The sequence below is a fragment of the Pseudoliparis swirei genome, chromosome 11 (genome assembly GCF_029220125.1).
Source record: "Pseudoliparis swirei isolate HS2019 ecotype Mariana Trench chromosome 11, NWPU_hadal_v1, whole genome shotgun sequence".
In the NCBI taxonomy this organism is placed as follows: Eukaryota; Metazoa; Chordata; class Actinopteri; order Perciformes; family Liparidae; genus Pseudoliparis; species Pseudoliparis swirei.
In genome coordinates, this window is record NC_079398.1 from 18522459 (window position 1) to 18594547 (window position 72089).

A 72089-nucleotide genomic window follows, 5' to 3' on the forward strand; every position below is an offset into this window, starting at 1 on the left:
TATATCAAAGGCGCCGCCAGGTGTTTCCCCACCTGGGGAAACATACAAATCGGTAGGTACAGAGGCAACGAGCCAATAAGAGCAAACAGAGAGCCACACACACACACAAACACACACACACACACACACACCCACACACACGGAGCCAGTCACTCAATCTAATGGCATCCTGGAGTTCCTCGCCACCGCTACCGCTTGGAAGCTGCACATGGAAAACAAAAACAACACTTCCCTCTGCAGCCGAGTCACTCTCCCACCGTCGGGGAAAAGATGACGAGTAGAAGATGACCCGGGGGAGGGGGGGGGGGGCTCATGCAACGAACCCCACCCCACCCTCTTGTAGTTCAGCTCAAGAGGTCAGCAGGTACTGCTAAGATTATCATCTTGGCTTGTTTAAATGATGAAATACTGTGTGTGTGTGTGTGTGTGTGTGTATTGCACACCCGCAGCTGTCATCAGTGTCAACAGCGAGGCCACGTGACAGCACTACCGTTGATTACAGTTAGGCAATAACTTAAAGATGGCGGTTTGCGTGTCCCTGAAGCTCATTGGTTCCCAGGACGAGGTGTTACACACACACACACACACACACACACACACACACACACACACACACACACAGAGGCAAGAATGAGCGGGAATTATACACAGCAACAACACCCCTTCCGGCTGCTGCCAGTTGATTTCAGTCCACATCCACAACACTTGATTCCTTGATATTCGACTATATTCTCCTCTTCACAGAAGACGTTCACTTGAGCCGAATGCATAAAGTCAACAATCCCTGACCGACAGTCACACTCCTCTTCTTTCCTCATCGGCTCTCTTCCGTCAGTCTGAGTTTGTTTTCGGTGTTCTTAAATGTCGATCACTCTCGCCTACTCAACAGTTGCGCCACAGGCCGCATGAAGACACACGAGTTCCTGCAGCTCAGGTGGTCAAGTGGACGTCCGCCACCATGTTCACAGCGGGAAGACATCCTGTGTGGCTCGGGAGGACAGAGCCAGCCTGGGCATTTGGATCCCATCAAAACGTTAGAATGTGTTCAATGAAAGGATTCCCACTTCAAAGCAGGGCGCCGGGCCCCGAGTACAGTGCGGCGCCTGTGTGAAGCCGATCCGACCGCGTGGAGACGCGGCGCAGACCGGGGCCCTCGGGCCCGCCGACGGACCGGAGGGGAAGCTGGCATCGGCCGCGCTGGACCAATATGAGACGCTGTGATCGTTGCCCAAAAGACGGAGACGGCCAAATGGAAAGGAGGCCGGACTTGAGATTAACTAGGGATGACACACAGACACACACAGAAACACACACACACACACACACACACAAAAGGCCTCTGAAGGACAAATGTTGAATGGGCCCGGAACAACGAAAACCCATGCAGGTCAAGCAGCGTAGCCCTGGACCGCCATCACTGTAACTCACACTCTGCCAGACACGTCGGGCAGGAAACTAAACAAGGAAGGGGACATGAAGGGGACAGGAAGGGGACATGAAGGGGACAGAAAGGGGACATGAAGGGGACATGAAGGGGACATGAAGGGGACAGGAAGGGGACATGAAGGGGACAGGAAGGGGACATGAAGGGGACAGGAAGGGGACATGAAGGGGACATGAAGGGGACAGGAAGGGGACATGAAGGGGACAGAAAGGAGACATGAAGGGGACAGGAAAGGAACATGAAGGGGACATGAAGGGGACATGAAGGGGACAGAAAGGAGACATGAAGGGGACAGGAAAGGAGACATGAAGGGGACAGAAAGGGGACATGAAGGGGACAGAAAGGAGACATGAAGGGGACAGGAAAGGAACATGAAGGGGACAGGAAGGGGACATGAAGGGGACATGAAGAAAGGATCATTATGATTCCTTACCTGTAAAGTAAATTAGGGCTGCAACTAACGATTATTTTGATAATCGATTAATCGGTTGATTATTTTATCGATTAATCGATTAATCGGATAAAAAAACAAAAAACTTTAATTTTCAACCCTTTATTCAAAACAGGGTCCGTATGGTCATGGAAACCCTGGAAAAGTCATGGAATTTTTAAATGGCTATTAGCAGGCCTAGAAAAGTAATTGAAAAAAATAAAATCCCAAAATATTTGGAAAAGTAATGCAAATTTGTTTTATTCAAATGTTAATTTACACAGTATATATACGGTATGCTTTGGAATTCTCATTGTTAGTTTAAATACTACATCTTCTCACTTTGTCACGTATAGACAGAGTTTTCACAAAATGTTTAATCATGGAAATTTGGTTTAAAGTCATGGAAAGGTCCTGGAGACCCACTGGTCACCATGGTGATGAACCTGTTCACTGGTCACCATGGTGATGAACCGTCACCAACAGACTGACAGCTCTCCTCTCCTGAGCAGTGGTCCCCATGTGGACCGGCCTCCTGAACAATATCAGAGACGCGTTACGATTTATTATTTTTTTCACCTGGCCCGCTGCCGTTGAGATTGCAGTGAGACGCGTAAAAAATGTGAAGTGGTGCTCTTTGCAATAAAACATCTTTGATGGGACGTGTCGAGTCTCGGCCAATCAGCGTTCAGACGTCCACAGCGTTTGGGAAGTTAGGTTAGCTTGAATGTTAGTCCGCTACATCTGCTGCTGTCACGCTGCACGGTGCAGCGATACTAACAAAGTACCCGTACGTTAAAAACCATGTGATTTAGCATATTTTTAGTATCGCTACTTTATTAAAAGAGCGATCAGAGCTCACGCGCTGCTGCGCTCCGTTAAATGTTGTCTGCACGCGCAGCGCAGCGCTCACAGCGAGTCGCGGCTTATCTCCGTTGCCTTTCTCCGTGGAAAAATATGTTCCGCTATCCGCCACGGAATAAATAACCACGTTTTCTACGTTATACTCTTGTGGAAATGCCACACACGTCGTGACATGTAGCGCCCTGGTGTCTGGGGTCATAACGTCACCCGGAGGCGCACTCAGCTCCGTGAATGTCTCCGACTACGTGAAGGACTTCCGCATCCAGCGCCACGTGAGCAGCAGCAGCCAATTAGATTCATCAACAGAGGAGCAGCTCAGCGCTGATTGGCTCACAACGCAGCGTTCCGTCTCTCCTCTCCCTCTCGCTCCGCTCTGGTTTCTCCTGCGCCGCTCTGCGCTCAACTCAACTTTGTTTATACTCCGCGACTTATTGAGCGCCGTAATAATCGTGCGACACAACGAATCGATAATGAAATTCGTTGCCAACTATTTTAATAATCGATTTTTATCGATTTTATCGATTCGTTGTTGCAGCCCTAAAGTAAATACTCTGTTCCAGGTCAAAGTCCCTCGTTGTGGCGTGTAACTCCGACTTGAATAAAAAAGCCAAAGTATCAAGAAAAAGGACAAAAAGTATCAGTGTTAACTTTATAATCAGGTCGGTATCCAGGGATTCAGAATAAGTGGATAATAATAAGTGTGTGTTAGTGTGTGTGTTGGGGGGGGGGGGGGGGGGGGGCTTTGAAACACTTGGTGTCCTTCATTATGTTGAATTTGTATGCACCGATTTATAGTGGAAACGTCTTTATATATGTACAAACTAGTGTAACTGCACATTTCTATCAAATCTGCATGAAAGGAAAAATCCTAAACATATTCCTTCCATCCGAGCGCTTTGTCTTCTCGTGGATCTCAGGAGTCAGGTGCGTTGATAAATGATCAATACGGCAAGCGAGGCAAACAACGATATATATTTGCCTCTTATCTGGCACTGAGAATCCCGCAGGTTGTTGAATAACTTATTTATTGACAGTGCAAACAAAGAATATGGAAAGCGGTGAGCACACAAACGGGGCGGAGAGAAACGTTTGTTTCTCTTGGCAGGAAGTACTTATTGACCTCGGGCCGTGATCAGATTGCCGTGAATGCCAAATGATTATGAAAGCTCCTTTTTACCGTTTGCTCTGAAGGGAGATGGGAGGCAGATTCCTACGTTTTCAATGATAACCTCAATCCAGGCGTTTGTTCCCACTGAGCTGAGACCCCAGAGGCCTCGGCGGTGGCTCCCGCCTCCGCAACACACTCCTATACGTCAGAACCACCGCAACCCGAGAGCAGAATCCATGTAAAGCAGCGTGGGAAGAAGCGTGTCGCTCCATCTCGTTATGCAAAGGGAGATAAGCCGTGACCGTTAGCGGCTGGTTTTGTTGTTGTTTTTTGCCGCGCTCCAGCTGGCCACAGGTTCAAACCGTCAACACACAAATTGGCACCAAGCGCGCCGCCGGGGTGTCGGGGCTGCCAGATAAGACGTGTCGTTTTACTCAGCGGTAAAGGACGAAAAAAAGACTGAGAGGCGTCCAAAATGTGGATGTTTTTCCACTGGGGATCCGTCACCTCACGGGGCATCTCGTCAGAGGGAGACAGGAAGTGTGGGGGGGGGGGGGGGGGGGCACCTGGCCAGAAGAAAATCCACCAATCAGGAGGACCCCCTTCAGGCATGTTTCCAGACACATACAAGCACTTTGCTATGGCATGATGTGATTACATAATATGATGAGATGCCTTTTTTGGTTAAATTACTCGGTTAAAATGAGGTAAAATTAAAGAATTAATCTGATCCCTTCATAAAAAAATAAAAAAATCCAGAAACCATGAGAATGCAGAAGTTTTCTTTTCGTGTTCAAAGTTCAACTGCTGGATACGATATGTCTCAACACATTTGTGTCATTTGTACACATATGTAATCTGCTCCATAAACACGGAGAAAACGTCTTCCTCTGCTGCAGATTAATGTGAAAACTCTGCCTGAAGAAAATCCACCAATCAGGAGGACCCCCTTCAGGCATGTTTTCAGACACATACAAGCACTTTGCTATGGCATGATGTGATGACAAAATATGATGACTTTTTTTTAAGCTAAAAATAAAGAGTTAACACTAAAATGACATCTAATCTTTCACCTTCATTAAAAAAGAATGCAGAAACCATGAATATGCAGACGTTTTCTTTTCATTTTAAAAGTTAAACTGCTGGACTGGAGACGTCTCAACTCATTTCATTTGTAGACGTATGTACTCGGCTCCATTCACACAAGAGAAAACGTCCCTCTCCTGCAGATGAATGTGAAAACTCTGCACATACGATATGAAAGTCAAACATCTCAGTGACGTAACGACAATGTGGACGGGGATTTTTTTAGAACTAATTGTTTATATTCTCTCATTCTCACGCCGGCTATGGTTTGATGGGTCGGCCTGGTACGAATTTAAGTCAAATAAGTGAGTTGACTCCATTCTGGAAAAACAAGTTTGCCAACAGTGGATTTAGGCGGGTTTATCTCTCTTTTTTTCGTCATGCAAGGTTGAAAGGGATTTATCAAAAGACTTATTTAGTGCTTCGGTGGCTATTTCAGAAGATTTGTTTCGGGCCTCGTAAGAGAGGAAGAGGACGACGAGAGCCGGTTCAAACCCGACTGCGCCGGCTGCCAAGCGGCCGACATGGGGGGAAAAAGTGACTATACCCAAAAAACGGAAAAAAAAGAAACTGTTTTCCAGCACAGGATCTGAGCGAAAGACCCAGACTCTGTCCAAACGCCGTGAACGCACAAATGTGTTTCAGGGCAGAGGGCCCGAAACACATTCGCTCATTTCACACGTCAAGCAGCAAGTTTCCACCTCAATGGAGGGCTCTCTCTCCTCGCTGGCTCCCATTCAGTGGAAATGCAAATGTTAAGGCCATGCAAGTCATTTTTTGTCAGCTCACCCTCCAGAGACCTATGCAACTGCTTCTTCTTGTAAGCTTTTATTACCTTCGCATTGAAAATGCGGAAGGTTATGTTTTGATCGCAGTGTATTTATTTATTTTTGTATTTATTTATTTGTATGCGTCTTATTCACAAAACTCAAAAAGTATTGAACCGAATCGCATGAAATTTGGTGAGATGATTGGTTATTATCCGGGGACCAGTTGATTAGATTTTGGGATCGATCGGGTCAAAGTTCAAAGTCAAAGGTCATGAACAGGTCAAAATCTTCTTGAATCGCATGAAATTTGGTGGGATGATTGCTTATTATCCGGGGACTATTTGATTAGATTTTGGGATCAATCGGGTCAAAGGTCAAGGTCAAGGTCATGGAAAGGTCAACATCTTTTTTTTACCATAGCACGATACATTTGTGTCCAATTGGCATGCAACTAATGCCAAAATGTTCATAATTCAATGCCCAATCTTGTGATATGCGAAGGTATGCGCTCTACCGAGTGCCCATTCTAGTTTTGTAAGTGATTTTGTCTGTTTTGGGTCCTTGGGTGAGAACCGGAAGTAGATGTGAATATCGTAACATGACTTCACAAAAAGTACATTATTAACGGTTTACTGAAGAAAAAAAGGTGATCATGAGTATTTGTTGTATTGTGATAAGATGCTAATGCTATATTTTAGCATATATTTATATAAGACAGAGACAATGTTGTGATTAATGTTGTGAATAATGTCCACATGTAGATATGAATGTCATCTAATTAATGTTTACACTCGTAAAAGCTTGTTTTATTTGTTCCATCTCACGGTGATTGTTGTTCCTATTTTTGTAAATGTCTATTGACCTATGCGTTTACACTTCCTGTTAAGGAACCTGAACACCCGACACCGAGAACAATGAGGTCAAACAAGAAAAGGCCCCGGAGAAACTTGAGCTGAAAACACTTTTTTTTCTCCACACACCCATAGAAAGCTTAACACACACACACACACACATGAAGGCATGCACACAAAACACTCACAAAACAGGCCCTGGAAACCGGCCTCGGGGAGGAGGACACTTGTCATCTCCACGGCACAGATTGCAGGTTGTTTAAAGTGCGAGTGACTCGAGGCGCGACGGAGACGCCATGCGGGTTCATGCCATTAGCGCGGCCCAACGCGTGAAGCGAACACACCCTCGGGTAGGCGGGCGGGGCTCCTGTGGAGGGCCCCTGGGAGCTGCTCACAGACAATTAAAAGATTTGCCAAGGCAGGTAAATAACTGAGATTCTCCCGAAGCTGACACAGGGTGTGCCAGCAGGACGGGGGAGGAGCTGGACATTTTTGCGAGAGGGCCTCGACTGAAAACAACAATGGAAATCTGTCATCGAAGCATCATTCAAAATGAATGAGTTCTTTTTTTTTATTATTATAATGCTCAGGTTGTATAACGCAGTCGTAAACGTGTGACAGGTTGAAATCAAAGGGGAAGAGAACTTAGATGAATGCCTTAAATGAGAGGGCATGTTGGTTCACGTGGCATGAAGTTATACTTTAAGCCGATATTCATCCCATCTTAGAAAGCTTCGTCTTAAGAACAGTTTACTTAACAAATCCATCTGTACATGCAGACTTATGACTCAGGAACAACCTGTGTCTTCATGCTGTATAAACTCTGCTAGTGGGTCTTTTCTGGTGAAAAGGAGCCCCCGTGTGGCCAAATTAAAGTACTGCAGTACTTTAATATGTTTCTCTGCAAGGAGCAGAATTTAATTATGTCCCTTTATCTGCTAATGCATGGAAATGAGTGAATCGTTATGCAAGTATTCTATATTAAGTATTATGTTAATATTCAATTAAATTAAATTCAGTTTATTTGTATTGCCCATTTTCACAAATTACAAATGTGTCTCAGAGTGCTTTACAATCTGTACACATAGACATCCCTGTCCCAAAACATATATAATATATAATATATTGGGACAGTTCAATATGAATTTATTGTGTTCGTATTTAATGTTGATGTTAATATGTGCTAATATAACTTAATATAGCAGAGAGAGAAGGAGCTTGTTTGGTATGCAATGCTTTTATCTGTCAGAATTTCTTCTAAAAGCATGATAGTACAAAATGTTTCTATGACATAAACATAAACATTAAATGAAGAGTATTCATTCCAAAATACCATTGTGATTAAATACCTTAAACATGTTGCTCAAAATGACAAGTGCCAGGACACAACAGCAGTATTTCTAGTGGTCGGTGTGTATTTTAAACTATCAATAAATATGATTTTTATCAAGGTTACTTCACAACCAATCAAACCTGCTAGCACCACTAGCTAGCACAACTGTTAGGACAACCGCTAACCGCTAGCACAACTGCTAACCGCTAGCACAACTGCAGATTTTAAGACTTTAACCCCTCAAATGTAACACATAAGTTGTGTAAAACACTCACCGCTGCTCTGACTGTATTTTCACAATCATAGAAGACTCTTCTCACCATTTGGATGGAAGTATTTGCTTCTGCTGAGTCAGAGTGACTTGCTCTTTTTTTTCTAAAGCAAACTAGCAGACAGGCCGCCATCTTTGTTTTCATTAGGAAATTAAGATGACATATTTGTGTGATAAAATAATATAAAGTATCGATAGACACACTCACATATATATATATATATATGTGTGTGTGTTAAAATGTGTTTTAAAGGTTAATATTTTGCAGTGAAACGGTTTAAAGGTAAAGTTTTACAGTGAAAAGTTGAATGTAGTAAAACTAAATGTTATATATAGAACAATGTTAAAGCTAAAAGTTGGACAGTGAAACGGTTTAAAGGTAAATGTTTTACAGTGAAAAGTTTGACAGCGAAAAAAGTTTGAACGGTGTAGTGAACTTTCTAAAATATGTATAAAATGTTAATAACATTAATGATGACAGCCAAACAAATTATTGCAAAAACCAGGAATGCGGCGCTGTGATTTGCTTCATCAGAGTAAATAAATTATAGACATTGGCTGCACACAAGTTCTCATAATATAGTTTATTAGATGTTTAAAGAGTTAACGGCCTTGAGCTTGATAATCATTGCTGGGTCACATATTGCTTTGAAGCCTGTTGATTCATGTGTGAAATAAAACGACAATAATGAAAATAAATTAAAATCCTTCTGTATCCCACCTAAAAAAAGGATTGTTGACCTTTGGGCCCTTTTATTTGTTGTCCAAGCATCATAAAACATGGTCTTTTTCCAGCTGCAGTTTCCAAGTGTGTCCACTGCGTGGCAGCAGTTCATCTGTGAAACGGCTTTCTGCATCCACCCTGCGGACTTGCAGGGGAACACTGCATGCTTATTGCAGCACTGATGGAGGTCACACCTTGACGTAGTCCAGTCGTGTTGTGAGGACGTGGATTTTTTTATGTTTTTTGTGGAGGGGACGGTGCATAATTTCACTTGAAATGGAGAAAAAGCTGAATTGTCAGTTTTGAGTCAACAACATCAACGCTGGTCCTGAGGAATCAGCCCACGTTTCCATTTCCCCGCGTTGTGTCGATCTTCTGGTACCTTGGATTTCCTGTAAAGAGGCCCGTCTCCGAAACCGGCTTCGGGGGCCCGATCCGGTAGCACCGGTGATGAATGCACAGCAGAGGAAGTCTCAGGATCAACAAAACCAAAGGAAATGAGCATTATTTGCATTCCACATGTTTTCGGTGTTGAAGGAGCATGAACAACAACAACAAAACGTACAGTTTATCTAATATAACCTGAACTGTCACAGTTAAACGTGTGGAGTGTAGATGTCAAATATCACGAGGTCATTATTCACAGAGGAAAGCCCAACAAATAGTTTTGTGAATCACAAATCATCAACGGTGGAAAGAAAATGAGACGCAAAGTCCGATACTCGCCACAGAGGAAAGCTTCATTTAAATCATGTTTCCTTCACGCGCGCGTTAAACTAACTGAAAGAGGAAGGTCGTGAAAAACAGGCGGCCTTAAAACACCTTCTTTTTTTTTAAACATAGAATGAAAAGTATTTTCAAATCAAGAAACCAGACACTGAGCCACTTAATTTTGGGTTGCTACTAAGAAAAAAGACAACAAACAAAATGAACGTCCAGACCTCACATTAGACGACACACACATGCACACACACACACAGATGTTGGAGAAGCCGCCGTGCGAGGCCGTGAACCGAGGTCGGTGCCTTGCTAAAGGACACTTCAACATGCTGTGAGGAGACGACCGTGAGACCGGCTCTACCGCCTGAGCTGCTGTGACACACACACACACACGCGCACACACACACACCCACACACACACAGGCACACACACACACCAGTTTGACGTACAGTGTGACTGCTCAATGAGCTTTATAAAGATGAATATCATATTGGAAGACACGTTTTTTTCATGCATTTTTTCCCTAGGCATTGTGGGTATTCACTAAAACATCCCTCAGTGTGTGTGTTCCTAATGAACAGTGTGTGTGTTCCTAAAGAACAGTGTGTGTGTGTGTGTGTGTGTGTGGCTACATGGCTACAGTACTTTGATTAATACTAAAACATGTGTTCATATATTTTGACAGCTCCGTGTTCTTCGTGCAGCGAGCGTTTTGTTCCAGACGTGCACCTTTGGAAAAACAGACATATTGTTATGTGTTCCTCCTCGGGATGACAACAATAACTCTGCTTCTTGTCGTCGTTGTTGTTGTTGTTGTTGTTGTGAGGTCTTCACACTCAGGGAGGGACTGAAAGTGTAATCCGAGTCCTTTGAGACCTTCTGGCTCATTATGGGATGCATATTGGGTCCTCTGAGCGATTTGGCCTCCCGTTGCCACACACACACACCGGCTCAGTGTGTGTGTCGCTGACGGAGGAGGGCCGCCCGTGTCGAGGAGGGGTGCAGGTGTGGGCGGGGCTTCAGATGGCGTCCCCCCCTCCTTCACTCCCCTTTCAGGTACCCGTCGCCGTCGCTCCCACCTGCCGCTGCATCCGCCGTCCAGCCGTCCTCGGGCCCGGCGTGGAACCGGAGCCGCAGCGTCCGGCGGATCACCAGGCGCTCCGCGAGGAAGGAGGCGCAGAACCACGGCACGGCGTACTCGGCCGTGATCAGCCCCATGAAGTTGTAGCGGAACTGGGAGTAGTCCCAGGGGCAGGCGTCGAACTGGCGCAGCAGCAGCCCCGTGGAGAACTCCCACAGGTACGTCCACGCCGTGTAGATGAGGCAGCGCGGGAGCACGCGGCAGCGGCCGCGCAGGCGCAGGTACATCTGCTCCACGGCCAGGATGCACGTGCCGTAGAGGAACAGCGCCCACACGCTGGTCACGCCGGGGAACTTCCAGTTGCAGCTGACGGCGAACTCCCAGGCGGCCGTGAACATGACCTCGCAGAAGTAGCCGTGGATGGCGTAGAGGTACCAGCGGGACAGCGTCGTCAGGGGCACGGGGGGGGGCCGCGGGGGCTCCGCGGTGGTCGCCATGGCGGCCTTCCTCTCGCTTTTCACGCAGGACGGATTCAGGCTCGGATGGATCCGGTCTGAGGAGGAAAGGAGTGGAAAGAAGAGGTGGAGGTCAGACCGCCATTTTATTACTTTAGGCCGAGTATTTATCCTCCAATACACATTTAAAGTGTTTTAAGGTGTGTTTTAATGTGTTTTTAAGGTGTTTTTAAGGTTTGTTTGAAGGTGTTTTTAAAGTTAGTTTTAATGTGTTTTTAAGCTTTGTTTGAATGTGTTTTAAGGTTAGTTTGAAGGTGTTTTTAAGGTTTGTTTTAATGTGTTTTTAAGGTTAGTTTTAATGTGTTTTAAGGTTAGTTTTAATGTGTTTTAAGGTTAGTTTGAAGGTGTTTTTAAGGTTTGTTTGAAGGTGTGTTTAAAGTTTGTTTGAAGGTGTTTTAAGGTGTGTTTTAATGTGTGTTTTAATGTGTTTTTAAGCTTTGTTTGAAGGTGTTTTTAAGGTTTGTTTTAATGTGTTTTTAAGCTTTGTTTGAAAGTGTTTAAGGTTTGTTTGAAGGTGTTTTAAGGTGCGTTTTAATGTGTGTTTAATGTGTTTTTAAGCTTTGTTTTAATGTGTTTTTAAGGTAAGTGGCATTTTAAGTGGCGGAGTTCCCCGTGTGAGGGAACGATGCAGCCGGTCATTTTGGGTTTTAGTTCAATTAAACGTTCTGTCTTTGGGGCCCTCGGTCATCCATTGTTTCCATTGTTGCCGACAGTTCGTGGTTCAATCAGAAGATTTTTGTTGTTGTTTTGCTTCATTCAGTCTGAGAACACAAGAGGCCTTCAGGGTCATCCTGATATTTTATGCTCATTTGGACACCATCAGTCAGTGCGTTTACATGCAATCGAATTATTGGCTTAGTCGGACTGAAATCGAATTATCCGTTTCATGTAAACACCTTAGTCGGACTATGTGCGGTCTGACTTCGGTCCGATTAACACCCCTGGATAGCTCGGTCCGATCCAGTTGATAATTCGACTCTCGCGGCATGTAACGGTGAATTCGATTCGGAACTGGACTTTGCGTCTTTGCGCATGCTTGAGATCCCGCCGCCCTCCTCCCTCCCATGTCGTGACCCGGAAGTCGAAAGAGACGATAAATTAAATTCTCTGTGTACCTTTGGCGACGGCGTCTTCTCTCCGTTATCAACTCAGCCAATAGCGCCATTTGCATTCGCTGTACTCCTATTAACACCATGAAAGAATAGTAGAGGGATGTAGCTTTGCCTCGCTCTCTGTTCGCCATCTTTCTCGAAATGTTGTTGTTGGTGGTGGTGAAGAGGTCAAGCGGAAATGGCTGTATCACCACGAGTTGTAATGAAAACAGCGCCGCCTATCGTATCGGATATGACATGCTTTCAAAGGCCAATGATTCGAATTACTCACTGCCATGTATATTGGGATAACAGCAGATCCCCCAAAAGATAGCATAGTCCGACTAAAGCAAGATTCGAATTATACCATCATGTAAACTCACTGACTGAGATAATGATGAACCGTGTCAAATATACCATACAATGGAAAAAACAGACAATAATAATATATGTTAATGCAAAGAATAGAGAGACGTCGATGGTTATTTCTTGTATTTCGAATTTGCTTGTTCACAAGAGACAGCTTCCAAGTGAAGCCCCCTAAAATCGTCCCTGCTCGGCCCTGAACGTTACATAACAGTACTGGATGTAAACTTCTTCTCTTTTTTCTTTAAAACAGCCGACGGTGCGCGTTGACACGAGGAGCGACCTCGAACTCATTTCACATCGTCGAAAAATCTTCAGGACGACGACTTTAAAAAGGCTCCAGAAAAGTTCATCTCGGGTCACGAGAGGCAATAAAAACACTTTGATTGGCAGGCGGGGGATGAAATTAGAGCTCGGGGGGAGGGGGGGGGGGGCACTCGATGCTATTTACTGACCGACTTATGTAAAGTATATAACTTTATCATCTGACCGCCTACCTCATGTGCTCTTTTTCCAAATCCTCACTCGGGCTTTTGGTGTCAGATGTCAGGAGGCCCACGGCAATAAATAAAAAATAAAAAAAGTAAAACACTGAAGTCAAATGGGATCGTAGCGAGGAGGTCAAAGGTCGAGGAGGTAAAACACGAGCTCAGAGAGAGGGGAGGACTACAGAAGGCCTGTTTGAAGAACAAAAGCATTTTTTTTTTTTAAAGAGTATTTTGGTCCTCAAAAGGGTGGCCGGGTTCCAGAGTGAGTCCACGGGGGATCAGCACACCTCCCCCAGAACCAGGGTTTTGGTGCGAGGTACCGGGCCAGCGGACCTCCTTCAACTCCTCATCCCATCTCTCACTCCTCTCCCATCCAACCAGAAGTGATTCACGAAAGCTTTGGAGCATAAAGACTGGATGCAATAAAGATGAGCTGAAAATAATATTTAAAAAATGTAAAGATTTCAATAAATATTATTAAAAGGAGATTTGAGGAGAGGTCAAATAAAAAAAGTCAACTTGTAATTGTAGAAATAGTTGAAAAAAAGTGTTTTTTTCTTCTCTAAACAACTAAAAAGTGACTTTCTGGTGAAAGAGTGTTGGCGCGAACATCCGTGACTACATCACATTTATCTGACATGTTATATTCACACGCCGGAGACGCAGCTCCAGGGAACAGCTGAGGAGACGTGTCTTGCTCAAGGACACATCGACTAGGGCGGGGATTGAACCTCTAACCTCAGGCGCCCCTGACCCATAACGTGTGTTCGGCGTCTTGCTTCTGGCCCGCGTGTCGGGTTCCATTCCACTGGAACTCGTTTCGACTTCTCGCTCGGATTACTTCACAAATCTCCGGCGTCGTTTTACGGGGCGTCGGGCGGATTGGTTGACCTCGTGAAACCGGAGGATCGCCGACGAAAACAGAGAATTTATACTGCGGTGAAACGACACTTGAAACCTCGGGTCACGTCTCCAGGCGAGGAGACGAGAACCGGGGTTTGAAACGTGACCTTAAAGCACGAAACTACAGTTTCATTCATCCTGAAGCTTTTATACGGTGATGTCATCACATGTTGACATGTGGGGTTACATTGATTGATTTATTTGGACGGTTCAAATGTTTACCAGGGACGAGATGCAACAAAAGTGTGTGTGTGTGTCTGTGTGCCTGCATCATTGTGTGTGTGTCTCTGTGCGTCCATGTGTGTGCGTGGTGTCCGTGTGTCTCTGTGTGTGTGTGTGTCCCTGTGTGTGTATCCGTGTGTCTGTGTGTGTGTGTTTGTGTGCGTCCATGTGTGTGTGTGTGTTTGTGTGTCCATGTGTGTGTGTGTCTCTGTGCGTGTGTCCGTGTGTTTGCGTGTCCATGTGTGTGTGTGTCCCTGTGTGTGTATCCGTGTGTGTGTGTGTGTGTCCATGTCGATTGACTTGTTGCCTCAGCAGGGGCGCACCGCTCACCCACTGGGTGCTATTTGACTGTTGTTGTTGTTGTTGTCTTTCTCATCGGCCGGTGTATCGATCCCGCCATCGCTCGCTGCGTAGACCCACAGAGAGCTAAAGACACACCGGTATGGCAGTCAACCAAGGTCGAGATAAAACAACAACAACAACAACACGGAGGGGCCTCTCCTGAGCCGACAGCTGTGAGCTCGGACTCCTCGATGAAAGAGGAAACCCGACCTCGCATACCGCCATAATCCCTCGTCCGCGTGCCGCCGCCCTCTGGCGACGATCCCTCGGGAAGGTCACCTCACGCTGGAGGGTGGCGGGCGGGGGCCAGAGCGGTTCACGAGGCCGGTTACCACGGCGACGTGATGCTGGACAGCAGAAACACTGCAGGTTCTCAGGGTGTCTGACAAGTGGCTCCACAGACGACTCAATGTTTGAGTTGTCAAGTAGAAATATTCCATATTTTAAGGTTTACTGCTTCCAAAAAATAAGAGGATTTACTGTTTTTCTCTATTTTCTCTTGCTATATAATGTTGATAAATGTTTTGAAAAAGAAACAAACTGTTAATTATAAATTTAGAAATAAAAAAAACGAACAAACCCGTGCAGCACAACTCACTTTTCTGAAAGATCCCTCCTCCTCCTCCTCCTCCGCTCATTGCGGTGTAAAGACCCTAAAACATGGCGGCTGAGCCCTCCGTCCTGACCGCCATGGTGTGGGTCAGGTGGGCGCAGCTGCAGAGCGAGAGGGAGGTGTGCGTGTGCACGTCGATGTGTGTTCACACAAAGAAGCTTCAGATCAATACGTGAACATGAATAATTGATGCTCGCTGCTTCCTCTGACGAAAACACCGGCTTTTATCAAAGTGACATATTTTAGCGTGCTGTTTTTGTGTGGACCTAAATAATAAAAGTAACTTTTAAAAATGTTTAGAAAAAAATAAAAATTGGTTAATTCAAGACCAATATATTTAATCAGAATAAATAATTTACTATTAGATATTTAAATTGTTTTAGAGAATTTGAGATGAGAGATTAAGGATAAATATCAAAATAAAAATATTTATATAAATAAATAAATATACGTATATATATATATATGTATATAAATAAATATATAAATATGTATGTATATAAATAAATATATATATAAATATGTGTGTATATAAATAAATAAATATATATATATATAAACAGTCCTCTCTGGTGGAACAATGTAATGTCAGCATGAATCCAAACCCTAGAAATATGGTTTGATGTTAATTTCTTTGCCTCAGACATATCTTTTTCATTTCCATACTGCAATATCATGAATGCAATGTCAGAAAAGTGACCTATATCAGTGGCTACATATCTTTGAACATTCTCACTCACACACACACACAGGAACATTTGTATTTCCTCTCCCCGATGATCTTGTATCCCTGTAACCTGATCGGCTCCCATCATGGTCTCTTATCATAAGAAGAGCAGCTGGAAACCCTGCATGAGTGCTTTAACACCACAACAAGGTGACAACAACCTGAGGTGAGGTGGATAATATTGTTTTTTCTCCTGTCATGGGATCATTTGTGGGATTCCCTGCTGTGAAGGCCGGTGCTCGAGGTATTAATAGGTCCATAATATTAATGTGTACAACTGATATCTAAAATAAAATAATATCTTGTTGACCGAATAGTGTCATTCAATCCATCATCCAATGGAGACCCCCCCCCCCCCCCCCCAAACAATGTGTTGGGGGCGGGAGGGCCAAATCCCAAAATTATTATTTTCTTAATACTGACTGTTAAAAAAACAAAAACACCCAATAAGGCCGATTCTCTACAATAATTCACAACATGTTTACAGTCGGGGAGGACAGCTCATTAAATAATAATAATATGGCAATAAATTAAGATCAGTGCATATGATGCAACAGTGCTGTACCCAGCCTATCCAAAGCGCTGGGCCTCCTCTGGTATTTGACGCAGGGGACCTGGAAGCACGGTTATCCCTTACCAAGCATATTTTTAATATATGCAGGCACACACACACCCACGCACACGCTCCTCGGTTCATGTGTATGAGTTTACATCACCGCTCTTGTCCCAATTTTATAAGAACAAATAAAATCTGCCAAATGAAGAGGAATGCATGTTGTGTTCCAACTCTGCACGTGCAGCTATTTACTTTACTTCATTACAGGGAATGTAATGTAATTCAACAACAACAACAACAACCTGCAGACACTGTAAGGCTTTAAGGATAACCCGCTGCTCATATGCAGGACACCAGCACACACACGTGATCACTCAGCAGCTCACCGACACACCGGGACGTCTCTCTCTCTCCTCGGTGCAGGTTCTTCATCATGTCATGTTTACCTTCAGATGGAGCTCCGCGGCGTCTTCCTCGGCGATGCAGGCCGGCGGATCAGACGCATCGACCCGGGGAAATGTTCCTGGACGTCGCGGTGTCGGTGTGCGGCTCCTCTGCTGAGCACCGGCGTCTCCTCCTCCTCCTCCTCCTCCCCCTCCGCGGGGTTCCTGCTGTCCGGTGGAAATTGACACATTTTTTACTTGACTGCAGCAGCAGCTCGCGCGCAGACACGCTTCTTGCATCTGCGCGCGCACCCTTTCCCCTTATGTGGATGCGCAGGGTGTAAAACAGGATTAAATTAATATTGTAAGCACGGCGGAACCTATTTAATATTCAACATGAAATATTAGGACATTTATGAAGTTAAAGTTGAGGAAAAACAGTCCAAAAATAAATGTACCCAGAAGCCCCTCTAAAGCTCACACACTGCTAGCTTTCACTTTATATTAAATAAACGACATCATATGTATGTATTCTCATCTAACCCATAAATTATATGATGGACTCATTATTTACTGTTTGTACTCTTCTGCCGTTTCCCCAAACGACCTCTGATGAAGGGATCCTGTTGACGCTCGCTGGGCCTCCGGAGGGGATGAATACTTCAAGGGTCTAAAGCAGAAGTGTGAATCCTCACACGTATCCAGTGACACACGCGAGGAGACACCTGCGCCCAAAATAATCTCGCTTTAATTCATAAAACTTTCTCGGAAGGAGCCAGGAGTGAAAACGAAAATATCATGAGATATTACATACATATATATAAACACAGTATATATATGTGTGTGTATATATATAGACATATATATACACACATATATGTGTGTATATATACACATATATGTGTAGATATATATACACACATATATATATATTAGGGCTGTCAGCGTTAACGCGTTAATCTATGCGATTAATTTGGCCGCGTTAACGCACTAAAATATTTTAACGCAATTAACGCAACTTTGTTTACTTCCGGTGTTCGTTGAAGTTTTTACACTCAAACCGAGTGTCAAACCGCGGCAGTGCGGTTTAACACTGTTTCCGTTTTTAAAACAATTATTTCTCCGTGAAAATAAGGAGCATAAATCAGTTTAACTCGTGGTTGAATCAGTCGGGTTTCCTCCTGCTCCTTCCTCCCGTCTCCCCCTCTGATACACAGAGGAACGGAGGGGCGACGTGTCGGGTGACGCGGCGCGGAAAGAACTCGTCACACGAAACCTTCAACGTGATTGGTCAATCCGTTTGTCTGTCAACATTTTGGGGAAAAAACAACCAATGAACACTCAGTAAATCACAAAGGACCTCCCACCACACAGGTAAGGCTCATTAGCAGCCTGTCAGTCAGAGAGCAGAGAACACGGCACCAGTACAATGAGCCTCATTGAACAGAGCTGAGATTGTTCTGGAATGTTTGATGTAGAACACGTGGGGGTGTGGCACATCAAAACGCCTTTAAAAGGTGAATTTACATTTTTTTGTAAAATGTATAAAATGCCCCCAGCCTCCAGAGGGTTAACGTGACACATTTGAATGTCAGTCAGTCACCAAGGCCTCTGGTTCTGCTGCTGTTCAGTGTTAAAGATGACAGGACCAATGGGGTCTCAATATACTTCTTTTTTTTTACTAATCTGATGTTTCACTGAAGAAACAATTTATCATCCACAATATTAAATACCTCGCTGGCACTTTATAGGTAGGAGCCTCTTTGAAAACACAGCTCTGTGTGAAGTTTGGTCTTTAAAAAGAATGAACTTTTAACTTTAACTTTTAATTGCGATTAATGAATTTCAAAATGTGCGATTAATTAGTTAAAAAAAATTAATCGATTGACCGCCCTAATATATATACACACACATATATATACATAATCCAGAAGAGTGCAGAAACTCTACTCTGACATGAAGTAGTGTTGGAGATGTAAACATAGGTTGTTTACATTTATGTTTAGATGATTCCTAATAATTACAACAGAGATCATCAGGAACAAACCCACCGTGGAGGAATCCCCCCTCCACAAGTAACAATCATGCATTTAAAATATCACTAGAGTAAAAGTATTAGCATTTTACTGAAAATACTCAAGTAAAGTACAAGTACCTCAAAAATGATTACTTTCCACCACTTTACTGGTGCAAGATGACAGTAACGAGGGGACCGCCCATTCCGATGCTGCGAGTCCATTGGGTGGAAGGATTCAACCTGCTGATGTATTATAATATGAAACTCATAAATCGACCCTGATTGACCGTCCATCGCTTCCAGCTTTAAATGCGTTCGAGGTGGACACTAAACAAAGTTTACAGAGGAGGGATAAGTGGGCTGGAACTGAAAACAGCAGCAGAGGACTTTTATCGATGGTTAAGGACTAGTTGATAATATAAATAGTTTTTCCAGCGCTCAAACAATCCTAAGAACAACAATATGAACTGAACTCCAATAGTAGACAAAGCCTGGACTACAAAGCAGTCAGACGCAGAGTCTTTGCATTCAATTTGACAGTTTGTGAATTTGAGAGAACAGAGAGAAACCACCAAATTGTGTGCAGGAAAAAAAATTATATATATAAAAATATAATTATAATTTAAATAAATACATATTTATATAAATAAATATTTCTCATATATATATAAATGTTTTTATATAAATACTTATGTATATTTTTATATATATATAAATACTTATGTATATATATTTTAATATCTATATAAATATAATTATATTTGTATATATATAAAAATATTTAATAGAATATATTTCCTTAAAGTTGTCTTCTGGATGTCATTCATAACATATCTAAAGCGTGTAGATATCTTCTATATTACCTCTTTAATATGCAACATGTGTCATCCGTTTCATCTTATTTTCCAGCTGGGTATCTTCTTCCATTTACTGGACCGTTTCATCTCGATTTTTCCCCATGAAGAGCGCTCATTGGTACATTATCAATAAAGTTTTACGACCGTTTGAGTGTGAATGCCCGTCGAGCTCGATGTCTGAATGGAGATGATGCAACAACAAGAACCGTCAGCAGGCGTTTTGTACACTTGTGTATTTTCTCGTGCCGACCTACGACCGATGTTTATATATCAAGACAAACTTCTACTGAACATAAAATAAAAAAGATCAAACACATCGACATGAAAGCAGAACACAGATTTTTGGTTTTTTCTTTTTCTTACGGTTGCTTTACAAAACATGGCTGTGTTTGTCCATTTAAACGTCTTCAAATTCTGAGAGTTCTTTTGAAAAGGTTCAAAAAACATAAGAAGCAAATTTGGGATGGAATAGTTTGCATATACCCTGTTTGCATACCTGTGTGAGTCAGAAACCACCTCGCTCACCTCTGTGCACACACACACAAACCAACAGAAGAGGGGCAGAAAAAAAATCAATTATCTTTTTTTAATTACATTATCTAAGCATTGATGCATTACTTGTGAAAAAGGTAGAAAAAACAGCACGTCTTTCTCAATAAGTTAAACCTCTCTCGGGGGGGTCGGGGGGGTAAAGCATTCAAATTTATCGGAACCCCCCCCCTCCAAAAAAAGACAAGGAGTTAAACTCGCTGAAATAAAAGTTTTGTCTCCTTGTTGAATTTAATTTTGTTAAAAAACAAACAAAAAAAGAAAAGATGCAAGTGGCTTATGTTACAGTCCTTCCGCCCTCTGGCCACACGGGGCTCCCTCTCTCTCTCCTTCAGTTTTTCATGAAACCATCACGAGTTCCATCGTTTGATCGACAAACAAAAAAAATAAGCGGAGTTATAGTTGGTAAAAAAAATTATAATAACAATAACAATAATTACAACAACGGTAATAACGAGATAAACGTAAAGTAATAACACAGTTCCTGTACAGTCAGGCTCGTCTTCTCGGCGGGCCGAAGCCGTCGACTTTAAACAACTTTAAATCGATCGGTCTTCGGCGGCGTGACGCGAGAAAAAAAAAGACCAATGGCGTCGTCTCCTCGGCTGTGGTTGGTTGGAAAAGGGGGCGTTTCCATTTCCTGCCGCCCTCTGCTGCGAAGGAGACAGGATTAGGAGCTGAAGGCGATGTCTGAGCTCGTTAAAAATGATGACAAAATATGATATAAACCTTCGTAATATACACAACTAATTACAACCAACTAGCCAACTGGGAAAATAAACCCACCTCAACAAAATCAGATCTAAACCCACAAACAATGTCAATTTAAAGCAAAAAATTTAGAATAAATAATAATAATCCATTTAAATCATTTAGCGCTTTTTAAAAAAGGTCCTCAAAGACACTCTACATGTTACATTCATCCACCTACAGGGAGCACTTCAGGGTCACGTGTCTTGCTCAAGGACACATTGACACACTAGGGCGGGGATTGAACCGCCTGACTGCGAACCTCTGATCCACAGTCGCCCTGAATAAACAAGACGACGGCGACAGGGCCCCAAATGAATGACCTCACCTCACCGGGGTCGGCCCCACGGGGCGCTCAGTCCAGCTCGTGCACCTCGTCCTGCATGGAGACCGAGGGGCGGCCGGCCTCGCTCAGCCGCTTGGCCATGATGTCCCACTGCGGGGCCAGGATTTTGGATTTAGAGCCTGCGGATGAGAGGGAGAGAAAACAGCAGATGAAATGATGCACGAATCCACCGACTAAAGGATGCCGTGTTCTGCCCCCTGGTGGCTTAATAGAGTACTGCTGTATTCATTCGTTTCTGTATTATTCTCCGAGCCGTCTCACCCCGATATAAATGTATATATCCTTCCACGTTTCCAATCGGAGCTCGTCAACGTTCACGTCACTCGAGGTCAATAATAAACAAGAAACTTCTGACAGAGCGAGGTTCCTCCTGCTTTCAGTCTTCATGCTAAGCTAAGCTAAGTTAAGCACCTGACTTCATTTGTCCAAGATTGTTTTTAGAAATTGGCAAGTTAAATTAAAAGCTATGAGCTGTCCAACCTTAATCTCCCAGCCCCGAGGTGGGCTCAGACCAGTGGAGAAGCTCTCCCTCAGGATACACTTAGCAACCCTCCTCCTCCTGTTACCATGACAACGTACGACTGTAGCCTCCAGCTAAAGCAGCAAGGCCGATCCTCCTGCTCTCCTGCTCTCCCTCTCTCTCTCTCTTGGTCTCTCAGTCTGTCTCTCCCCCTGTCTCATTTCACAGGGGAGAAGGAAAAGTGGGAAATTACCCCAAAAATATGAAGACCCCCACTCAAATGCGGCGCCCTCCGGTGGTGGATCTCGGCGGTGTGTGCCGGATTTAAATATTCAAATAATCCATGTTTTAAAAAAGGCATTAAAAGCTTTAACATGCATGTGTAATGTAACGCATTATAGTTTGTCCCAATGGCGTTAAATATTACAAAATTAAAAAGTCTCAAAGCTAAACGACGAGCTGCCTAAAGGGTCCAATCTGCCTTTAGGGTCCCGTCTGCTCATAAAAACATAGAAACACTTCAGCTACAAGTAATTTCCTTTAGGGCTGCAACTAACGATTATTTTGATAATCGATTAATCGGTTGATTATTCTATCGATTAATCGATTAAAAAAAAAAAAAACTTTAATTTTCAACCCTTTATTCAAAACAGGGTCCATACGGTCATGGAAACCCTGGAAAAGTCATGGAATTTTTAAATGGCTATTAGCAGGCCTAGAAAAGTAATTGAAAAAAATAAAATCCCAAAATATTTGGAAAACTAATGCAAATTTGTTTTATTAAAATTTTAATTTACACGGTATATATACGGTATGCTTTGGAATTCTCATTGTTAGTTTAAAGACTACATCTTCTCACTTTGTCACGTATAGACAGAGTTTTCACAAAATGTTTAATCATGGAAATTTGGTTTAAAGTCATGGAAAGGTCCTGGAGACCCACTGGTCACCATGGTGATGAACCTGTTCACTGGTCACCATGGTGATGAACCGTCACCAACAGACTGACAGCTCTCCTCTCCTGAGCAGTGGTCCCCATGTGGCCCCCTGACCAATATCAGAGACGCGTTCCGATTTATTATTTTTTTCACCTGGCCCGCTGCCGTTGAGATTGCAGTGAGACGCGGAAAAAATGTGAAGTGGTGCTCTTCACAATAAAACATCTTTGATGGGACGTGTCGCGTCTCGGCCAATCAGCGTTCAGATGTCCACAGCGTTTGGGAAGTTAGGTTAGCTTGAATGTTAGTCCGCTACATCTGCTGCTGTCACGCTGCACGGTGTAGCGATACTAACAAAGTACCCGTACGTTAAAAACGATGTGATTTAGCATATTTTTAGTATCGATACTTCATTAAAAGAGCGATCAGAGCTCACGCGCTGCTCCGCTCCGTTAAATGATGTCTGCACGCGCAGCGCAGCGCTCACAGCGTATCGGGGCTTACCTCCGTTGCCTTTCTCCATGGAAAAATATTTTCCGCTATCCGCCACGGAATAAATAACCACGTTTTCTATGTTATACTCTTGTGGAAATGCCACACACGTCGTGACATGTAGCGCCCTGGTGTCTGGGGTCATGACGTCACCCGGAGGCGCACTCAGCTCCGTGAATGTCTCCGACTACGTGAATGACTTCCGCTTCCAGCGCCACGTGAGCAGCAGCAGCCAATTAGATTCATCAACAGAGGAGCAGCTCAGAGCTGATTGGCTCTCACAACGCAGCGTTCAGTCTCTCCTCTCTCTCTCCCTCCGCTCTTGTTTCTCCTGCGCCGCTCTGCGCTCAACTCAACTTTGTTTATACTCCGTGACTTATTGAGCGCCGTAATAATCGCGCGACACAACGAATCGATAATGAAATTCGTTGCCAACTATTTTAATAATCGATTTTTATCAATTCGTTGTTGCAGCCCTAATTTCCTTCATCGAATATAATTTTGCTTTTAAAAGTTTGTAATATGTTGTATATTATAAAGGTCGAGGCTTTAAATGCATCTAGTTGGCTTGTTGTCTCTTCCTGCACTGTGATATTCATTTATATCTGTTGTGATTTATTAATTTATTTTATAGTTTGAATTGTGCAAAATAAATAAATAACATGTTTGTATATAAAAGGAATAAAATAATAATGAGTAAATTATAATGTACCGCTGAGGCAGACGGCTTTATATTCCGTAGATCTGATCCAAGTAAACAAAGAACAGTTACTTTAAGATCTATTTCATCTAGTAAACTACAGCAAAGTATTTACTATAAAAGTCTTGTTGTTGAAGCAACCAAGAATTTGGTTTTTAAATATTATTTAGCAAGCTAATTATTCAACTAAAAGCAGAGTGAGACGTTTTAAAGTATTGGAATATTCTATAATAACTAATAGTGGAAGACAAAGTCAAGAGGAGAAGCTTAAAAAGCTCCTTCATCATGAAGAAGAAGATCAGGCTTCACCGCGTGGAGTTCATTGAGTTACTTTGAAGCTCAGAGAGAAAACAACAACAACATCAACAACAACAGCACAGTGAGCTCGCCCCCCCTCACCGTCCAGTCCGTTGTGCTGCTCGTAGCTGCGCTTGCCGAGGATGGTGGGCGAGCCGTTGTTGAGGATGGGCGACGACTTGATGGGCGTCAGGCTGGCGGACGATATGGAGGCGCCGCGAGGGGGCGGGGCGGGTTTGACTGGACGGGGGTGAGCTTCTGCATGGGGGGGGGGGGGGGAGAGAGAGAGATCCAATGATGGAGAGCCTAAGTTTAACCAGTCAGAATACACGCATGTGGCCAATAAAGCCAATTCTGATCCATCCACTAGTTTTGGAGCCAACAACACAAACATAAAAACATTTATATATATAATTGTATAAATATATAATTTTATGATATAAATTTATATTATAAATATATTTATATAACATATATATATAAAACAAATATATATATATATATATAACTATAACTATATCTATATAGGACTGTCTCAGAAAATTAGAATATTGTGATAAAGTTCTTTATTTTCTGTAATGCAATTAAAAAAACAAAAATGTCATGCATTCTGGATTCATTACAAATCAACTGAAATATTGCAAGCCTTTTATTCTTTTAATATTGCTGATTATGGCTTACAGCTTAAGAAAACTCAAATATCCTATCTCTAAATATTAGAATATCATGAAAAAGTATACTAGTAGGGTATTAAACAAATCACTTGAATCGTCTAATTAACTCGAAACACCTACAAGGGTTTCCTGAGCCTTGAAAACACTCAGCTTGGTTCAGTAAACTAAATCACAAGTATGGGAAGACTGCTGATCTGACTGCTGTCCAGAGGACCATCATTGACACCCTCCATCAGGAGGGTAAGACACAAAAGAAGTTTCTCAAAGAGCAAGCTGTTCACAGAGTGCAGTATCAAAGCACATCCACAAAAGTCTGTTGGAAGGGGGAAATGTGGCAGGAAACGCTGCACAACCAAGAGAGATGACCGCAGCCTTAACAGCATTGTGAAGCAGAGTCGCTTCCAGAATTTGGGGGAGCTTCAAAGACAGTGGACTGAAGCTGGAGTCCAGGTATCAAAAGCCACTGTTCACAGACGTGTCCGGCAAATGGGCTACAATAGCCGTATTCCCATGGTCAAGCCACTTCTGAACTCAAGACAACGGAAGAAGCGTCTGACTTGGGCTATGGAAAAGAAGCACTGGACAGTTGCAGAGTGGTCCAAAGTCCTCTTTTCAGATGAAAGCAAGTGTTGTATTTCATTTGGAAGTCAAGGCGCCAGAGTCTGGAGAAAGGCTGGAGAGGCGCAAAATCCAAGTTGCTTGAAATCCAGTGTGAAGTTCCCACAGTCAGTGATGGTTTGGGGAGCAATGCCACGCCGCATTGATGCAGTAATCCGTGCAAAAGGATTCCCAACCAAGTACTGAGTGCGTTAATGGACATTTTCAAATGTTTGATTTTGTTTTGCTGTTATAAATCTTTTTTTTTACTTGGTCTGAGGAAATATTCAAATTTTATGAGATAGGATTTTTGAGTTTTCTTAAGCTGTAAGCCATAATCAGCAATATTAAAAGAATAAAAGGCTTGCAATATTTCAGTTGATTTGTAATGAATCCAGAATGCATGACATTTTGTTTTTAATTGCATTACAGAAAATAAAGAACTTTATCACAATATTCTAATTTTCTGAGACAGTCCTGTATAAATAAATAATATTAATTTAACGGATGCAGTCTCACCTAAATACCGAACCACGGACTCCAGAGGTTTACGCTCCGCGGGTTTCAGTGACGAAGGCTTTTTGGGTCCTTCTGGCGACCGCAGGGCACCTGAGGAAATGTATTGCAAGAAGAAATCTGGTTTCCAACAACAACAACAACAACAAATGGATGACACAGTCCGAAGAAGAAGAGGCCCACTTACACTCGGCCTTGATGGCGGCGGTGTTGACGGGGAGGTAGGGGTGCCGGGCGAGGTACCGCGGCCGGATGATGTCATAGCAGAGGCGGCGCGCCATCATCGTCAGGCCGGTGGTCTGCAGGAAGAAGGCCTGCCTCGTCTTCACGGCGAATTTGGGGCTGCCGCCGTGCCTCAGGGGCAAGCCGTGGGGGCTCTGGGGGCGGGGCAGAGAGACGCCGTCAGTGGAGCCGGCCGAACGGCGTCCGCTCGCCGCGCTGGCCTCGGCTAACGCAGGCTAGCTGGAGCTAAAGTCCTTGAGTGGCTCATCGTTGACGCTCCACGACGCACACATCGGCAGCAACTTACACAACAACACGTCGCTATGGTTACGTGTGAGGACCGATCTGAAAAGTCTGTATTCACGAGTAATGCTGGTAATTTAAGGTAAAGCATGACAAGAGGGTTAAAATATCCAATGTAACCTCCCAATATGACGTAATCTGGTCATGGCGTTGGTGATTCCAGCCTCTCATTTGTATGTGAGGATTTTACCGCCTCATAAAGTGAAGGTCTTTGAGGTTGAGGTTGTTGGTCAGATACAATTATTTGTATTTTTTTAAAGAAGCAATTTCTAAAGAGCATTTTTTACCCATTGCTTTGAGACGTCAAAGTCAAAATCATTAATTGAGAAAATAGCTTGCAAATTAAATCAATAATGACAATAATCGTCTCTAATGAACACGAAAACTCAACCGGTGGGTCAAGGATGAGAAACAGAATGCTTTTCTTTGAGGTAGGAGAGAGGGGAATATCCAGTGAAGCGTGCGTGTGTATGTGTGTGTGTACACTACCGTTCAAAAGTTTGGAGTCACTTAGAAATTTCTTTATTTTGTAAAGAAAAGCACTGTTTTTTCAAGAAGGATAACATTAATCAAAAATACACACTATACATTGTTAATGTGGTAAATGACTATTCTAGGTGGAAACGTCTGGTTTCTAATGAAATATCTCCATAGGTGTAAAGAGGCCCATTTCCATCAACTATCACTCCAGTGTTCTAATGGTACATTGTGTTTGCTAATCGCCTTAGAAGACTAATATCTGATTAGAAAACCCTTGTGCAATTATGTTAGCACAGCTGAAAACAGTTATGCTGGTGATATAAGCTATACAACTGGCCTTCCTTTGAGCTTGAAGTTTGAAGAGCAAAATTAATACTTCAAATATTAATCATTATTTCTAACCTCATCAATGTCTTGACGATATTTTCTATTCAATTTTCAATTCATTTGATAAATAAAAGTGGGTTTTCATGGAAGACACGAAATTGTCTGGATGACCCCAAACTTTTGAACGGTAGTGTATGTATGTATGTATGTGTGTGTGTGTGTGTGTGTGTGTATGTATATGTATGTGTGTGTGTGTGTGTACCAGGCTGTTGCGGTTGGGTCCAGGCCTCTCTCCGTCCAGCCTGGTGGGCATCTTCAGCCCTCCGTACTTCTTCCAGTAAGTCCAGCACAAAGCGCACAGGCGACATTGCATGTTTGGGGGTCCCCACGAGTACCACTGGTAGGAGCTGCTGGCTACACACACAAGTATAAAGTACTATAAGTTTATATAAAAGATGCCCACGATGGCCGAACACATACTCGTCTTCAAGCAGACGAGAGCCTTCAATCATTCATCAACAATCTGTGCACCGTTAATGTTAAAATCAAATTGGAGCAGAGTGCTGTGGTTGAGGCTCGTGGTCGTTGACGATGAGAACTTGAGTTTGGTTGTCATGGTAATGAAACCAGATACCGTATAATAAAATCATAAATACACATTAAAGATGTTTAAAGTAAACAACAAGCTTTTAACAGCACCACAAGAAAATATAATAATAAATATATACATATAACCATCTTAATGTACACGCACAAGAACATTTTTTATCTATCTTTGGATATGTTGTAGCTTGAAACACCCTCTCTCCACCTCTCTCCACCTCTCTGACATTTTAAAAGTCAATCTCAGTCGATCTGTATTTATGTTGCGACTTTGATCGTAAAGGAATAAAAGCTTGTGAATTAGCATCGAGGCTTTTCAACGACATCACTTTTTATAAAAAGGTTGTTTTTCCCACGTTCGTCTTTAAATGCGATCGCAGCCGTGGAGGCCGAAGCAATTACCCAGAGTTCATAGTGCACAGTGTTGCCAGACATCTTCTTTTTTTTCTCTCCATTTCAATCAAAGCAACAACGTGACGACGGAGCGGAGAGACTCACTGTAGCAGCTTTCACAGGCTCGCCCGAGGCCGGGGATCTGGGCCGAGCCCGGGGCGCCTGGAACACCTGGGACCCCTGGAGCTCCTGGGACCCCTGGGACGCTTGGGACCCCCAAGAGCCCTGGGACGCCTGGAACCCCTTGGATGCCGGGGACGCCTTGGACGCCATGGATAGCGGGGACAGCTGGGACGCTTTGGATACCCGCGGTCGGCCCTGGGGTCGGAGCTGGGGTCCCTGCAACCGCCGCTCCGTTGACCAGAGCTGGTTTCACGTTGTTGCTCAGCTGGTTGGGGTTTGGCTTGTTACTGGAGGGGCGACACAGAAACAGAGAGGAGGGGGAGGAGGGAGGAGGGAGGCTCCATCAGCAGCAGTTACAGAACTTCTCCTCATGTATTCGTTACACAGGATCTCTAATAATACTAATAATAATTTGATGATTCAGACAGAAACTTGAGGGACTCACTAGTTGGGGATGTAGACCTGCTTCAACTTGCTCTCTGCCTCGGCTGCTTTTAATCGTTTCTGGAGCGGAGGAGGAGGAAGAAGAGGAGAAGGAAGAGGAGGAGGAGGAGAAAGAATAGTGTGATGAGGTTTGCTCCAGAGACACACCCCCCCCCTCTGGATTCCATTAGCTTTATGACGGCGTACAGAATTATGTTTGAATGAAACAATGAGGTTAAGATTTCTTTCTTTTTTTACACGTTGAAATTTGCAGCCTCCCTGACGACAGAATACAGTCAAACTGAGAGGGGAAAGGAGGATAAGAAAAAAAACACTAAATGGAATTGTTCACCAGAATAAAAGGAGCGAGAAGGGTAAAAAACAGAGGATAAAAATATTCCTTTTTTTTTCTTTTCTAGGGATGTAAATGGGATGCAAAAAATAAATAAAAAAGTTGAAAGTGCAACAGTAAAAAAACTAAATGATTCTTCTAGAAACCGTGGAGGAATAATGACGTTGTTATTACCTGCTGTACATATCTGTCTGTGGTCTTCCACATGTAGTAATACTCAATAATACTGGTCAGGGACTTCCATGGCAGCTGCAGGAGAGAAGCCACAAACAATCAGCACCAACAAAGAAACACGGGACATTTTCTCCACGCACGCCCCACTGCCGACGTGCCTATTAGCGATAAGCAAGTGGATTTTAAACCCTTGCGTCTCCTAGACGAGGAGCTTCCTTCGAGTTGAAGTTTGGGGGCGGGGGGAGAAAAGCAGCTGCCGTTAGGTTCGAGGCCCCACCCCTAATGGTGGCGTCGGCCTGTTTGAGAAGAAGGCCCGGGGTGGAAACCCGAGTGAGCGGCGCACCGACGGCAGACCGCCACCAGGTGGTGGAGTGACGCATGCGGCGAGGGCATCGGCAGAGTGCACAAAGAGTGACACTCTGCTTTCACATGTGTTAATGCTTTAGCGTGAGTCCAACATCCGCTGCGCAACTTAAATAAGCCCCAAATGATACGTAGTAGAAGTTAAACTATGATTATGAGCTTTCTACACTCAAGTTGTGGCATTAAATTAACCACATTTAATTAGACAGAAGCATCCCATAGGTACTACTTCCTCACATATTTAATCAGGCCGAAATTAATGAGTATTATTTTGTTTAAATAATTTTAATGAGTATTATTTCTTTTAAATAATTTGAATGAGTATTATTTCTTTTAAATAATTTATCAAAATAAAGAACATTTATAAAAATAAATAACATTTAACATTTTTGTATTTAAAATATATATATTTTTTAAATTCCTTTAAATCCAGACATCTGATGTAGTCAAAAGATGTTCCTCTAAACGTCTGTGGCATTGAATACCGATTAAACATATTTAAGAAAACAATAAGCATCCCATAGATACGACTTCCTCACATACCTCCACACTATTTAATGAGGCCAAAATGCTTCTTCTTTTTTAAGCAAAAAAGATGGTTAGAAAAATTTGAAAACAGTTTTCACAATTAATAATACTAAAAACATTTAATTTGTTTAAATCCAAATGTCTGATGTTATAAATGAGCGTGATGTATTGAAATAGATTTTTTCACAAATAGTCTTTTCTTATAATCACGATATCGAACAAACAAACTTAGCAATAGTGCTGATTAGTGTTTTTGTAAATAAGTAAATTCCTTAAATGAGCCCCTGCTGTGACTTCCTGGTCACCCTTCACACTGACGGTTACCAGGGCGACCGGTTCCACCGTTTTAAAATCCCACTCACAAAATCCTGCTGGATGTCGGTGAAGTCTTTGCCGTACTTCTCGAGCGCCTCCTCGAACAGGTTGGCCTCCGAGGCGCTCCACTCCTCCATCTCGTCCCGGCAGAGGACGGGCCCGCCCTGGGGCACCAGCGCCGCGATGGCCCGGGTCATGTCGTAGCCCGTGACGTGCAAGGTGTCCATGGCGTGGAACTGAACGCCAGAAAAGACAGAAGGAAGCGCACGTTAGTTAATCTGCCGACTTTGTTCAGCCTGTGGAGTTTATGGGCTGTGTGTGTGTGTGTGTGTGTCTCTAGCTACAAGGCCTCTCATCTATGTTTTATATACGAGGATAAGATCTAGGGCAGAACAGACCCACGAGGCTTCTGGGTGTCCGGTGCTCATTTTCATGAGAATCGCAGACAAGTCTGAATCCCGATGCGGTGTGTGTGCACGTGTGTGTGTGTGTGTGTGTGTGTGTGTGTGTGTGTGTATATGTGTGTGTGTGTGTCTCACCAAGGTGATGTCTCTGGAGGCCGCGGCAGCGCTCATGTGCAGACTGGGCTGCCGGACAGAACTGCTGCAGTCCAAGGCTCTGGCGAATGTACCGACTGACCTACAGGACAGAGAGAGACGTGTATATAAATATATATATATTATAGAGGAATAAGCTTTACGTCTACATTTAGTGATTGCTATAGTTCCCTCTGAAGGTCTTATGCTAAACCACTTATTCACACAAAATAAATCCAGTGCTTCCTGATGTAATATTCAGTGTTGCAGTCAAAAGAAAATTATACAACTACAGCTAATTTGCGACGAGATTTTCAAAAAATAGCTCTAAACAAATTAAATAAATAATAAAAATATGTGAAAACAGCTAGGCCAATTATTTAAAAAAAATGCAGAAAACATCCGGTTGGACGTCTCTTCAAAGTCCACCGCCACTTTTCTCTGGACTTTCAGGTTGAATGCAAAAAGGAAATCGAAATAACGGTTTACTTTCACCGGTGGTGAGGTTGTAGAAAAAAAAGAAGAAGAAAAGCCCGACGCATTATTCAAAGGCCATAAACGTGAGACGCCTTCTACAACGTCACGACCACTTTAATTTTCTCCGATTAGCGCTCCGAGGAAAAAAAGGTTGGAGTCGTCGCTCTCCGGACACACACTTTGCATCTCGTCGCTTTCATCTGCAGCAATTGTTCATTTTTAATATCATCTGCATGCTCGAGCACCGCGTGCACGCCACGTCGACTTACCGAGCGACGACTAAGAACTGGTCGATCTGTTTTTCCGTCAGCGAGCTGCTGGGGTCAAAGATCTTCTCCTCTAGTTTCTCCAAGTCTCGGCCATCTTCCTCGTCTGCACGGACACAGAACACACACACACACACACAGTTATGTTGGTTCCCTGTGGACCACACATGTACAACAAGAGTTTCTACATTATTCCTGGTTCTCTTTTACATTTCTGGTTTGTGACTCGCGTGTGCAAAGCTTGAATGAAGCCCTCAGTTGGAGGCGGAGCCTGTGGCGCTGCCAGCCGCCTGAGCTCCAGCACATGGAGCAGAATGTCATTAACATGGCTTTAATTAGAGGACTCGCTATCCCTGTGGTGCGCAATTGCAATTTGAGTTTTTCCTTCCTGTTAAGAATACAACTCTGGCAAAAAAACAACTGGAGCTCCTAAATATGGCAGGAGAATAGTGACATTAAAAAAATAAAATAAAAAGCTGAATATCTGCACACAGCGTCTGGAAAGTATCCTTCAGACTCGAGTCAAAAGATTAAAAACGGACACGAGTAGATTAAATACGGGGCTGCGTTTTGGTTGAGAACTTGCCGCCTTGTGACCATGGCAACAATAGAAACTACGGCAACACACAAGCCGGTTTTGACCTCTTAAAAAAAAAAAAAAAGGGACAGGCGGGTTGAAGAAGGGAAGCGGCTCAAACGTCAGATCACCCGGCACATTAAAACAACATTTAGGACACCGGTTGGCAAAAGGTGTCAAATTAAGAGAAATGAACTATTTCTTCCATTTTAAGGCGAGATTATGGGATGCAGCGAGCAGCGTGAGGTGGACGGGGGCGGTAGGATCGGAGGAAGCCAGTGGTGACAGGTGTTTACGTGCATTCATCTACATGCATACATACTTACACCGACTACATATCTGGTATATAGTGCTGCCTGTGGACAGGAGAAATGGAGCTTTTTGCAGTTATAGAGCTAAAGTAACGGGAAACACTCCGACAGCGAGGCCTCCGTCCTGTCCACGCCCTGCAGGCCACTTATGCGGCGCATGAACGATAATAGTCTATTAGTGACGCTTTGATTATGTATAATCATGCCGCCATTGAAACCCAGGTTGATCGTTAAATAACTCAAAATTAAATAAAGATATTCAGTGAATGGTGGCCTTAAAAAATATCATGAAATATTCCAGAGGATCGAGGGGGAAAAGAAATGTGCACACAGGAGGGGAAAAGAAATGTGCACACAGGAGAGCAAAAACCTCCATCTCAAACCTGTTTACACTGGCATTTGGTGGATTTGAATATTCTATGGCCTACTTTTTATCTTTTATCTTATCTATTTATTTTATTGCACCATATTTTACAGTGTATTGTACTCTGCTCTTTTAACTGAACGGTTTTGGCCCCGTTATTGCCGAATTGTTTTAATTGACTACTGGACTGCACTTTGTGACACTTAAGTGCAATATAAATAAACTTAACTTACTTAAGGACCCCTGCAGGAAAACTCTAAATAAGTTTTTCTGGAAAACCGTCAATAAAAAAATATTAATAAAAATTAAAAAAAGCGCCCCAGATTTGAGTCTACGTGTGATGTACCTTCTTTCATGAGGTCGGTGATGTCGGCCTGGTACTTGTTGCCAACGCGGATCTCGCCCTTATCGGCCAGCAGGGTCTTCTGCTGAGGGTCGTACACCAGCGAGTAGAAAAATGAATCCTTGGGAAAAAAATACAGATGGCAGAAAAAGGTGTCAGGGTGGCACGCGAGGAACGGGGAGAGAGAGAGAGAGAGAGACGGGCGAGCGGGGAGGCGAAAGAGGAGTGTATCCATGTCTGCATATGTGTGTGTGTGTGTGTGTGCCCATCTTCCCCTCTGCTAGTCTCCTATCTCCTCATTACTGTATGCGAAAAGAACATTCTGGGTCAACACGTTGAATAATTCATTTGGAAACCAGAATCTCTTAACTCATGGATCTCTCTCGCTCTCTCTCTCTTGCTTACTCCAATCCTGAAATCGAACTCTCACACACACAAACTCACACCTAACCACAGTTTAGAAGGAAGAAGGCCGCGTCTCGCCCCGCCTCTTCAGCAGGAGGGGGCGGAGCCGGCAGTACGTACCTCTCTCTCCAGGTAAGACTTCAAGGCTTCCGTCTCGTTCAGCAGAGTCACGCAGCACTTCCCCCTGGAGGCCGGAAAGGAGGGAAGGAGGAGGCGAGGGAAGGAGGAGGAGACGGCGTGAATAACATGTGAAGAGCAGAATAATGGTCGATCTGTCCGAGAGGAAACTTTGATGAAACGCGGCGACGACGTCCGAATCCAAATTATTCGCCGCAGCCGGCGGCGATAGACTCAACCCCACCGCCGGCCTCAAGTTAGAAAACTTAAATCGGGTTTCAGTCCTTCGCCAAACAAAAAGATAGCAGTTTGCTCTCCGTGCCACTGCTCAGGAATGTCAAGTAATAAGACATTCGGTGCTCAACGTGCGCGCCGAATTATTTAGTTAAGCCCCGTTGTATAACCATAAGTGTGGCAGATAATGAGTGAATCAATAAATAAATCACATCATCCTTTTTACAGCCGCACGCCCACGATCCAGAGAGTAGACATTTGTTCAATCTATTACGATCATTAAAATGGAAGGTGGAGGAAAAAAAATGCATTAAAAACATGAATAAAAGTCATAAGTAGTCATTAAGTAGAAGGTTAAGTAGTCAAACCGGTGGAATTCAATATCAAGGTTCATAAAAAAAAAATTTACTTTTTTATTTTGCTCCGCTCGTGTTTTCTGTAGCATTAAATCAAATGTGCCGTTGCTAACGGTAACCAAGAGGTATCGTCAAATAACCCACGTCTGTCAACGGACGCCAGATCACTGCATGAGATTTTATTTGACCGTCACAATTATCATTCATTTAAAAACAAAGTGGACTTTTCTTGTTCTTTTAGGTAAAGGAAAAGCTCCATTCATGTGTGTGTGTGTGTGCGTACCTGATGTGCGTGGCGGGTAAAGACTCCAGTTGGCGGGACAAGAAGAGCTCTCGGTGTCGGAGCTGGTGTTTCTGTTTCTCGGGGAGGTCCGACATCTCCGGGTTCTCCATCTCCTCCTCCAGCTCCCCTGGGGCGGTAGAAGAGGTCAAACACACACACACCCATTGGATGAGGAGGAACAATGACGTCCGCAGGGAGAATGGAGGGGGGATATATAAAGTACAAGGTGACTGAGCGTCCTCGGGGAGAAGGACGCGTCATGTGACCACGTGCACTGAAGGCATGCAGATCCAGTTCACTGATGTCAACAGAGCAAGGAGAGGCTCAGATGACACACACACACACACACACACACACACACACACACACACACACACACACACACACACACACACACACACACACACACACACACACACACACACACACACACACACACACACACACACACACACACACACACACACACACACACACACACACACACACACACACACACACACACACACACACACACACACACACACACACACACACACACACACACACACACACACACACACACACACACACACACACACTATATCTACCCCCCCAAAAAAGTTGGATAGTGAGACTTCTAAATTTGGTGTGAGAACATTTTCGAGAACCAAATGAACAAAATCGTTCTTTTTTTTTTAATGATAACCAATTCTAGATTTAGGCCAGAAGCAATGTTCCTAAAAAAATCTATTTTATTGGTTGGGATTTAAGGATGAAACCATCGGTTCACCCAAATTACACCTTTACCAAAAAAACTAGTTCTCGAATGTCTGCAGATTGTTAAATAAAAACACTAAAAGCACTCGTTTCTTACCGGAGTCCAGTTATTCGGACTAATCCACAGACCTCGCGGACATGTCCTCGCTAAATCAAGTTTGTTTTTTGGCTGTTGTTGTGCGCATGAATACAAATAATTAAAATACATTTACCTCCATGGGATTTGGGGCAATGGCAGAAATCTCAAAACGTGGAGAGATTAAAATTGAATAGTAAAAGATTACCGTTTAGGATAAACAAGCCCCAGACAGAAAAAAAATAAGTAAACAAATGTTTGTTTATATATACATCTATATATATATATAAACATTAAAAATATATATATATTTAATATATAAATATAATATATATATATATAAACATAACAAAATATATATATATTTAATATATAAATAATCAAATATATATATATAAACATAAAAAAATATATATTTTTTTTTATTATATATATAAAGGAGGATTCTGTCCTGTATCGCCATACAGTTGAGGAACTCAAGAGAATCTAAACTAGTATGCCTTGACGCAGACCTCGTGCTGGACCGAGAACTCATCAGGAGGAGGAGGAGCGTTTTCTCAGTCCTCCACCTGACTAGTAAACCGCCGCTGCCTCCCCATTCGGTTCGCGGCGTCGATCGAGCTAATTTCTCACAAGTCGGCCTCGGCGTGTTCGCCATGGTGTCTCGGAGCGATCCTCTGAGGGTTTTCCTTTTATTCCAGGTGTAAAGCTTGATGGCTAGGATTAAAAGAATCGATAGAGAGGAGAAAAAAAACAGTCCTGGATAATCGCTGAAGGCCCGAGGTCATCCAATGAGAACAGGTCTAGCGTGGATGAGGGGAGGAGGAGGCGGGAGGAGAGGAGGAAAGAGAAGGCGAGGTGGACGGGAAAACAGACGAAAGAAAGACAAACAGAAGAGCACACCGGGAGGAAAGTGTGACCAAAGAGATGAAGACAGAGACGACAAGGAGGAGAGAGAGAGAGAGAGAGAGAGAGACAAAGACGGAAAGCCGGCGACAGCGAGAGAGAGAGCAGTCCTCCGTACGTGCTCCAATTCATTTGGAGTTTCATTAAAAGGGAAGTGAGACAGAAAGAGGGAGACGGGGAGCAGAACGAAAGCAATCAGGGGATTTTTAGGAGGAGAGATGTGTGGCCAAAATCAATAAGTACTCCCTCACTCCCTCACTCACTCTGCCCAGCACCCAGCAGACACACACACACACACTATCAGTGCCCAGGCCAACACACACACACACACTCAGCATGGGCCTTGCTACATATTCTGCCATGTAAAAGCAACTAAATAGAGACAGAAAGTATTAAAACGAGGAGAAAATGAAATAAAAGATTTTTTAAAAGGGAGTAGGAAATAAGGTGGGAAGCTGTAGGAAGGTGTGTGTGTGTGTCTGTGTTTTTTAGAGGGGAAGTCATATTTTGACCGTGGAAATATTACAACTGAATATCACAATATTTTCTTTACCAAATAACTCTCGATTTTAAAACTGATCAGAGGTTCGTCTCCCGTCACTCTGACTGCTTTGACGAATTATTCTTTTTGTTTGTTTGTATATTACAACAACAACAAAAGGCAACACTGTTGATTGTTCAGGTGACACAGAAGACCGAACCTCTGAATGATGAGTGTTTAAGAGGAAACGCATCAAATATACGACAAACAGACATGAAAAGATATTATTTTCACTTCAAGAAAATACTGAAACGGAGCAAGGAGGGGGGAGGGGACCAGCGGCTGCGATGCCTTCATCGTTTGGGCAACAACAACAACAACAAGAGGAGGAACTGTTCCTTTGGAGAAAATTGAGAAACTGTTCCTTCAGGTCTACTGCGCTGGTCTTTATGAGATTTCCTCCTTTACTATCCTCGTGAAAAGGGTTTCTGTTGTCGAGTGTTTCTTAATCCAAAATTCACACACACACACACTTCCAACTGGCCCCCCGGCCGAGCGTCCTTGACTAGCAACTCAACTCCTCGGTCCTTCTGCCTCTCAGCCTCCTCCTCCTGTGAGCCAATCTCCCGGCAGTGCCCCGGCACCACACTCTACAAATTGCCTCTCCATCTCACCTGTCCCGGCCAATTATCAATTATTGATGAATGGGTCGCCTTACGGGGGGGGGGGGGGGGCCTGGGGGCGAGGAGAGCACGGAGGACCGTTATTATTACCTTAACGAACTGACTGCACCTCGAGGAGACACGGCGAGGTAATGAAAGGTCGGGCGACGGCAAGAGAGAAGAAAAAAAAATCGTCCGTCGGAAGGAGAAATAAATAAACGGGTATCGGAGAAGCGGAGGTCAAACTCGGCCTGAACCGGGACGGTCCATTACGGTACTGCAGCTGTAATGTGCATTTTATGACCTCACGTGTGTGTGTGTGTGTGTGTGTGTGTGTGTGTGTGTGTGTGTGGAGAGAGCTAGACGCCTACAATGGGACTTGTAGTCCAGTGACCACGTGTGTTCCCTGGAGGTACCGCTGTGAAAAGGAAACTACGAGGGGCACTAATTACAATCGAGTGACCAGATGTGGAACACGTTACCTCTTAGAAGAGGAAGAATAGAATGAATGAATCACGTATGAGAGCGCTCTCCTAGTCGAGAGACGCACACACTGCACTGAGAGGAGCATTTAAGATGTTTAGTCTTACAGATTTGCAGAAAGACGGTCAAACGTGATGCAGCGGAGGGCGAGGTATCCGTACTTTTTTTTTTTTTAGGGTCCTGAACGCCTCAAAAAAAAAAAGAGGAAAATGTGTCTTGAATCCCAACGCCATTCAAACTCCACTTCCCAAAATGACAATATCGTAAGACGGGGTAGCCTTGTTGACACCGCATATGACAACAACACAACGCTACCTCCAGAGAACCAGAAGACATTAAAACGTTTGTTTTGGGGGGGGATGAATAGCTCGTCTCACAAATGTTTTTTTGTAGTGTAAAACAAATAAATCACTGGAATTCCCCCACTGGAGTCAAATTCCGTCAAAACACCATTTAAACAATAAACAAAAAGTCTGTAATTGGGTTGAAGTGGTAAGCAATGTGTAAACAAGGTCCAACACTATTCAGATGTCGACCGGTCCTCTTGTTGTCCCACAGACACAACAAGCAATGACATAAAAAAAACAAGGTAAAGCTTGAGCTGCAACAACGACATGAAATCTCTTAACTGCGTCGCCTCCACTTGGGAACCGGTGCTGCCGATAAGCACCGTGCACGAAGCTCTGCAGCCGGGATGCAGAGGAGAAACTACCATGACACCTCATAGTCCAGACGTTTCACTTATTAAAACTAAAGCATGCCGATAGAGAAAAAAACAAACAAGGGATGTGACTTGTGACAGAGCTTTTTGACCCACTGTGGCGTCCATGCTACAATGAACCACACACACACACACAGTCATCTATTGTTTACAGGACCGAGGACGAGGAGCCACGTCTCAAAAATAGATTATATTTATATATATATATAAAAAGCTTTGCGTCATGGCACATTCAAAATGTTGGCCACGGAGGCCGACCACTCAGGAGGCTGCGTCGCTCACAGGGGGGAGGGGCCAGAGTCGGAGGCCCCATGTGCCTCCGAGCTATAAAGCGCCGAATCTCTGCAAGCAAAATATTTGATCAATGACTCACAGCAGTCGCACACACACAAAAACCCGTGCAGCCTTATATACACACACAAACACACACAGTCAACTGCTGATCTCCACTGATCCATAAGGAAACTGAATTAGATGTACCCCTTCAGCGATTCCTGTGACAAGGCCCAGAGCTAAAACCTCAAGTCCACCTTGCAGTTAAGACATGAACTTGAACACACGCAACAGAGACAGGGTACAGCCGTCCCATGGAGGCGTTGCACCCCTCACCAAACTGCAGCTGGCAGAGCTCCGCCAAAAAGAACCAAGAGGGCCGAATAGAAACCGCCCATGCAGACGTTCCTCCACTCCGGCCAATCAGCACGCAGATATCAGAATGTGATGCTCGGTTTCTTTATGGACGCACAGAAGCGCTGTAAATAAAGATTTTTTTTTTCTCCATGCATTCGCCGAATTTTGTTCCGCCTCCAGCCCTCAACTAAACTTAAAGACGAGTCGCCATCGGAATATTGAATCGGGTCAAACACTTTTTTTTAAAAAGTGCGTCACTTGAGGGATTTCTGTCATTTGTGACTGTAATCACAGCACGGTGCCGAGGTGGTGGCCCCGTATTGTAATCGGCATCGTGAAAGGAGCGGCCATAACGAGGAAGGAGATATAGAAGTCTGTTTTTTTCGGAGCTCTATCGTCCGTAACTCACCGACGCCGTCAGCGTTCCGAATTAATCGGCAGGCGCCGGCGTTTACAATGGAAAACGTCTTTTACACGAAAGAAGAAAAACACTCGGCGATCAAACATGTGGATCATGGAAAGCCGACGCGGTCGTTAATGATGTTCTCAGACAGTTTTACACATCGCCAGCTGGCGTTCATGATTGCGGGAGCCTTCACGACAACGTCTGTTTCACGCCGCGCAAATGTATAAATTGCATCTGGAGATACCGATATTAGTTCATGTCGAAACATCTGAGAACACGACAGACACAAATACTGCCACAAGCAAATGGGATGAATTCAAATGAGACGGTACAATAATTCAAATACACTACATATTAGGAAAAATGTGGTTATTATTCCGAAAAAAATTTGATTAGTATTACTTTAAAATGCAATAATTATTATTATTTTTAAATGCTTAAAAAACAGGAGGACGTCTACTTTTGTGTAAATTATAGGGTTATGGTTACTACGACGACCCCACTGACGGCGCCTCAGGGACACCAATCAAAACATCCTCACTTTCTACCACAGATACATAAAGAGCCTTTGGACAGGTGCAGACCACGTTTTGATTTTAATGCACACGTGACGCGACTTATCCTCTTTTAACCCGCCTTGTTTGGAGCCAGGGGAGAAATTTTTTTTACAGACTTTCTTAAAGGGACACACACAGATAAACTGATGGCCGTGTGGGCCGACAGAACAAACAACCGCTCTCCTGCCATTGGCCCACCCATCGCCGGGCCGAACACACACAGACGTAAGCGTGTGCAGTCAAACTAAATAGGCGGGTGACACACACACACACACACACTTAGCCTGCCACACCCAGTGAAAGTCTCGTGGGTGGCTCAGTGAGTCAGCGTTTCTCCTCCATAAATGGCGGAGGGACTAAAAATCGAACGCCTGATCCATTTGTGTTCGCTATCGAAGTTCGGCGGTATGTTTCGTGAAAGTTAAGGCACCAGTAAAAAGACACGCAGGGTTTCAACCTGCGTGCATCGCCATAAAGACCAGACGGCGTCCCCAAAGCGAGCGCCGTTATCCTCATTAGCGTCCCGTCCTTCACAGCGAGGACACCCAATAACACTTTCTGACATTATAAAGACGACACTCGAGATGAAAGGCTTAATGTCAAGCACAAGCTGGCCTTTACGCGCGTTAAAACGCTTCATTGGGGCTGTTCCCCAAAAGGACTGATGACGTCACCGTGACGATCAGCAGGAGCACGTATAACTCCTGAAGGTGCTCCGATGTCCCATGTACGTCTTGTTTTCGTATCGTCGATCACTCGTGAAGCACTTTGGTGCTGGATGAATAAAAATGTCCACGAGCCATATCGGCCAAAACGGATCGTTTTGTTGTTGTTGCAGAAAATCCTTTCAACTCCTCCGGAGCCAGTTTAAACCTTCAACAATAGAAATGTTATGACTGGCAGGAGGATAAAAGTTGCGTATTTTTACACTAAATGGTTATTATTTATTATTGTGCAAATAATCTGTGGTGCCAAACCGCGAGGGACCACGGATCAATTACGGTCCGTTTACACCACGACAGAATCAGAGAAGAATATAGAGGCGGTCAAAATGGGAGATATAACTTAATGTTTAAATGTATATTAAAAATCCTGCTGCCCCACTCTGCTTTTTTAACTCTTTGAATTCAGACACTCACACAGTGCCTTGAAGGCATCATTTCCCACTGGGGAGGCCAACTGGACATCCTAGAACGTCTGTGGCCCTTTAAGAGATTCACTTTCGTTACCGGTGACTTCTACTACGTTCTCTTTTACCCCATACCATCCTAAACTCACCATCTCTGTCCTGTTGTTGGACTTCTCTATTACCCCTTTGTCTCTCTCTCTCTCTTTTTCCCCACGTCATTGTTTGTTGGCATCGTTTAAAAAAAGGCTGCTTGAGGTAGAGGAGCCCAGTCCAAGTATGTCAGCTGCTCCAGATACTGCAGTATATGCTCCAAGCTCTGGAGAACGGCACCACAATTAAGCACACACACACACACACGCGTGTCGTCATATTGATACTCCCAACAGATCGAACGCCGTCTGCAACTCGGCCGGAGGAGGAGGGGCTGCTGCAGTCTGGACTGAGTCTTACAGCACAGAAACTCGATTCTCTTTTGCACACCACCCCAATGTGCAAACAGGCCGTACAGCACCACCCACCCCCCCAAAAAATGAAATCACAAAACTGAGGTGCATTCTCTCAGTTCTGGTTGATCTTGTTCAAATTGGACTGCGTAACTTCGCAGTGGAAAATAACCGGGGAGGGGGGGGGGGCTGCCCGAAAAAAATGTTTGTTTAAAAAAAAAAATCACATTCTGCGTTTTTTGTGTGTGCGATTGGCTGCCCGGGGTTACGGTCGGTCACTCACTTGCATGTTTGTCTGCCAGGGCGATGAGTGTGCCGGAGATGTCCCTGCGCCGGTAAAAACACACCACTTTGGCCTCCACGTTCCCATTGGCTGTCTGCAAACCAGAGACAATCGACGTTACCACGGCAACAAGTGGTGCCGCACACAGCGCACCCACACACACACACACAGATGGAAAAAAAAAACCCAATAGATGAGGCTAGTTCTAAACTACGGCTGAAAAAAGTGAGGCAACAGTGAGTTATCAGGACCGTGTGGTGTGTTTGAGGCCGTCTGAGCAGCACTAAGATTCATTTTTATTCCAGTAAAGCGACATTTATATGTTGATACGACATGTTTGTTAAATTCGAAGCTGCGTTATCACACAAACATTGGGTAGAAATTTTTTTTTATTAAAGGAAATTATAAGAAAAACAATGAGGCTCATTAGGAAGATGATTTGTAGCTTCTTTTTTACTCCATGCTCATAAAAGACTAATTGAATAATAGAGTAGAAGAGGCGATATTGATGACCTGCGATTCTTTAAAGTGTTCATCATATTTCTATCTCGTTAAAAAGGTCGAGCATATTGGATTAGGATCTCTCGTGAATCCTTCCCAGTGAAACGTAATGCGAGAGGAAGACAGGTGAAGAGATAAAGCATTCGCAAACACGGCCAATATGGTCATATTTCTGGAGCAATGCAGAATTTTCCAATCAGCGAATAAGTAAAACAATTTCCCAATATTTGAGAAATGCCTTTGAAAAATTGTGCAGGAACGAGCAAAACAATTATATGCTCAAGCATTTTCTAAATAAAATGCAGAAATACATTTCTTTTGAGAGTTTGCCGTCGGATTGACATTTTTTGCACACCTCACTTATACTTATGAACATAAGGGAGGATAATAAAAAAATAACTGACAAAAAGGTGAACACTATGCCATGAATAAAAAGTGTACAAATAAATAAAAAATGCATGCATATATATATATAAATAAATAATCACAAAATGCATCATGTGGCAGCTAAGCAGAAAAATGCAAAACTATTATTATAAGAACTGCAGCACCTCGTAAAGACCTTCAGAAAACTAAGAGAAAAGGTTAAAAGCCATCCTGGTTTTAAAGCAAATTATGTGTCAATTGAAAATAAAAAAATCCAAAACTATTTTAAATAACAGGGTACCTGGGTCTAGGCCACATAGACAGTGGAGGAGGGGCACCTGGGACTAGTACATGGCCACAGAGACAGGGAGGAGGGGGCACCTGGGACTAGTCCACCTGGACAGTGGGGGAGGGGCACCTGGGACTAGTCCACAGAGACAGTGGAGGAGGGGCACCTGGGACTAGTACATGGCCACAGAGACAGGGGGGGGGGGCACCTGGGACTAGTCCACAGAGACAGGGAGGAGGGGGCACCTGGGACTAGTCCACAGAGACAGGGGGAGGGGGGCACCTGGGACTAGTCCACAGAGACAGGGGGAGGGGGGCACCTGGGACTAGTCCACAGAGACAGGGGGAGGGGGGCAACTGGGACTAGTCCACAGAGACAGGGGGGCACCTGAAACAACCAGAAAGGATGAAATATGTTTACACATAATCAGAATTGCTCAACCTTTATATTTAACAGTCTGGGACATGTTTTTATAAAGAAGACTCCAAACAGGTCGTTCTAAAGAAAAGAAAAGATTTCCTGGACACTAAAAAAGCCAAATGTAATTGTGTTATGATTTAGGGGCGCAGGCAAGAACCATGTGAAGTCATTTGAGAAGCTATTTGAGCGCCAATAAAAACCGGATGGCGTCCTTTCAAGCCCTCACGAATCGTTGCGGGAGACGAGCGAGACGTTGTGATGTGCATCGGGGTAACTCACCTTGTTCAACTCCTCTATCCTCCTGATCAGCAGCGGGTTACTGGACGAGTTCTCAAAATAAACATAATCTGCAAAGAGAGGAGGAGAGAAGAAGAGAAACGTCAGTCTGCATTTCGAGGTCATCCAAAGGCTCACGGTGACTTCCAGTTGGACGACACATACCACGACGGCTTAATAACACACACACGCACCCCGAAATGTTGCTTGGGATCATTTGACACACGGGAGGAGACCCCGTAGCAGCCGGGGAGGTGCGACTGAAGGAGGAGGCGCCGCCGCACCGACGCGCAATCAATCGGAAGCTCTTCGTTTCAGACCGCAGCCTCGCTCGCACTCCCTTCGCCTTATTACGGCCGTTTGCATGCACGCTGCGTCTGCATTGGTGCGGGAGAGCCTGCACAAGCTTCACCACGCATGTGTGCGTGTGTGTGACTTGACTAATGCATCCAAGTGTGTGTGTGTGTGTGTGTCCTGGCAGCGCTCCAGGCCCGTTGGAGGCTCAGCTCTCACCAGGATGTCCCCGCAGGCCCCCCGGTCTTGGTAGGGTGCCTGGTCTCAGCCCCGCATGGGTCTTGGCCGAGTGCCGTCAAGATTATACCCACATTTTGACCAATGGATTTCCATGACTTTTAACCGAATTTCCATGACCAAACTGAAATCTCGGTATAAATATGAACAATTGAGAACATTTTGCGTATTGAGAGCGTACGCCGGCTTATATTTTGAGTGTCTTTCTTTAAAAAAACAAATTCATTATTTTTAAACTCCGCGTGAATGAACATGTGATGCTAACAAATTTCCATGACTTTTCCAAAACTTTTATGATTTATGTTTTTTCCATGACTTTTCCAGGCCTGGAAATGACCATTTTAAAATTCCATGACTTTTCCAGGTTTTCCATGACCGTACGAACCCTGTATACCCCCCCCCCCTCCCCCCCACGATACCCCGACTAGGCCAGAGATCGCCCGAAATTCCCCCGGCATAACCGCGATACAGATCCAGCTCCCGCCATTATTTCCTGCACCTCCCGTGTATAAAACCAACTGGTTTCGGCACGCGGCCGCCATGTTTGAACCGACATCCAGATCCATCGAGCGTCCACCCGAGTTTAAACCCCTGTGAAATATTTGGTTGAAAGAAAGATGCAATACATGCAATTCAGTTTAACTTACACTTATGTTATTGAATATTTATTAAAATCAGTATTATGGATGCTCATTTTAAAAGATATTTAAAAGAAATCCCACGTGCCCCCTGTAGTGCCTTCACGGACCCCCAGGGGTACACGCACCCTCATTTGAGAACCACTGGTTTAGTCAACCACCTGTAATGTGGACCCCATTTTTCTATAGGATAGACATTTACTTTGGTTCAGTAAGAATACAAATACGCATTATACTTTTATTACAGATTTTCTGGTTTCCAGCTCAAATGTAAGAAATTTGACCAAAATATTGGTCCTTAAAACCGACAATTTATCATTATCCATTTAATTTTGACCGTTAAGTCAGATAAAACTTGAAGACTTTGGTGCTCTGGGAAAACTGCGAAGGCCATTTTTTGTCAAGACTGGACTACGACTACCCGACATTATGTTGGCTGAGCTCAACATTATGTTTCAGCCACGTTTAAACTGGCAAACAAATGTAACGTGGAGTATCCTCGGAGACGGAAGAGGCCGATAGACCGATTTCTCTCCACCCACGCGTACCTCGAACCAGACGACCACGCAGGAGTGAGGGTCTCGCCCCTTTGACTGGAAAACCTCTCGCTCCGCTCTCCCTATTGGTATTCCTCTCTCCACCCACACTCACAGCTGAACTCTACAGTCACACCAATTGCCAATGTAATTCATCTCCAATTTAAAAAAAGACGCTAAAAGCAGACAGTAGAAGGGAATTCAATGAAAGACTTCCCAATGTGATCGTTCTGTGTAAAAAGAAGAGTGCGACACTTCCTCGCGAGGGTTAACTTTAAAAAATTAAAAAATGTTAAAGTACAAAAATGAAGTAGTGGCAGTTCAGAAAGCATGCAGAGAGTGTCATTTCAATAACAGCTCCTCCTGGCAACCGCGTACTCGCTGACGGCTCGACATCGCTGCGAGACGAGAGGCGCTCGGCTTCCCGGCGCCCCCGAAACGGCTCGTTACCAGACTCCGGTGCCACCGTGACATCTCCGTCCTGCTGGAGGAATATCAAACGGGGCCGAGTGGGAACAACTCAGCGGGCGGCGCCGGGACATGAAAATGAAGATACGATATTTGTGTGTTCGTCTTCTAAAGAAAAAAAATTCAAAACACACACACACATTGGAGGGAGGAAGCCGGAGGTCAGATAAAACAGGCTGGTTGTGATGATCAGATCATTGGAAGAAAAGAAGAAAAAAAAAAGAGTGAGACTCCCATGAGTGAGGAACCACAGCCGGTTTGATTAGAGTTTAAACGAATGGATGATGAATTGATTGAGTTTCACTTGAAGATGACCCGCTGATGATTAACAACTGGATATTTTTCACGCAACAATACAAAGCACAGGATGCTTCTTCTCGGAAACGGTATTGAGCAATATTATCTTCTTCTTTCTCTTCCCTACACACACACAGAATGAGTCAGATAACACGAGAAAAAGACTCTTCGGAAAGGTCGATAAGCCCCGGAAGTGATTCCCACTTGTTAACGGGACATTTGTATAACAGGGCATCACATCATCTCATTTTAGAAGCTGGAACCACTTGTATTTTTTTATATTTTTTGCTTGATGAATTACTTAAAACAATATATTAAAATAGTTAATTCACTGTCAATCAACTGGGTGACACATCGCCTCGTGGCTCCAGCTCTAGTGCGAGTGTACGTCTTGTAACCAGATACATATCCTGGTCACATGGGAAAAAGAAGGTGAATAAGTGTGTCAACGTTGCAAAGAAGCACGCTCAAATAAAAACAGGGATGGGTCTCATGACAAACCGCAGAGAGAAAATATTGATAGATATTTGTTCTTCTTTTTTTCATGGTCTCCAGCTCAGAGGGACCAATTAATCGAGTCATGACCGCGACGTACCGAAGCAGAACCACGCGTCGAACCTCTCGCTGTTGGCGTGGGGTCGGGGGCAAATTTCCACGCCTTAGTTTCTTTTTTTTCTTTTCTCAACGTGACGGGAGAAAAGTCTCCCGGGGGGGCAGCTCGTACTTAAGTTACCCAAAAGATGAAATCACTCTTAAAAGTTCACGACGTGCATCTCCCTCCCTCCTCCTCCTCCTCCGCCTTTCGGGGCAAGAAAAAAACCTAATACGGGTAAGGGACAGTCAACAGTGGGCTGTGTTTTGAGTGTTGGAGTTTGCACCATGTGAGGAGCGTTGAGAGCTGGTGGAGAGGAACTCAAAATGAGCGCAACAGAGAGAGAGAGAGAGAGAGCCTGTAGGCACTGAGCAGCGTCGCTCAGTCTCTCTCCATTTTCCCATCAGCCCTCCTGCCGCCTCAATCCGCGTAGAACCCCCCCCACCACCCACTCTCCATCCCCCGCTCCCAGTCGTCAGCCAATCGGCAAGCTCCGGCGCCTGTGATGTCACAGTGCAGTCGAATTTCGTGTGAGCCAATCAAGGCATGTTACCGAGCCCCAAAAGAGAGAGAGAGAGAGTCTGCTGGGCTGACTCAAACCAGGCCAGAGAGTCAGGCAGACGCAGTGATGGGAGGGAAAAAACACGAGATAACTTATCGGCCGAAAGACGCACAAAGACGAGCAGAAATGTCGAGTGGGAAACGAGTTAAATTAGGATGAAACGTCCGAGATGAGGTGTGTTTGTGTACATTCAGGTAGAGGAAACACACACACAAAGTGCACTTCTACCCGACTTCTGGATCCCCATCCAAACTACGCACTTCCATGTCGTTTGTAAGCCTGAGCGGCATAACTTCGGCACGGCACCTGTACGTACTAAACAAAACAAAGTGCCACATGTGCGAGACGCAGCACCGACGGCGAAGGCCGTAAACAACAACCTTATTATACCGTTTGGGCTTTGCCTGCAGTTAAATCTAAAGTTTTCAAAGACTGCCAGGCGGTTGTTTGACGAGTTAGCGTGGTTGTCATATTTTAAATGTCCTCTTTTCTTTTCCTTCTCCCACACCCGAGTGCAATGCACAGGAACCCCGTACATAAAATATATAAATTTGATCCATTTGAGTTGGAAACAGTCGTCTTTATTTTCACTGCAGGCGGGGCTGCGAGGAGGCATTGCTTGGTTATTAAAAAAGGTCAAAAGTCAAAAGCGTTGTGTCCAGTGCTTTATTATTTATTTATATTTATCCACTATATGTCCGTCTTTCAATCAGAGGATCGGCCTCGAGCAAGACACTTAACCCTGAATTGCTCTCCGTAGCTGAAGGTAAGTCGCTTTGGATAAAAGTGTCAGCTAAATATATATATCCCAAATATTGGGAGATAGTGTGGTTGATGATAGATATATACCCCAAAGAAGAGGCTCTCATCAACCACACTATCTCCTGATATTTGGTGGATCACCTGAGTTTGAGAGCTGTCCTCTGTTGAAGCCCCGCCCCTTTGTTGCTATGCAACATACATGAAGCAGACAGCCAAACCGCAAGGGTACACCAGTTCAGGCAGGACACAAACTGGAGGCATCGCTGGCACAAAGTCCTATAAAAGATGCCTCAGGGTCGACTTGTTTTTTGTGCCCGTCCACTAATCTTTCTGAAATGCCTTATTTCAGTTTCACCCTCACAAAAAAAAAAATATATATATATATCTCAGATGCATCGCTTTTAAAAGAAATCTTTCAATCGGTTTCACCGAAATTCAGCCGTCGAGCATCTGGTACGCGCTCGCTCAGTTTCCGATATTTGATTGCACACTTTATTTGGTATTCAAAACGTATTAAAACTTCCAGTGACAACACAGCGGTGGCGTCCATGCGCACACACACACGCACACGCTGTCCCTCAAAAAAACTGTCCTCCGTCGCCACATCCATCTCACCCAGTTCCACTCGTTTGCTGAAAGACAGAATTAATTTCAGTTACCGCACTGCACCGTGGACATGATCCTCAACGCCTTTATCATAAACGTCAGAGTTTATTAATCCGTTTCGTGACGTTTAAAACTAAATGTATACGTCTCATAAACAGCAACTGCTACTTAACTCCCATCATGCATCATTCCTGCACCAGTGCAGCTCGTTCCAATTCAAACGTGTGCAGGTTGTACACACAACTTCGCCCTCAAAAACAACTATTTTAAGGGCAGGAAAGGCCACCACATTTGAGACGCTGGGAGACGCCACGAGGCCAGACGGCCCCCGCGGCAAAACCCCCTTCATTGTGATGGATGGACGTGCAGTTCAGCTTCGCAAAGAAGCGAGACGCTTGTCGTGCGTCTGGCCGACTGATCGCTCTGAACTTGACGGGGACGGCGAATCTCAAGCTAAAAACTCGGCGAGTACGCCCACCAGACCTGCGAGAGAGAAAGAGAAGGCGACTGCCGGCGCTGGAAAATTAACACCAACCACCACACAAACAAAGTGTGGGCACTGTCAAAAAGTTAGTCAGTTTTTATATTAGTAAACATTACGTCGCTCCTCCGGAGTACAGCACAGAAACACTGGAGGTGGGTCCCTCAGAGGAATCAAGTGGGTATCTTCTACACTAACTAAGGACCACCCTCCACCCCTCAGACATTTGTATGAGCTAAAGAAAACTAAAAAACACATGGCTTTTTTGGCAAATAAATTCAATCCATCATCCAGCAAGTCACTGCGTCAGCCAATCAAATGTGCCCGCCCTTTTGCCTTGTGATCGTCATGACGACTACACCCCTATAACGATAGCGTCAGATCAAGTAAGGAATATCTGTGTGCCACTTTACATTGGAAGTACATAAAATGATCTTTTTTAAACAGCCAGTATGATGAACAGGAGGACGGATTACAGCCAGCAAAATGTTCCAATGATCGTACGGGCACACGGGCTGGAGAAAATAAAACGTGTCTCATTGTCCGGCGAGAGTGTCATATTAGTGTGTGTGTGAACGAGTCTTTGTGACTCTTTGTTTGGGAGGTGAAGACTTTTGAAACTTCTGTGGCGTCGTGCACGTCGTATTTGTTCTCATTGCACCATTTAGATATTAAGATTTTGAATATAGCCTATACTTAGTCACCAACACTTTCCTGTGGAATGGGGGGGGGGGGGGGGGCACTAGCGTTGCAGGCGCAGACGAGTGGCGGATGAAAACAAAGACGGCGGGGCTTACGGAGCCAGCTTTTGTTCCTGGTTCAATCACAAGGGGAAGTCATTGCTTTTCCCAAGCTGATCGTGCATTGTCTTACAAAGTGGCGGCCATCTTTCCAAGGGGTTCCGCTTTGTTCCGACGTCGGGTTGAAGTCGTCTCAGGGAGAATCTTTCAGTCAATTTTGAGACTTTTCTTTGGGCCTAAATTGGGCTGCATTATTATCACGAGTGTGTCGGCACAACTTAAAAATGTCATGTGTATTCAGTAATGCGTTGTCGTTTTAGATTAGTTTGGGTTATTACACATATTTATAAAGTTTGGATTTTGTCTACCAAGAATAAACAATAACTGGTTGGTTAATATGATCTCAGAGGAAGGAGTGTCTCCATCTTTAAGCTGTGTTGCAGCAGAACGATGCAGATACACATGTGCATTACAACCCCGAGTTAGAAAGCGATTATTGCGTCGTCAGAGTAAATAGCAGTGGGCCTACTCTCGAGCCTTGAGGCGTACCCTCATCAAGCAACGCAGGGACTCGATTTGAAACCATCAATAATGGTTGGAACTCGTGATCAACACTAAAAATAATTTGGACCGATCTACAGAGATGGCAGCGCAGTGTTGCTTTGTATGAAGACAGTTAACAATAATGACACCCACAGCAACAGTTGCGGGAGTTATTTTGCTTTGGCCAGATCTCTAAAAAATATATATATATTAAAAACTCCCGACTGCTGCCTCCAGGAGGCCACAAAGTTGTAAGTTGTATTCAGGATTTTGGATGGATAAGAAAACATGGAAATAGGTAGTCATGTAGTCAATAGTAATGTAATTTCACTTTTTAACTGCTACAGTAGAGGACAAAAATGCACCAACGTAAAGCTACAAAGTAGCCAGACAGGCATGGGAATTGTGTACAGTTTAAGATATACATATACAGAGGGAAGAGATGGACTAAATTCAGCAACATTTGGCTGACAAAGTGCTTCATTTCTGCCTCGCTCAAGAGATAACCCGGTTCTCATTCAGGTAGGCATTGTTTTAGTTTGACTGAATACGAGGGCTATGATGTTCACCACGAGCTATTTCTGATGTGGGTACCATGCCAAGGAAAGTCAGTGCATTCCTGTTTCACAGAGATAAATTGGCAGCGATCGCACGTAAATGTGATCCGTCACTCTCTTTACCTCCATCTCCCTTTGATATACATCAAAGTTAAAAAGTAGTATATAATTTGTCTACTCAACTAGAACATCCAAAAAAAACATGAATGAAAATAAACACTTGATGGAAGTACAGATTGACCAGATTCCTACTATAGTGTTCGCTTGTCATGTGGCACACTTTCATGCGATTGTTGCCACACTTTTTCACAGTAGTGAATTTTGAAGAGAACATTTTACCAGTCGTCTAATAATAATGTCACATCGAGGCATAATTCTGCCACACTCATGCATTTAGTGTGTATAGAGTCTGATCCCATTATTTCTTCTCATAAGAAACAAAACTGTGGTATGGCTGCGGTAACGTTCATGTGCCTATTGTCACACAGTGCTACTAATAAAGTATATATCATCTCTATCTACTACATGAGAGAAACATCAGCAGAACATGTGTAGGAAGTGAAAACAGGAGTTCCAATTAGATATTAACTGGTGATGCATATGCAAAAAGAATAAGCCCGTTTAAAGATTTGAAATGCACTAAGATACTTCTTTCAATCATTTATGTAATCAAACCTTGAACTTTATTTGTATTCTCACTTTCTCCATCAAAAGCACCTACTTGCTAATCTCACTGGGTTTCTTCAGGCTCCACTAGTAAATGCTGGTATTATGAGAGTAGCCAGGGCAATAGTTGAATGGCACAGCAAAAAACCAAAAACTTTTACAATACGTTCGCCACGCCACCGTATAAATATATAAAAAACATACAACGCACTACTTCGGATGCATCGGCACATCGAAGTAGTTGTTTTTGGGGAGCAAAGCAAGTTACAACAAAAACACAAAAGAAACGAGGGGAATCCGAGCAGTAAGCGAACCACTACTCTTCATCGCCATCCTCCTCTTCACCACCATCATCATCCTCCTCATCATCATCATCATCATCTGTGAAGCACAAGGCTCTTTAGCGTTAGGGAAATACAAGAAGGGGAAGGAAAGACGGAGCCACGCTCTGTAAATACCAAAAAGACCCGCGGCGGATCGTGGCGAATCCGACATAAAAAAAACATCACGCGAATGTTTCTAAAATGTCCCCCCCACCCCACCTCCCCGCCACCTCCTCCACCACCTTCTTACCTCCAACCCGGTACATGTTGGCTGCCATGACTGCCCCCGGTCCCTGGCTTCCTCTCCAGGTAGAGAGGGGTGGCTCTCTCTTCTCTCGCGCGCTGCCGGGAGAGCTGCTGTGTTAGCGCTGCCGCCGCTGTGTGTTGGAAAATGGTGGATTGATCAATACCAAACAGACGAGCCGAGGGACCTTAAAGAGACAGTACACTATTTTTAAAAAAAATTAACCCCGAAGTTAGACGGCAGCATTTGATGGAGTAAGGGGAGAGGGAGGGAAGTAGAAAGAAGAATTAATAACTAATGTCGTTACTAGTTTACTGTGTTGACCGTAAACTGTTCGTATTCAACGCGAAAAGCCACGCCGCGGGCTTTGTTGTAGTTCCCCGCACGTGACGTCACGGATTTATCCTAAACCAACGGCTCTCCCAATTCACTTAACGTTAGTTACTTAGTTAACGTCACCTGCGTAGTTAATTAGTACGCTGCTGGTTTCTTGATGACGAACGGAGGAGCAAATCTCGTTTTTTCTTTTCTTTTTTCTTCTTCTTCCTCTTCCCCTTGTGAAACGGAAACTCATTTGTTTTTACTTTACTACCACGATGTAACACAATTTAAAACTGGGTTAAAAAACTGAAGCTCGGGTTGAACACCTTGAAGAGTTTACTGATAACAAAACAAAAGCACGCCCCGGAGTTGGTAAATATGAAAACAAATAAACAAAAATACTTACCTGTAATTTAGTGTGTATAAAACTAAGCCTCCATGTGCCATGTTTACAACCAAACGCTATGACCCCCCAAACCCTTGTGGAGTCAAGTGGTCTGGGAACCACCAGGGGAGGAGCCCCCCCATGGGGTTGGGAGGAATGGGCTAAGTTACATTTAATTAATGCAAGATGGGTCACTAAAGTCACTGCGACAATAACTATAGGAGCACATGAGAAAGATTACTTTGCGTATAATGACTGGCCTAATTGTTTGGGGCGCACACTTTGATTTAAATGTTTATTGTAGGTACAACATGTATGTCATGGTACTATGTATTTCGTATATGTGGACCCGTTTAATGTGGAATATTCAACTGAATTTAATTATTTATTCTCAGTCTTTGCTTAAATCGACCATGTTTGTTAATTTTGTGCATTTTCCTGTCAATTAATGTCCCTGTTGTCCACATGTGTGGAACAATAAATCAATCTGGGAAGTATTTGCATACTACAATGTATTTAAAAATATATATAGTGTGCTATAACTTATATTCTCACACACATATAGCACATATTCTATACCTGTAAAGCAAATAGTTGCACTACATCATGTACTCAGATTGCAATGAGGGCAGCAGCGCAGTGACTGATGATATAATATTATGGGATGCATAGAATTCTGTCACAAGCAGGTGTAGGACTAATCAATCCTGATACAACCAACTATTAAATGTATGGATATGCATGCATAACGTTGAATAGGAAGGATTTGGTAGTTTGGCATACTGTGCAACAGAACAATGTGAAGATGTTTAATAAGTGAGATACAGTAATAAGAGATGATATATATTCAATTGTATCTTGGAGATGGTTGATGAGCTCAGTTTTCACTGTGGACACCAGCGTGGAGCCTGTGTGCTGGAGGAATGCTGTGGTGGAGGGCTACATCTGATCTATACCATATGGAAGCCTCAATTACTGTTTCCTAACACAGGGGACTACAGTCTGCAGTCACGTGACCGCCGTGAGCCAATGGCGTGCGCTTACAGTACGCACTCCTGCTCAAGTGTGCAGTCTTAATGTTGGAACTGTGCTGCATTGGAGGGATCCTGTGTTGTTGGTCTCTTGAGAACGAGCGCCAGAGAGAACACAATTCGGGATATCTTTGAATGTGCAGAGAGGGAACACAGCTAACTGTGGCGTGTTAAAGAAATGAAAGAGCATTATTATATGTTTATTTCGACTAATTTACAGTGTGCTGCATGAAGCTCACACTTACATTAGCCGTCTGAATATCGCCGCATGCTGTTAAGAAAATTGCTCCCAGTATTACACTTTATTTCATATGCTTACCTTGCTAATTGACTTCTTCTTTCGGAGCAATAAAAATGTAATGCAGGATATCAGAGTGAATCCTTTGCACTGTGTGTGTGCGTGTGTGTGTGTGTGCGTGCATGTGTGTGAGCTGTCTTATATTTTTCCTCCACCCCTTAACTATACATAGGTGTATTTATGTGTGTGTGTGTGTGTGTGTGCGTGTGTGTGTGTGTGCGTGCATGTGTGTGAGCTGTCTTATATTTTTCCTCCACCCCTTAACTATACATAGGTGTATTTATGTGTGCGTGTGTGTGTACGTGCGTGTGTCTGTGTGTGAACTCTCTTCTATTTCTCCTCCACCCCCTAACATAGGTGTATTTCTGTGTGTGTGTGTATGTGTGTGCGTGTGTGTGTGTTTGTGAGTGTGAGCTCTTTTCTATTTCTCCTCCACCCTCCAACTATGCATAGGTGTATTTCTGTGCGCGTGTGTGTGTGTCTGTGTGTGTGTGAACTCTTTTCTATTTCTCCTCCACCCCCTAATTATACTATAGATGTATTTGTGTGTGTGTGTGTGTGTGTGCGTGTGCGTGCGTGATTGAACTGTCGTCTATTTTTCCTCCACCCCCTAACTATACCTATAGGTGTATATCTGTGTGTGTGTGTGTGTGTGTTTGTGAGTGTGAGCTCTTTTCTATTCCTCCACCCCCTAAATAGGTGTATTTCTGTGTGTGTGTGTGTGTGTGTGTGTGTGCGTGCGTGTGTGTGTGTGTGTGTGTGTGTGTGTGCACGTGTGTGTGTTTGTGTGTGTGTGTGTGTGTGTGAGTGTCTTCTTATTCCACACTATTAAACTGGGAGGACAACAGTGACAATATTTATATGGATTGGTGAAGCGGTCACCTTGTGGCCTTGTGTGTTGGTAACCGTGACGACACGACCATGGTGTGTGTTGACTTGCGGTGCAGATGTTCTCCTCTCCAGACGTAGAACCAGAGACACGTTGCAGGTGTTCTCCTCAATGAATCTGAGTCTGAGGAGACGGCTCGGCTCGAGACGCAGAGCAAAAACAACAACAACAACAACAACCTCCTCTCGGTTAAGTTGCAGTCCCGGAGGATGACCTCTGATGGCCTCTCTTTATTCCTTCTCCTCCTCTTCTTCCTCCTCCCCTTCCTCTTTTTCTTCTTCTTCTTCTTCTTCTTCTTCTCCTCCCCTTTCTTTTCCTCTTCTTCTTCCTACTCCTCCTCCTCCTCTTTGTCCTCCCCCTCTTCTTCCTCCTCCTCCTCTTCTTCTTCCTTCTCCCTCCTCCTCCACCTCCCCCCTCTTCTTCTTCCTCCTCCTCTCTCCCTCCTCCCCTTCCTCCTCTTCTTCTTCTCCTCCTCCTTTTCGTTTTCTTCTTCCTCCTCCTCCTCTTCACCCTCCCCTTCTTCTTCCTCCTCCCCCCTTTTCTTCCTTCTCCTCCTCCCCCTCTTCTTTTTCCTCCTCCTCCTCCTCCTCCTCCTCCTCATCTTCTTCTTCCTCCTACCTCCCTCCTTCCCCCTCCTCTTCTTCTTCCTCATCCTCTCTCCCTCCTCCCCTTCCTCCTCTTCTTCTTCTCCTCCTCCTTTTCGTTTTCTTCTTCCTCCTCCTCCTCTTCACCCTCCCCTTCTTCTTCTTCCTCCTCCCCCCTTTTCTTCTTTCTCCTCCTCCCCCTCTTCTTTTTCCTCCTCCTCCTCATCTTCTTCTTCCTCCTACCTCCCTCCTCCTCTTCCTCTACCTCCTCCTCCTCCTCTTCCTCCTCCTCAAGACAAAGAGGAAATCAATTAGGCCCTGTATCCTGGCAGAAAGCCGCTCCATGTCTTTGATTGTGTTTCCTCGTTTGGGTTTTCTCACTGGCGCTCGGATCCAGAGACACTATGGGAGGTCGAGCAATAAAGGGACTATTGTTAGAGTGCTTCCTCCTCCTCCTCCTCCTCCTCCACCCCCCTAACTACACATAGGTGTATTTCCGTGATGAGTTACTCCATCATCTTTCATTACCGGTACCTGTGACAGAGCTCCCCACAGAGCCCTCGCTGTCAGCCAGGTGAGTGACAGTCATCTTTTAAGCTACTGTGGGTTCAAGCCACACGGTGACACATCAGCATCCTCCACACCACTGCAGCTGAAAAGAAAACCACTCGTATAAAAGCTGAAGTCTATCAAGTCACGAGTGAATTCTCTGTTGCACACGTCGTTAAGGACTAGATGTGTTTTTCACAGCGCTCTGAAAGGCTGCGACAACTCTTTTAATTGTGATTTTTGTTGTTGCTGCATCTGTCAGACGGATTTCACAGCTCAAAAACATCAGGAACTGAACATCATACACAGCGTGCACTTATCAACACCCGCCTCCAGGGGGAGCTGCTGCCTTGCTTAAGACCAAATGGGCAGTGGAGATAAAAGAAGTTGCTGCTTTAAGGCCACGATGAGAGCTACCCATGATATGCACCTCATGGAAAACACACACGTGAGCCATAAAACCAGCGAGATGCCACCAACACACTCTGACACCGATGTTTAAATGGGTAAAAAAAAAAGCAAGACGCTTCAAGTTGCGTTTACCTCCTCTCACCAACAGGGGTCATCCCTCACACGGGCCTCGGCTATTGTCCTGATATGCTCCCGAACAGAGAAGTGGGGGTGAGTTATCATGAATTCCGGGACGATGCCAATGAGAGTAGCGTCAACATGTTGACTGTGGACTTCAAGGATAACAATAAATCAGACGTCGTCGTTGCCACGTCCTCGTCATTGTCTCGATCTAAAGTGCCAGAAAGCTGCTCTGCTCCATGGTGCTTTTTTTTGGAGGTCATCTCTCTCTCCGTCTGTCATCTGTTACTGCCGGCGTTGGCTGGTCTGGAAACACTCAGCCGCACTCCGAAAGGCACTCTCAAGAAACCTTGGCCCTAATCCAAAGGGATTAAGTCGCAAGGTTATTGATACTGTGACCTTCACGGAATGAAAGTGGAAAACTCTCACACTTGAGGCTGAAAACACTGGATATGGATGCGGGCCGGGTTGAATATGTGGCACATATACACACACACACACACACACACAAACACGCACATATACGGGTCTTGGCCCCACCTTGCATGGGAATCCCGCCAGCCAAGTGTCCAGCCTCCAGCGCCGGGGATCATGTGCCAAAGAAATGCCAATGCCGCCAGACATATTTCGTGAAACAGCTGGTGAACCGCCAAATGTATCTCCATCTTCAGAGAGAGGAGATGGAGGAGAGGCCAGTGGCAGTTGGTGAGAGGACTGTGTGTGTGTGTGTGTGTGTGTGTGTGTGTGTGTGTGTGTGTGTGTGTGTGTGTGTGTGTGTGTGTGTGTGTGTGTGTGTGTGTGTGTGTGTGTGTGTGTGTGTGTGTGTGTGTGTGAAACAGGAATCACAGGAATGGCCAAATGGCCTCATAAAGACACGTCTATAATGTCCATGTCAAAATGTTTGCCGTTGTTTTATTGGGGCGAGACCGTCGAGAGCTGCATGCACCAGCTGAAGAGTCAGCAACTTGTGATACATCCACACTCAAAAAAACGATTCAAGCCCTTCTTAGAGGTGACACATTTAAATATTGTTTGATACATTTAAATAAATCAATTACAAAACGAAGATATTTATTTTGAATGTTTGTAACACAAAATGTATGAATACTTTCATTTATTAGATTTATTTAGGTTACACTCACAAAAACGATTCAAGCCCTTCTTCGAGGTGACACATTTAAATATTGTTTGATACATTTAAATAAATCAATTACAAAAATAGATATTTATATTTAATGGGTGGAACACAAAATGTATGAATTCTTTCATTTATTAGATTTATTTAGGTTAGATGGTGTGCATATCAACTCAAAATAATTGTGTTTCATTGAGGACTACCCTTTGCGCATGTGCCAGCTGAAAATCAGTTGTTTATAAGGTGAAGACACTTTCAGGGCTGTATGGTGGTGTAGTGTCTAACACCGTCGCCTCAAAGCCAAAGGTCTGTGGGTTCAATTCCCAGTCGGGGCTTTCCTTCTGTGTGGAGTTTGCATATTTTCTTAGTTAGTTAGTTAGTTTATATTTTGAGTTGGACAAACACAAATTAATTTAATTTAATGAATATCGTTATTTTATTTTAGATGTATTTGATACAAATGAGTTGGACTAACTTAATTACATTGTATTGCACTGATGTGCTAAATTTGAGTTGGAGTTGCATATAATTATTGGATGGAAAACCTGCCAACAATTTAATTGAGTTCATCCAATGAGTCATTTCTTTGAGTGCATATGTTTATGTACATGCATGAACTCATGTACACAGGATATCCAAACACAACCAGATCACTGAATGATCAGTGCTGGACATACAGTATAGAGGTGCTCTCTTTTAATAATTCTAGTTCTCAATAAAAAATCAAATTAAAAAAGGTGTCATCGTTGATATAAATCATATCACGAGTTAATGCTATGTGATATTCAGCTGACACACAGGAAGAGACAGGTGTATATCATTAAAGTCAAAGACACTTAAGAGGGCTCTGAAGTGATCACTGCACACAGAAACATGAAGGTGCCATCTGGAACCCAAAATGGTTCTTCAGAGAGATGCCATCGAAGAACCATTTCTGGTTCCACAAAGAACCTTTCAAACCAGGGTTCTCTAAAGAACCATTTCCTTAAAGAGTTCTTCAAAGAACCTATAAAGGTGCCTCAAACAAAAGCATGGTTCTTCAGTAGGTGATGGTTCTTCGTAGAACCACAAAGCCTTTTAAAGAACCGTTTAAGGACCATTCTTTTTCTGTGTGTGGGGTTTTAAATGCTGCACCCAAACACAAAAAGCTTCTGAATTCATCACGTGACCGTTAGATAAGTTTCGGCTCCTCTTGGGATGAAGGTCTCTCTTGAGCCGCCACACACTAGATCACAGCCTACAGTGTGACACCTTCAGGGAGTCATAAGGGATCCACTGAACACGCTGTGTGTCTCCAGCTACAGTTGTAACCTCAGGTTGAACAATGCTGGACGGACAAGTACAAATAAGCTCATTAGCTTGTAGCATTTACTGCACATTAGGTAGATTATTGGTATCTAAATAGAGCAAATGTTTGTCTTCATGCACTCTGAAAGCAAGATGAACATCTCTTTGATCTTCCAGGTTGAAAAATATGATGTATTATTGTTATTAGTTTGTATTCTTTTTGTATTCTTCTATCATTATTACCAGAGGTCATTTCGACCAATCGTGGAGCAGCTCGATTGAGGTCATAAAACACACAGCTGACTAAAAAGCTCCTCCACACGATGAAGCCAGGAGAAAGGAAGAAACGCTCCACCTTCTTAATCCTGCAGAGAGTAGATGCTCGCCCCCCCCACACACACCCGCCTCTCTCTCAAAGGCCTCTCCAAGCTCCTAAAACCAGGGATGTGGTGTTTTCCATCGCAGCACCGCTCATGTGCAGAGGTTCTAATTAAGAGCTCAGCTGGAACACTACAGGGTTTTTTGTGACCAGTCAGTTAGTTTTACTGCGTGTAGGGCAGGGAAAAGGAAACGTCCCCGCCCGCCGGGGGGAAAACCGGCTTAAGTTTGATGCTGACGTAAAGAAAACCGAGGCTGGAATCTGAGAGAGAGAGAGATATTCACTGTGAGTGGACAGACTGTCAGTTTGAGTGCATGTGAACGAGAAGGCACGTTCTCTCTCTCTGGGATTTCAAGAATAATTTGAGATATTTTGAGTTCAACTGTTCTGACTTTGAATCAGTGCACGCCGTATTTTAACTGATCCACGTGCACACTGGTTAGCCTTCTAGTTATGAAGCACACACACACACACACACACACACCTTTAGGTGTATGTTTGACCAACAACGTGTTGGATTTTACAGTAAAATTATAGTTGTTGAGGATTTTGTATTAGGGCAGAAGAGAGGTACCTATATCTGCCGTATATATTATCGTAACGTGACATCATCAAATAGAGACGTTCAGGAGATCTGATAATATTATTATTATTATTATTATTATTATAATAATAGTAATAAAGTGCAAAGAACATTTAGACAACATATAAATTATAAAAAATATAAATGATAAATGTCTTTATTAAAGTCAATAAAGTCATTGCTATTACCCATTAGGCTGTTTCTACATTGGTACTTCCTCTACAAAAAAAAGGAAAACAGCATGATGAAGATGAGTTTTCCTCCATGATTTGAATATTGAAAATAACATTATCTCCTAAAATTGTGTTCAGGATTCTTTAAAAGACGTTTCTGTGTTAAACTCCCACTTCAAGCTACATGATTGATGCGGCCGAGCGGAGCTCACGCAGCACATTGGTTGCCCCCGCTGAGTAAGATGGAGTCCTCAGGACGTATTGATCATCCATCAGCTCCACCCAAACGACGCGCTGCAGCACTAATAGAAAGGCCTCGATGAGTCAGGCGTCCCACGACCGGCCGGGGGCTATTTTAAACTCTGGCTTCATCACCTTTTTATCTAAATCACCTTGAAGTAAGTATTTGCTTTGTTAATTATCCTCCTTGTGATATTACTGTGATTAAAGACGCGTGAGTTCGTGCAGGTTGACTGTGTTTTGAGTCCAACTCCCATGAGCTCTGAGGCAGAGGATCACAGGACGTCGTGTAAAAAGAGACGTGAAAACCTTCCAAAAAAACCTTCTGCCAGCTGCCTCTTCAACACACTCTTTGAGAAAATATATATAGATATTGATAAATGTACACTACCGTTCAAAAGTTTGGGGTCACTTAGAAAAGTCCTTATTTCTCTAAGTAAAGCACTGTTTTTATCAGTGAAGATAACATTACATGAATCATAAATACACTCTCTCCATAGTTAATGTGGTAAATGACTATTCTCTGGTGTTTAATGAAGTCTCTACAGAGGTGTATAGAGGCCCATCTCCAGTGTTCTAGTGGTACATTGTTTTATCGCCTTAGAAGACTAACGGAGGGGTAGAAAACCCTTGAAACCCTTTTTATGTGAGCGCAGCTGAAAACAGTTATGCTGGTGAGAGAAGCTATAAAACTGGCCTTCCTTTGAGCCACAAGAAGAACAACATTAATATTTCAAATAAAAATCATTATTTATAACCTTGTCAATGTCTTGACTATATTTTCTATTAATTTTACAATTGATTTGATAAATAGTAGTATGAGTTTTCATGGAAAACAAGAAATTGTATGGGTGACCCCAAATTTTTTAACAATAGTCTAAATATATATATTTATATATATATAGAGAGAGAGAGAGAGAGAGAGAGAGAGAATGATTGCACTGACTTAAAATAGGCTTTTAGATGACACAAGGGAGCAATGAAAATGCATCAAAGTGGAACCTCGGGCCAAACGGTGGCCGGTGGAGATGTCAGCTAAGTAAAGCAGCAGCACACCCTCATCACTACAGATGCTTTTCAGTGGAATACAAAAAAAAACTCACAGTCCAAGTGGGAATGAAATACTTAAAAATGTAAAGAAAACATAGGAGTGCTCTCCAGTCTGACTGTCACGGACCACAAACAGATCGCTGCTTTGTCTGAAAGCCCCACTGATACATGGAGACCTGGCGGGGGGGGGCAGTTTACTGCACAGAAAACACCTTTCAGGCATTTCATTTATTTTAAATGAGTGAGAAGATTTGCATCACGGAAGTACAATATCCACTGAGACTTTTTACTTGTTCTCGGTCCCTCTAAATCTTGCAGATATACAAGTAAAAAAAATATTTATAACAGCTGAGTGTTTGTCAAGGCTCAGGAAACCCTTGCAGGTGTTATAATCAGCAATAAATCAGAATAAAATATAATGTTCACATGGTGCATATTTAAAAAACACTCATTTATTTCATAAGATCACCACAAAATCTGCAGCTAGCACGAGGCTTCAGCTGTCCGAGCGTTCGAATATCGTTGTTTTAATACGTTTTTAGTTTGAAAATGGCAACAAAAAAAGAAAATGTTCTCTTGGAGGGATGGAAATTTATGACACCGATTTTATTTGTCACATCTAAACTGCCCTAGACTCGGTATCAGAGCCCCTTTTCTCACGTCACTCATTCGGACACATGTACAGTGGGTACGGAAAGTATTCAGACCCCTTTAAATGTATCACTCTTTGTTTCAGTGCAGCCTCCTGGCTGTATTAGCTCAACAGGCAAAGGGTCTGAATACTTATAACCATGTGATATTTCAGTTTTTCTTTTTAAATAAATGTGCAAAAATGTCTACATTTATGTTTTTTTCTGTCAAGATGGGGTGCTGAGTGAACATTACTGAGAAATAAAATGAACTTTTTTGATTTTAGCAAATGGCTGCAATGAAACAAAAAGTGAACATTTTAAAGGGATCTGAATACTCTCCGTACCACTGTATGCCCGATTAGTTCTGTTCTCTGTCACAATATATACGTGTTAATTTTGGCGGCTCCTTCGGATGTTAATTGGATTGAAAAGCACACTTACTTTAGTACGCGTCCATCGGTGATATTTACACACATCTATTCATCTGTCCATCCTGGAGAGGGATCCTCCTCCGTTGCTCTCCTGAAGGGTTCTTCCCTTCTTTTACCCCGTTAAAGGGTTTTTTCTATTTTTCTGGGAAGTTTTTCCTGGCCTGATGTGAGGTCAAAGGTCAGGGATGGAAAGTATGTATACAGATTGTATAAAATAAACTGACTGGAATTAAATGAGATTGAATGAATACGTATGCATATGTTACCGGTGCCGTCTAACATCTGGATTTTACTTGATGGAGGTCTAATAACTGAAACACAGAACAAGGGATGGTCTGCATTAATCTGTTTGTTTTCACGGTTGTGTGGCTGACAACGATATATAGCATATTATGTGTGTCGTCCCTGTTTTCCTCTCAATATCTGCTGGCTATTAAAAGCATAAAGCTCATCATCTGTACAGACAGTTCCATCTCAACGTAGACTATACCGATCCTAAAATAATCGCGTTCAATAATTCATTCAGGCTCTTCTTTTTCTTCGCCTCTCTCCTTCCCAAAGACACCCACATGATCACGTGTCGTCCACACACACACACACACGCACATGATCACGTGTCGTCCTCACACACACACACACACACACACTGCGCTCTCACATTTCTCAGAAATACCACGGCTGGTCTGAGGTCTCTTAAATGACGTGCTTGTCCACTTTAAATATAGAGGCCCCTCGGAAGGCCCTAAATCAGGCCTAACTGGTCCGGTCCGCCTCTTAGCCTGCATTTGCATCTGTGTGAGTGTGTGTGTTAGAATTGGGGGGGGGGGGGGGGGTGAACAGGAATGAAGAAGGAAGGAAGTGAGAGATTGTTACTGTCTGGGGTTGAAGGCAGCCATGGCACCTGCTTGGCCTCGGGGCTTATCTCATGTAATGAGTGTTGGTGTTAGTGGTGTTGAGAACAGGTGTGACAAGGGTCGAGGATTACCACGACGAAGGGCTCGCCCACTGGGGTCACGCATAGAGTACATTCTATATGTAAAGACTTATCAAAGGCCCTGAACAACATTATTGTTTGTATTAGTTAATTTCTGATGAATTCAGAACATTTTGGGTTTTTCTTTTCCATGATTTCAATATTTCTTTGTTTTCTTTTTGCTCTTCTCGCTGGGTGGAAGGGGCGGGTTAGCTGTGAACAACGGGAGGTCATGCATTTGAGTGAACCAAACTGAATTTAGCGACTTTTTAATTAGAATTTACGGTAGTAAAAATAAAAGTTTTATTATCAGACTTTAGCATTGATTTTTATTACATTTTATATTTACAATCATAGAGATAACATTTTAAATAACCGTATCAGCATCTTTAAACCACACTGTTTAACAAAGTACAATTTATTATTTTTAAAGAGCATTATATATTTTTTAAGATGACCATATTTATGATATTATATTTATAAAACATGACATATTTTTAAAACATGACATTATATATTTTTAAAGATTACCATATTTATGACCATATTATATTTATATATTATTATTAAATATATACCATATTTATGACCATATTAGATTTTTTAAAAGATGACCATATTTCCATATTTTCAGGTTTTTTAAATGTGCGTTTTAAAGTATTTCTGCTTTCCTATAGATTTATAGAAGAAATGAAAATGCAATGCTCGCACAATGCTATAAGCTATTTAAGAAAATCAAGTGGACAAGGGGCTCTCTCACTGATTCCAAAGACAGGTTTTCAGAAAGAATCGTCAAAATGTATGCGGCAGATGTTGAGATATATCCTGACGTTAATTCCAGAGTCAAGCTCAGACATATGAAATCCTCTGATGCATCTGAATAGCATTTATGGTTTGACTCTCCCGGCCAATCAGATGCCTCGCAGCTCTTAATGCAAGCTTTCTGCTAAAAAATGTGAAGTCTGAGAGCCTGAGCAGCATCATCAGGATTATTTTATCAGACTAAAGTGAACTTAAGCTGCCCAACACAGAGTGGTCCTCTTCATGACCAGTAAACTATTTTTTTTAAAAGAAGCTCTTCATGTGTAAAATTGTCAGAGTGCTCCTCCTGAGAGATTAGGATGTGTTCCATTGAAGGTGCTGTTTCCACCTCTCTTTCTCTCTCTCTCTCTCTGTTCCCGTCGTTCGCCCTGTGGATGCTTGATCTTGCTCTGGAGAAACCAGTGAGGGTCTGAACCCAAGCACCATGATCACAAGGCTCAAAGTGAAGCTTTGGCAGCCTGGATACGTCCACTTCGGTCTCACCGGGGCTGCCCAGCCTCCTGCATGGAGCCACCTGTCAGGGGCATCTGCTCCCTCACCTGTCAGTCAACCTTGACGTTGATTGAAACTATAAAACTGTTTTTATCTTCAAGCAAAGGTTTGCTGATTGTGCCTTCTCTCTCTCTCTCTCACTCTTTTTCAGCTGAATCTATTTTTACATAACAGATAGTGGGAACAATAATATACCCTTCATCCAGTTCAGTGAGCCGAGGAGTGCGGAGAACATTGTGCTTCCCCTTCCTCTTCGTCTCTGTAGTGTATTTGACCTCCTCCTCCTCTCCTCTCAGGGCACATTTGAGTCCGATTGAACTGCATGCATGTAAATCTGCAGCCACAGCGAACAACTGGAGGTCAACTTGAACTCGTGGCCCTCTTTGAAACAGAGAGAGAGAGAGAGAGAGAGAGAGAGAGAGAGAGAGAGAGAGAGAGACTCTCTACTCCAACTTTACTGCGAGTGGGACAAACCTATTCTTGGGCTGTGGTATGCTGTGGTATGCCGGCTGATCACGGTTGCCCCATAAGTTGCCCCATAAGTTGCCCAGTGAGAAGCCGTTGAGTCTCAAGCTGACCTTTTTGAGATCGGGTTGTTTTCTCTCTCACTGTGAGCTCAGAGATAAGGAGGAACCCTCCACAGGCATGCTGACGGGTGCTAATCAGCCCGGGACACAGATATGTGAACTATATCCGAGTGTGTGATCCTGGACCAGGACCTGCACAGTGTCACTACAGCACCCATGTGTGAAAGAGATGACCTCAGTCAAGACAGAAATAAGCTGACAAATACTGTCTTCAGAGCTGATGGTGACTTTTTTTAAATGAGTGAAATATATATTAACGACTTGTCATTCTGGATTGTGGGGGAATTCAGATGTGGGTTTTTTCTGCTCCTCGGTAGGCCCAATATGTCAAGAAGCCAGCAGCCTTCTTTGGGGAGAAGTCGATCCACCCATAGCCACGTTTCAGCGTCTTCCTTTGCCAAACTAATTCCCACGTGTCACTCATTCTGAAAGAGAGCATTGTGATTCAACCAAACACGACTCCTACTCCTCTGGTGGAAAGGGAGGGGAGGGGGGGGGGTGCATGTGTATCCTGCACAACTTGCTAAAAAAGCTTTCCCGCTTGAGCCCAGTCTGGCTCATACAGAGAAAGAGAGAGAAACATGCTGCCTTCATGTGCTGCTCGTAAAACATCACACTTTGCCAAATATAGCTATTAATTCGAAAGACCTGTGGATGCTTGAAACTAATTATGTTGTAGAATATGTTTGGTTTTTACAACTTCTCTCAATGACTACACTTTACAGCTGTAGTTAGGCATGAATACCACCACCTTCATGACGTTGAGGATGGTCATTTGCTGCTTGAGTCATATTGTCAGTTTAATTTCAACTTAATTAATATTAAACTAATATGAAATTTAACAGAGCTTGTTGGGTTTGTTCCCCCGAGACAAGCATGTTTGTAAAGTCTGCTCAAAATATTCAGAGTAGAAAATTCAGTTTGTTAGTTGAAGCTACTTCTCCCATCAAATACAACCGGAACTAGCTAAATAGCTACGAGCTAAAGAGCTAAAGCAACTTGAATACGATTTAATTGTGTTCTTCTTCTTCTTGAATGTCTGCTATTTGTTTGCTGGACACTTCCACAACAATACTATTCCTAACAGGCAGACATTAAGAAGACGAAACCCCGTTAAAACAAGCAACTGGACAAGAAGCCTCGACGTTAACTGTCGAGTTGTGACATTTCCCACGACACCTGAAGGCGGACGCGAGGACGGTTACTGTGACGGAGCCGGGAGGGGGCGGAGCTATGCAAAGGATGCTCCCGGCTCCTGTTAGCAGAGCGAGAGACACTTGCTCCGGGAGAGAAGAGACCGAGAGAGAGAGGCAGGACCCGCCGCTCCGCACAGACACAACAGACCACTTCCACTCGACCCACGGCCTCGCGACATGGCTTCAAAGTGCCCCAAGTGCGACAAGACGGTGTATTTTGGTGAGTGTTTCTCCGCTTTTGTTTTTGTTCCCACCTTTTAAAATTACTTTTGGGTCATTTATGGTGATATCGATCATTTTTCTTTGACGTGGGGGGGGGGGGGGGGTTCACGGTTCACGGTTCACCGTCCCGTAATTTACACATCGCATGAATATGAATAGTGTGCCTGTGCAGATATAAAGCCGTTCATGCCCTTTCATTGAAGAACAAAAATAGAAATAATACGTTTTACACATTTAGGATGTCGAGCTTCTGAATTTACGATTGCACAAAATGCCTCATTTTCAATTAAAATGTATATGCATGCACTTCCTGTCTTCCGGTGTGTTTTTAACAAGATATCCCATACAAGTAAAAATATATATATATGTTTGACAGTCTAATATTGACTCCAAAAACGTCAATATTGGTTTAAGCTCTTAGTGGTGAGGGAGGACATGCAAAGCATTCCATGTGTTTCCCAAATAATTTCTCACAGAAATAAAAATCCATAACATTCCTTAGATTAAGCTTCTTTTTTTTTTTTTTGCCAGTGTAACTGATTCACAGAGGCAAACTTTGGGGAGGAAATGCAAAAGAGTTTAATATAAACAAAAGCCCTGAGAGCAAATATCCCAACTAACTTACCTTTATTTATTTATTATAACGTGTGAGAAAGCCGTGCCGTACATTCAAAACACCAGATGCATAAAGTGTCTCATTCAATTTGTTCTTCTTCTTAAAGTGTTGTGTTTGGTAAACATCCGAGCCTGGCAGTTGGCTCTTCGGAGGCCCTCGCCAAGAGTGCAGCGATGCCATAAGCTGAGATCGCCCACTCGTCATGCTGCGTCAGTCAGGGAGATGAAAACATGTCCACATGCATCTTTTTGCATCCTTGTAAACAAAGATTCACTCGCAGGGGAAAAGAGTCCCACTTAGTCACCGAGTGGATGGTGATGGCGTCCTCTATTTACGACACCAGATGTTTACAGCAGAAGGATTAAAGGCGCGTAGGTCGTGAAGCTTAACCCCCCCCAACAAATATCCATCTCTGTTTGTGAATCCGAAAGCCGCGCACGATATTGAGCGTATTTCAACGAGCCTGCTGTCCCGGTCAACCGCGAGTAACCCCGTGTAAAAATTATAATTTGAGTTCTTCGACGCTGACCTTTTTCAGAGCTGTCACAGGGGTCAAAATCAATTATCGTGAATGCGTGGAAGTCCTCTTGCGTAACGGGAGCGACCGGCACAGCCGCTCCTCCTCCGGTGGGTCCCGGGAGTCGCCGGCGTGGAATGAACGTCTGCAAACCAGATTTAATTCACTCCCTGTGCACATTTTTTCATGTGTGTTTGTGTGCGGAGGAGCCTTAAATCTGTGCAGCGAGCGAGTCGTGTGTGTGTGTGTGTGTGTGTGTGTGTGTGTGTGTGTGTGTGTGTGTGTGTGTGTGTGTGGTTTTTCTTTTCTGTGAATCACTGAGCTATTTTGGGTCGGGGTGTGTCTCACTGGGTGGAGGGAGCGCCTCTGGGCTGAGTGGACTGTGAGGAGGATGATGAGCGGGTGGAATGAGCTGCACACGCCTGAGGAGGAGGAGGAGGAAGGTGGAGGAGGAGGAGGAGGTGGGGGGAGGGTTGTGAATGGCAAATATTAAAAGTCTCCGTCATTGCAAGGGAGGCTGGGAACCCGGGGACGAGGCCCGAAGCAACAACACGATGTCAGTGATGCGTTGGGATACTTCAGGATGAGCTCCGCTGCTCCTCCTCCTCCTCCTCCTCCTCCTCCTCTCTGATGCGTAGCCATGGCCCTGCTGGATAAAGACCCACCAACCAGGGCTGACATGTTCCTGAGCCACACCAGGACATGAGCTCCTCATCCAGAACATGCTCTCTTCTATTTCCTCCCCTTTCCTCTTCCTCTTGTTCTTCTTGTTCTTCTTCTTCTTCATTCTCCTCCTCCTTCGTCTTCATCATCATTCGTCTTCTTCTTCTTCATTTCCCAACTTCTTCTTCTTGTCCTTCTTCATTCTCCTCCTACTTCTTCCTCTTCAATCTTCTCCTTCTTCATTCCCCTTCTTCTTCTTCTTCTTCAATCTCCTCCTTCTTGTCCTTCTTCTTCAATCTCCTCTGCCTTCTTCTTCTTCTTCATTGTCCTTCTTCTTCTTCATTCTCCTCCTTCTTCTACATCTTCTTCATTCTCCAACTTCTTCTTGTCCTTCTTCATTCTCCTCCTCCTCCTCCTTCATTCTGCATCGTCTTCTTCATTCTCTTCCTTCTTCTTCTTCTTCTTCTTCTCCTCCGTCTTCGTGGTGGTGGTTGGTGGTGTCGTAGCCCACCCTGCAGTTGTCCACCTGGTCCTCCAGCTGGTGCCCAATATTGAATGTAGCAGGAAAGTCTTTCAAGACTCATGAAGACAGAAAGACCTCATGTCACACGGCGAGACGCAGTCTGGGAAGAATTTTGTTTTTTATTATTTTCCCTTCTTTAATGAACAGCTGTTTACGGTAGTGGAGGTGGTGGTTCAATTCCATCACCACTAAGTGCAAGTTTTTTTGATTGCTGTTCGCTTTGCTTCTGCTCTCTCTCTCTCTCTCCCGCCCTCGCTCTGTCTCTCTCCCTCTCTCTCTGTCTCTCTCTCTCTCTCTCTGTCTCTCTCCCTCTCTCCCTCTATCTCTCTCTCTCTCTCTCCTTCCTTCTCTCTCTCTCTCACCCCCTACCCCTCTCTCTCAACCCCCACCTCTCTCCCCCCTCCCTCTCTCTCTCCCTCCCCCCGTCTCTCTCTCAACCCCCTCCCTCTCTCTCTCTCGCTCCAGTCCCCCCCCCCCTGTTTTATTCCATCAGGACTCTCTCAAAGGTCCTCGTGGTTGTAACGGCCAACGACGTCTCTCCTCACACAAAGCTCTTTCTGTCTCCTTTAGCGCGTTAGCTGCTTCCACCATAACTTTTCCCACACTCCTCCTTCTCCCTCTTTTACCCCAAACATCCACACAAAGCCTTGTTTTTCCCCTCTCCTCCGTCAGCGCCACCGCTCCCCCCCCCCCCCCCTCCGGCTGCCCGGTGAGCTGTGAATGAGCCTCCTCGGGGTTACGCAACATCTTTTCTTGCGTCGCTGCCGTTGCGTAACCATGCCAGCTACTGTGCGCCAGTCATCGAGGGCCCTGTCTTGCCTTTTCTGAGGCATGAATCGGATCCCTCTAATGGAGACGCCATTAGCCCCCCCCCCCCTCCCCCTCCCCCCTAAACACAGGTGAAACCGTTTCACCTGGGAGCACAAAGACCTGTTGCATAACCGCAGAGAGGAGCACAGTGGTCCCCAGTTCACCCGCATGGCTCACGCTTTAATGTTATAGTCCTTAAAGTCCTTAAGATCCGTATTCAATGAAAATATGTTGACGTTACTCATGTGCAGGTTGTGTCCTAGCTCGGCATGAAAGTGTTTTCTGGAACCAGATTTGATATTTGACCAAATACAACAAATTCAATGATTTTCAGACACGATCCCGACTGCTTACTGAATTGTAAACAATGACATTTTTAACATTTTGGATCCCTGGTGCCTAAACCCTGGCACCGAGCTGCAGTACTGCAGTAAAAAACAAGGACCAATCACATCTTTGGGCTTCTTCATTATCAAAACAGTGCGACAGGAAGTTTCTGACAGAAGTTGTCATTTTGAATATTAATCTGGGACTATTATTAAAAAGCACCAACACCGCCGGTAAGTTACTTTTTCTTTACACATTCAAAGGGAAATCCAAATTTAGATGTTGTGTTGAGGGTGCTTTCAGCCCCGCGGCTCCTCTGACCGGCGCAGACAGGATGCGAGTTAACTGCGGCCCATTTACGCCACGATGTCGGCCTCTTTTATTCACAAAGGGAGTGGGGAGGGGGGGTAGTGTGTGTGTGTGTGTGTGTGGGGAGCCCGGGGAGGAAACTGACGACCATCGACGGATCCAAGTCCAGGCTTCCTTGTGGCTCTTGAGCAACATCCCCTCCCATTTCTTCTGTAATGAAAGAAATCATTGGTTGCAGTCATCAAATGACGATTTCCACTGTGGGACGCTCAATTGTGAGAGTTTTCATACATGCTGGATATAAAAAACACAGTTTAAACATAATTATATTAGGTTTTCCTTGCAGTTGCTCATGAAATAAAATGAACTAGATCACCTTGCCAGCATCTGTCCCTATGTTATGGCATTTTATAGACTACACTTAGTGAATTAAGCAAATAAATAATCCATGAATTAAATTAAAAAGTAGTTTTAGCTGTAAACATCTAATTTCTTTGACTTTGCCTCTTAGGCTTTGATTTGTAGCATAATAATTGGGATTGTTTTATATTTTAGGAGTAATGATGTAACCCTGTAACTCAAACATTTATATATAGAACCGTACACACATTGTCCCCGTCCGTCTTCAAAAGGCTGTAGGTTG

General features: G+C 43.9%; 3 protein-coding genes across 5 annotated transcripts in view; 1 reads left to right on the forward strand and 2 right to left on the reverse strand.

Moving 5' to 3' along the window:
* Positions 1 to 8726: 8726 nt before the first annotated feature.
* On the reverse strand, positions 8727 to 17393 carry tmem229b (transmembrane protein 229B). 2 transcript variants are annotated; one of them, XM_056425812.1, is made up of 2 exons: positions 16953 to 17393; positions 8727 to 11236 (listed from the first exon to the last, which is right to left on the reverse strand). In XM_056425812.1, the coding sequence occupies exon 2, from the start codon at positions 11178 to 11180 to the stop codon at positions 10644 to 10646; it is 537 nt and encodes a 178-aa protein (XP_056281787.1). In that variant the 5' UTR covers positions 11181 to 11236; positions 16953 to 17393; the 3' UTR covers positions 8727 to 10643. The 2 variants fall into 2 exon arrangements, 1 of the variants encoding a protein (XP_056281787.1); XR_008833133.1 differs by lacking the exon at positions 8727 to 11236 and adding an exon at positions 15257 to 15324.
* A 2937-nt stretch (positions 17394 to 20330) lies between these two features.
* Positions 20331 to 53018, reverse strand: mta1 (metastasis associated 1). Of its 2 annotated transcripts, none has more exons than XM_056425802.1 (18): positions 52898 to 53018; positions 44349 to 44416; positions 42494 to 42587; positions 34958 to 35084; positions 34088 to 34151; positions 33566 to 33683; positions 31971 to 32073; positions 31228 to 31327; positions 30736 to 30924; positions 29483 to 29557; positions 28979 to 29037; positions 28516 to 28820; positions 27677 to 27828; positions 26270 to 26459; positions 26086 to 26175; positions 24398 to 24553; positions 21391 to 21527; positions 20331 to 20962 (listed from the first exon to the last, which is right to left on the reverse strand). In XM_056425802.1, exons 1-17 carry the CDS (start codon positions 52923 to 52925, stop codon positions 21418 to 21420), a joined length of 2028 nt encoding a protein of 675 aa, XP_056281777.1. In that variant the 5' UTR covers positions 52926 to 53018; the 3' UTR covers positions 20331 to 20962; positions 21391 to 21417. The 2 variants fall into 2 exon arrangements, with proteins under 2 accessions (XP_056281777.1, XP_056281778.1); XM_056425803.1 differs by having other exon boundaries at positions 20331 to 20965.
* A 14543-nt stretch (positions 53019 to 67561) lies between these two features.
* Positions 67562 to 72089, forward strand: part of crip2 (cysteine-rich protein 2) — a 19123-nt gene continuing 14595 nt past the window's right edge. Inside the window, exon 1 of the mRNA XM_056425811.1 lies at positions 67562 to 67679. Coding sequence (XP_056281786.1) covers positions 67637 to 67679 — 43 coding nt within the window. The 5' untranslated portion in view covers positions 67562 to 67636. The remainder of the gene's footprint in view (positions 67680 to 72089) is intronic.

Excerpts from the sequence above, each read along its gene's own strand:
- tmem229b (XM_056425812.1), bottom strand. The coding sequence starts at position 11,180 with ATGGCGACCACCGCGGAGCCCCCGCGGCCCCCCCCCGTGCCCCTGACG.
- mta1 (XM_056425802.1), bottom strand. The coding sequence starts at position 52,925 with ATGGCAGCCAACATGTACCGGGTTGGAG. Across the intron at positions 29,558-30,735 it reads CCGACATCCAGCAGGATTTT|CTGCCATGGAAGTCCCTGAC; the intron begins GTGAGTGGGATT and ends TCTCTCCTGCAG. Across the intron at positions 29,038-29,482 it reads CAGACAGATATGTACAGCAG|AAACGATTAAAAGCAGCCGA; the intron begins GTAATAACAACG and ends CCTCCGCTCCAG.